At 59.1% G+C, this 67,994-nt stretch overlaps 4 protein-coding genes and 1 non-coding gene across 6 annotated transcripts; 2 read left to right on the forward strand and 3 right to left on the reverse strand.

The window, feature by feature from the left end:
* Positions 1 to 12,572: 12,572 nt before the first annotated feature.
* FOXL3 (forkhead box L3) lies at positions 12,573 to 14,573 on the reverse strand. Its single transcript, XM_043456104.1, has 3 exons — positions 14,195 to 14,573; positions 13,673 to 13,841; positions 12,573 to 13,415 (listed from the first exon to the last, which is right to left on the reverse strand). Exons 1-3 carry the CDS (start codon positions 14,491 to 14,493, stop codon positions 13,005 to 13,007), a joined length of 879 nt encoding a protein of 292 aa, XP_043312039.1. The 5' UTR covers positions 14,494 to 14,573; the 3' UTR covers positions 12,573 to 13,004.
* Positions 14,574 to 15,678: 1,105 nt separating this feature from the next.
* On the forward strand, positions 15,679 to 18,076 carry LOC122432907 (inorganic pyrophosphatase-like). Its single transcript, XM_043455206.1, is given in 3 exon segments — positions 15,679 to 16,080; positions 16,083 to 16,632; positions 17,899 to 18,076. Coding segments are annotated over 3 exon segments (1,095 nt in total). The 5' UTR covers positions 15,679 to 15,713.
* Positions 18,077 to 25,168: 7,092 nt separating this feature from the next.
* On the reverse strand, positions 25,169 to 57,349 carry FAM20C (FAM20C golgi associated secretory pathway kinase). 2 transcript variants are annotated; one of them, XM_043455425.1, is made up of 11 exons: positions 56,731 to 57,349; positions 54,820 to 54,995; positions 50,268 to 50,346; positions 34,280 to 34,372; positions 33,830 to 33,945; positions 32,011 to 32,304; positions 27,922 to 28,102; positions 27,254 to 27,363; positions 27,015 to 27,096; positions 26,429 to 26,488; positions 25,169 to 25,990 (listed from the first exon to the last, which is right to left on the reverse strand). In XM_043455425.1, the coding sequence occupies exons 1-11, from the start codon at positions 57,342 to 57,344 to the stop codon at positions 25,741 to 25,743; spliced, it is 2,055 nt and encodes a 684-aa protein (XP_043311360.1). In that variant the 5' UTR covers positions 57,345 to 57,349; the 3' UTR covers positions 25,169 to 25,740. The 2 variants fall into 2 exon arrangements, with proteins under 2 accessions (XP_043311360.1, XP_043311361.1); XM_043455426.1 differs by lacking the exon at positions 32,011 to 32,304.
* LOC122433023 lies at positions 32,311 to 33,823 on the reverse strand. The gene is made up of 2 exons (XM_043455427.1): positions 33,182 to 33,823; positions 32,311 to 33,077 (listed from the first exon to the last, which is right to left on the reverse strand). Exons 1-2 carry the CDS (start codon positions 33,635 to 33,637, stop codon positions 32,853 to 32,855), a joined length of 681 nt encoding a protein of 226 aa, XP_043311362.1. The 5' UTR covers positions 33,638 to 33,823; the 3' UTR covers positions 32,311 to 32,852.
* On the forward strand, positions 41,759 to 41,866 carry LOC122433691. The gene has a single exon (XR_006267174.1). It is a non-coding gene; the product is annotated as a U6 spliceosomal RNA (small nuclear RNA).
* Positions 57,350 to 67,994: the final 10,645 nt, after the last annotated feature.

A 67,994-nucleotide genomic window follows, 5' to 3' on the forward strand; every position in this document is an offset into this window, starting at 1 on the left:
GGCAGGAATGTGTGACGGACACAAATGAACCATGGCCCCACTTGGAAGAGGAGGGTATGGGTAGCTTGGCTCCAAGGACATGGGCTGTGGGCACTGGGGGTGGGGAGGGTGGATGGATGCTGGGTGGGCAACTTGGAACGCTCAGGAAGGTGCGGGTGGAGCTGTGTCTACACCATCACACCAGTCGAGGGGAGCATGCATGCTGCGCAAGGGCTTTTGGGTTTTATTTCCGAGAAACCTGAGAACCAGAAATGCCTTGGGGACAGGAGGGAGGCCCATGCAGGCCAGTGTCCCTGAGCTCACCTGGGGGGTGGCTCCTGCCAGAGCTGAGGCCCCAGAGGCCCCAGAGGCCGGGCCTGGCGTGTGTGGAGGAGGTGGGGGCACAAGAAGAGGGCTGGGGGGGGGCATTCCTCTACTAACCAGATGCCCAGCTGGCTCCGGCTGGGCCTCCCTGCGCACTGCGTTCTATCCCCGCAGCCGGCTGGCAGGGGCGGGGGGGGGGGGGGGGGGTGTGCGTCTGCCACTCATTCTGTAGACGACGGGACTCAGGCCTGGAAGGGGTGCTTTCTGAGATCATGCCACCAGTACAAGGCACTCAGCACTCAAACCTCGGTCTGCCAGACTCTGCAGCCTGACCGTACAGATAGGCAGCCTCTCCCCGGGAGGAGGGTTGAAGATCAGACTGAGGCTGCTTGTGGAGGTAATGGGGGTGGACAGTGGCTTGGGAGGGAGGCCCTGGGCCACAGCGCGGGCTGGCCTGGCTTCTAGCCTTTGCTCCTGAGGCAGTGGGAGGAGGCCCATTGCCCGGCCCATGTGGGCACCTTCCTGAAAGGCGGGGGGAGGGGCCCCGGCTGGGTTATCTCTACCTCCTGTGTGAGCTTTTCCACAGAAAACTGACAGTCATACAGGCGACTCCTGCCCATAGAAATCAAGTTAACTTTGTCTGGCGGAATGCCACTACTGATGGCCCTGGGGGTGGACTTGCTTCATCACTTCTGAATTCCCTCAATATTCCTTATTTCCTGTATAATGCCGTGTTTTGAATTCTGAGAGCTGGTTCTAACATGTTACTGGTTTCCTCATTAATTAGTACATTCAATAAAACCTCTGATACATTTTCCACTTGTATGATAGTCACAGTTTCAGCTTTTTAAAATGATCCTGTAATGCCCCCTGGTCACCTGAGGTAGAGTTCAGAGCTCAGGAGCGGGGAGGGCTCCGGGACAGACGGATGAGATGCTGCCTGCATCTCCCTCCTGACACGGGGCCCTCCCCTCAGTTGGGGCTTGTGCGTCACTGCTGGGACAGCCGTGCGCCTGTGCCCTGCAGCTGCCGGGGTCCTGCAGACTCCCAGCCAGTTCACTCGCACTCACTCTTACTACAGTGTGAGTGGCTGGAGACTTTCCGTGGACTCTAACATTTATGGGCTCACCTCTAAAAGCAGAGAACACCAGAACTGTGCCGGGATCTGGGGCCACACCTTCCAACAGTTTCACCCAGTTTCAAAATTTCTCCCACATTCCTGTTTTTTAAACAGGATTTCATGGAAATTCTGCGTTCTGTGCCAGGGGGCATCTATGTTTGTTTTTGTACAAAACACAAGTGGGACAGGTAAGAGTCGGGCCAACTTCCAAACTCTATGACTCCCTCCAAGGAGGCTCTGGGTACCACCTTTCAAGGGGGCCCCTCCTCCCCATGGCTGAGAGCCCTGGCCATAGGTCTGAGCAAGAACCGCCCTCAGACAGGAGAGTGGTCGGGCTTCAGGTTCATGCAGAGGCCCTGGAAGAGCATCAGGGGAAGGCCGAGGGGAGGGGCAGGGGGGCCCATGGGCTGGACGCTTGGACCTCAGCCTGCTTCTCAGGGTCGGTCCCCTGGGCGTTGTATGGGCAGCTGCTCGATAGGACCCCCACCCCGTCCGGTCAGATCAGGGGTGCAGGGGTGTCCTGGGAGGAAGGGGAGGGTCTCCCCGGCCTGGATCAGATCACTCCACTCTGTTCCCCAGCCATCCCGGTGAGATGGCTCTTTGTGTCCGGAGAACAAGAGCATCAGGCAGGAAGGCCCGCGGGACCGCAGAGCCCACCCGCCGCCCCCGATCCTGGGCGCCATCATTGCCGCGCTGGTTCCTTTTGGGGAGTCGGTCCTGGAAGTCCGTGGACCCCAAACCCGGGCACCTTTCGGCGGGGAGGGCGGGGCAGGGCGGGGCGGGGCGGGGCCACGGGGCGGGGTCTGGACCTGGGAGTCCCCCACCCCGCGTCCCCGCCCCGCCCCGGCCCCCGGCGCCAAGGGCCGGCCCATCCCTGGCCCTCCGCTGCCCCCTGGTGGCGAGGCGCAGGCATCCCCCGCGGGGCCTGGTCTGGGAGACTTGGGAGCCCTTCGCGTGGGATGCGGATGTCAAGTTTTCAGGCACGTTGAGGCCGATTAGCAGGATGTCGGTGCGGAGAGGGTTCGCCCTCCCCACAAAGTCTAGCTAGGCTCAGCTTCCGAGCCCGGAGGGGTCCCTGACAGGCACACCGCTCCCTGCGCCGCGGGCTCACCTGTGCTGCGCCTGGAGGGCTGAGGGAGGCTGGGCACCCGCCGGCCACCCCTCATTGGACGGCTGGGAAGACGGGCCATGTGTTCCCTGGGCTCCTGTCAAGAGCCGGGGTCGCTGTCCTGGGGTCTGAGGGGCATGGCCGGGGGCTGCTCTGGAGGCTCTGTGTTCTAGCTGGAGGTTCGGATGAAGCCAAGCGGCTGTAAGGTAATGAGTACAGCTCATCACAGCGCTGCTGGGGGTGCAGGGAGAAACAGCACCGGGCAGCTGCGGGCTTGGACGAGGCCAGGAAGGCCCCTGGACAAGACGCTGAGTGGAGACAGGGTGGGACAAGAAGTGGGGCTCGTCCCAGGCCTGGGGACGGGGGTCCGAAAGCCCTGGGCAGGAGTGGCCGAGAGGCCTGTGGCCTGAGCGCAGAAGGCTGGGTGGGGAGAGAGGCTGAGGGCCCGGCCTCGGCTTCGCACTGGGCTCAGGAGAGCCGGGCGGGGCCAGGGGGCTGGGAAAGGGGGGCCTGGCGTGATTTGGGGGGCCCGCTCCAGCTGCGGGCTGGACGGTGGCTGGACTGGGCAGGCAGCTGGGGGGCGCTTGCTGCCTTCACGGGAGCAGGGTGGGTGGAAGGAGGGCGTGGGGGAAGGCCACCTGGAGGAGCCAGGGTCGGCTCAAAGGCTGGCAGCACTGCTGCGGGCTGTGGCAGATCGGCTCAAGGCCGCCTCCCAGGTGTGAGGGCCGAGTCGCTGCAGGTGTGCCGGGCACGGGGCCAGGTGACGCGTCCTGTGCGCCCCGCGGGCCGGGGCTCGTGTCACCTCTCACGCATTATCTCACCCGTTTACACAATGACCCAGGCGCTCCGTGCCTTATCACTCTGGGTTGGCACAGCAACCCTGTGAGTCAGGATTATGACCCCAGTCTCAGGCACAAGGAAGCTAGTGCTCAGCCAGGGACACGCTCGCGGTTCCTGTGGCCCGGGGTGCTGAGCAGGGATGCCACTCAGCTTAGGGTGTGTGTGTACAATTCTAAAATTAAGATATAATCCACATGACAAAAAAAAAAAAAATCAGTGTTTTAAAGGGTACAATTCAGTGGTTTTATAGCACATTCACAATATTGAACAAACATCAGCATGATCTAACTCCAGAACATTTTCATTACCTTGAAAAGAAAGCGTCACCCCCACACTCCCCTCCTTCCTTCCGCAGCAACCACCAGTTTGCTGTCTGTGGCTGTGGATCTGCCTGTTCTGGAATCATCCAAGACACAGTCTGTGGCTTCTTTCTCCTGGTGTGTGTTCACGCATGTTGTGGCATCGCTTTCCAGGGCCGATAACGTTCTGCTGTGTGAACGAAGCACAGTTTGTTCATCCAGCTTGTGCACTGGTGGAGGTGCGGGCGATTTCCGCTTTTGGATCGCGTGGGTCGCGCTGCCGTGACCGTCTGTGGACAAGTATCTGTCTGAGACTTTGTTTTCCATCCTTTGGGTGTGTTCCTAGGAGTCAAGCATGCTTTCATTAGTTTCTTGGCCATTCATAGATCTCCTTTGGAAAAATGTCCAGATCCTTGGTCTGTTTTTTAATTGAATTATTTGTGCTTTTATTGTAGAGTCTTAGGTCGGATTTTAAATCCCACTGCCTCTACTGTCTGGCTGAACTTAGCTGGGCTTTCATCAGATTATGGGGTACTTGGCACACAGTGGTCTCCAGCAGAGACCAGTGGTCTGGTCGGTGAGGCCGCCGGAGGTCCCTGAGAGGCAGCCATGGGGGCAGGGGCTCCCCTTCCCGCAGCTCTCAGTGTGGCCCGGCTGCCCGCCCTGCCACACCTGTGTCCTCTCCCAGGGCTCCCCGACCTTTGTCACCCGGGCCCCTGAGGCATGAGCCTTCTCCCCGAGGGACTCCCCGCTCAGATGTCCTGGAGGCAGGAGGGCGTCAGCCCCTGGCATGTAATGCAGGCAGGAGAGGGTGGTGACCCGGGCTCCGTGACCTTCAAATGCCTCCTGGCCTTGTGTGCCCTCCCCGGGGTGGGGAGCAGGGGCCTGGCGCGGGGCTCCCCGAGAGCAGGCAGGGAGCAGGACTGGGACGGCGTGAGAACCTGGACAGAGGGGCCTGTGGTCACGAAGTCCTCAGACTCTTTGCAAGAGGCCCGCCACACTGCCCGGGGAACGTGGGTGCAGGTCTGAGGCTGGGTGTCTGGCCCTGCTGGGACCTCCCTGAGCTTGGCTGTCATTGACCATGGCTCCCTGGGGTGCGCACAGCAGGACCCAGTTTGTTCAGCAAATGTGAAGTCGCTCAGTCATGTCCGACTCTTTGAGACCCCATGGATTGTAGCCTACCAGGCTCCTCTGTCCATGGGATTCTCCAGGCAAGAGTACTGGAGTGGGTTGCCATTCCCTTCTCTAGGGGTTCTTTCTGACCCAGGGTCTCCCGCATTGCAGGCAGACGCTTTACTATCTGAGTCACCAGGGAAGCCCAGCAAAGGTGTGGTAGCATTAACCCTCTGGGTCTCCAGAGAAAGGAGTGTGTGGTGCGGTGCATGATGTAGCTCAGGGCGGCGGCCTTTGGGGTCTGGGACTGTGGAAAGAGGTAGAGCTGAATCGATTGTCAGAAACTCCCACCGTCTTCTTCCACGGGACCGGCCCTTCCTGGCCATGCCTTGGGGCATGGCCCTGTGACTGGCTGTGGACGCGGGATGTCTGTGGAACTGGTGCCTGCAGAGGACTCACAGTTGGCCTGCCCTCGTGTACCCCTTCGGCCATCACATCACGGAAGGAGCTTCCGGCCGGGGGTCTGAGCCGCAGAAACAGCGCAGTGGGCAGCCCTGGCCCCGGCCTCCCCCTGCCTCCCGGGCTCAGCTCGGCTGGAGCCCAGCCCCGCCCGCCCAGCCCTACTCTGCGCCGGCGAACCCTAACCCTAACCCTAACCCTAACCCTGAGCCCCTGGGTGTCGGGTGGCGGTTTCTCAGCAAGTGTCACCAGAAGCCGACAGACACAAGGGGGGGAGGGGCCACTTTTTACTCTAGCCCCAAACATTTTAAGCAGATTTGATGTAGTTTAGAATAAAAAGCGGCGGCGTGTAGAGACCTGCAGAGTGGTGGGGTCAATGTACATCCAGCTGGGCCCGTGCCTCTGCCCGGGGACCCCTGACTGTTCTGGGAGCTGCTTGGGCTGAGACTGGCCACCCCAGCTGGTCATTGGCCTGGGATGCCAGTTCGGAAGTGATGGGTCTGGACAGGGGAGTCAAGGTTTTTCTCGTTTGGTGGGTCTGTTTTGGCAAATAATCCTTGTCCTTAATCAGTTATATGTGGGGAGTGACTGGGGTTGCTTTGGGTTTCTCCTCAGTGCTGAGAGCCGAAAGATGCCCCACCTCCAAGTGGGGCGCCTGCTGCCTCCAGGTGAGAAGTCATGCCTGGAAACCAGGGCGTTGGCCCTTCTCTGCTGTCTCTAAGTGGACAGATCAGGGAATGGGATGATGTCGGGAGTGACAGAGGTGACACCACTGCAGATCTATGATTATTCAGATGATACTAAGGGGGATATCAGGCTTCCCTGGGGGCTCAGAAGGTGAAGCGTCTGCCTGCAATGCGGGAGACCCAGGTTCAGGCTCTGGGTCGGGAAGATCTGGAGAAGGAAATGGTAACCCACTCTAGTATTCTTGCCTGGAAAATCCCATGGAGGGAGGAGCCTGGGGGCTACAGTCCATGGGGTCGCAAAGAGTCGGACATGACTGAGTAACTTCACTTTCACTTCACTTTAAAGGGGGATATTAAGGGCTTCCCAGGTGGCACCAGAGGTAAAGAACCTGCCTGCCAATGTAGGTTAGATGTAAGAGACGTGGGTTCGATCACGAAGATCCCCTGGAGGAGGACAGGGCAATCCACCCCAGTATTCTTGCCTGGGGAATCTCAAGAACAGAGAAGCCTGGTGGGCTACAGTCCATTGGGTCACACAGAGTCAGACATGACTGAAGCAGCTTAGCACGCACGCACACACTGGGTTCACGCTTCATAGTGGAAGATGGAATTCTTTCCTTTTGGGATCAGAACAAGGCACGGGTGTCCACTCTTGCCATTTCTAGTCAACGTTGCATGGAGGTTCTAGCCAGTGCAAAAAAGCAAGAAAATAAAGGATTGGGAATTAGGAGATAAGACTCAGAATTTATTCACTGAGGACATAGTCATCTATGTTGAAAATCTGATGGAAACTACAAAAAAATGAATAAGTGAATTTAGCAAGGTTTTGGAATACAAGACCCATATACAAAATTAATTGTATTTCTGTAAACTTCCCACAAACAATGATTTAAAATTTAAAAATATAGTTCATAGTAGTATCAGAAACATGAGGTACATGTGAAGATGTCAGTTTTCCCCCAATCGATCAACACACTCCCAAACCATCCCAACAGGTTTCTCGTGGAAATTCACAAGCCGATTCTCACATTTATTTGGCATTTCAAAGGCTCTAGAATAGCTCACCCAACTTTGAAAAAGAAAAGCAAATTTATGCGGCTAACACTCCCCACTTTCCGTGTGCCTTGAGGCTAGTGCTGTAGATACAGTGCAGCTGTTCAGTCACAGAGTCACGTCTGAGTCTTGGAGACTGTGACGCGTAGGCTCCACTGGCCTCCAGTAGCTCCTGGAGTTTGCGCAAATTCATGTCCATTGAGTCAGCAATGCTCTCTAACCATCTCATTCTCTGCTGCCTCCTTCTCCTTTTGCCCTCAACCTTTCCGAGCATCAGGGTCTTTTCCAATGAGTTGGCTGTTGGTGCCAAATAGACGAGTAAATCCATGGGCCACAGCGAGAGTTTAGAAATACACCTACACACGGACAACAGATTCCCTGCAAAGACATCAATACAGTCCCATGGGGAGAGGGAGTTAATGGTGCCGAAACAACTGTACGGGGAAAATAAACTGTAACATGTTCCTGATGCTGTACCCAGAGCTTCATTCAAGATGGAGCCTATAACTCAAAGTAAAGTATAAAACTGCGAGCTTCCAGACCAAAGTGTAACATAAGACGTTTGTAACTTAGGGGTTACAGGAAAGGCAGTCAGAGAAGGCTTTCTGGAGGAGGCAGCCTGAGCACTGAATCTTAGAGTACAAACATGAGTTAGCAAAGCTAAGAGGGGAAGGTGCCCAAGTGGGGCCCTGCTGTTTGGTTCTGTACGGAGAGCAGAAAGCCAGGCAGGCAGGCACGCTCAGCTTGGAGAGCTGGTGGCTCCCAGTCTGGGTGGGGAGCAGGATGTAGTCAGGGTCTGTGGAGGCAGAGACAGGGAAGAGGCCCTTCTTTTCTGCAGTTGTAGATATGCTAAGAAATGAAGAATAACTGGCCAAACAGGGCTGTGATTTCTAAGAGTAGTTTTAAGGCTTACGTTTAACAGTATTTGACACAGATTGTGAGCATTGTCTCGTTTGGAGATGATATAGACGGTGTACCTCCTGTCGTCCTCTGCAGCTGTGAGGGCTGGAGGCCCAGCAGCCGGGCGCTCGGGGCCTGGGCCTGATCTTGGCTCTCAGAGGCTGCCGGGCGGCCTGGGGGAGGGTGTTTGCCCTGTTTGAAGTGCCCTGCTTGAGGCTGCAGCCACAGGCGGGCAGGAGGCACCGAGGCCTGGGTGGGGCAGGGCAGGAAGCAGGTGCCTAGAGGTCTTGGGGAGAACGGTGCCTGCTGAGTGTTCTGTCTGGCTCCTCAGAGATGCTCCCAGGGTGTGCTCTCTCTAGGGGACGTTTGGAAAGTTCCCATGGTCTGACCCTGTGTCTGCACCACATCCTGGGCGTCCTCAGCATCCGTGGATGTGGGGCCTGAGTTCTGGACACACGTTCCCACCTGGGAGGCCACAGAGGCTTAGGTCTGCAGCAAGGCGCCAGCAATCTGGAGGTGATTACGGATATAATTTCTCTGAGCCTCCACGAGCAAGTGCCCAACGCGCGGCCCCACCCCAAGTTACGCCTCAATCGGTGTTAGAAGGCATTTGACATTTGCCTTTGATTTATGTCCTAACTTTCACGTCCAGGGGCTCTCGTCCCGTTCTTCAGCTGCAGTCACTCCTCCTCTGAGAGCGCTTCTCACCGCGTCCTGCTGAGTGGCTCCTGGAGGTGGGTCTCACTAGAGACCCCGTCGGACGCCCACCAGCCACTCCGCAGATGAGCTGTTCAGCAGACCTGGGGGCTCCCAGGTGCCTTTGCTTTCACACAGATTTCTTGGCACAAAAAGGATCGGAAACAATGTGTTGCTGTGATGCACTCTCACACGTGTACACTGGTGTGTGTACACACTCGTGGTGCACACCTGCCCGAGTACACGTACGCACAGGTGTATGCTTGGCTCACCCTCGTGCACACGCAGTGCACACTATTCACACCACGCATGCACACTCAGCGGGCTCACAGATGCACACTTGGCCAACAGGCACCTGTGGCCTGTGCATGCCCAGCATTCAGACACACGCAGAGCACCCCCGGTGGGGAACCCTCTCTGCTCCTGATGCTCAGGGCCCAGGGAGGACAGGACTTCCTGTGGCGCCTGATGGGCACAGCAGTCCCAGCGCTGGTGCCCTCTGTCTGGACCTATGTCAAGGAGGGTGACAGGCCTTGCCCCAGCCCCCCAGGTGCACCAGGTCTTCCTCCTGAGTCGCTCCTCTGGCTGAGATGCATATGGGTGAAGTGGGGGCCCTGTGCCCCAGAACCAGCAGGGTTCCCTCTCGGGGGGAGCGGGCCCTCCTGTCCCGGTCACCCAAGTGCAGCACAGCCGTCCAGGGTGCCTGCATGCAGAGGGGTGAGAGCTGGACCGTCAGCCTTGGGCCGGCCTTTCAGGTGCTGGGGTTCACTGCTCCCACCTTGTCTCCCGCACCGCGAGGTCCCAGGACTCGTGGTCCATGGCTCACCGCCTCCATGTGGATGGACGGAGACCGGTATGAAGCAACGAAAGGCACCAATGGACATGGAGCCCCTCACCAGCTGGAGCGCCCCGTGAGCGTCTGCAGAGACAGTGGTTCTGAACCCTCTTCAGGGATGAGCAGCGTGATTGCAGGGCTTGGCGGGCGGTGGGGACCCACTGGTCGTCCCAGAGGCACCGGGCTCCTGGGCGAACGGTGTGGACCGGAACCACCCCCTGACGGGCGAGTGTGAGGGCCCAGCAGGACTCCGGGAGGGACCCACCCCCCCAATCCCCGCGCCCAAGCCCAGCACGGAGCAGAGCAGGCCCGGTGGGCCCCCAGTGCTCCCGCCCGGTTTCTACTTGTTAAAAATGGCACAGCCGTGAGACCTCCCTCAGCCTATTATAAATCTAATCCCGTGAGTTTCAGCTGAGTGAGCTTACATCTTGTTTGGACTCTGGGCCTGAAGTTGCCTAAAGCTGGGGAAGCGTAATTTCCTGGATGCCAGGACAATTAATTTGTCTTCAGTGGCCGCCCGACAGCTGTGCCTTTGGTTCTGGGGAACTGGTTTCTCCAGAACAGCAAGGTCCATTTACATCAGACGAACTTGGTGTTTTTAACGGGATAAAAACAAGCAATTTTGCCAGTGTTTTTGGATTGTTAATTTGGCTGAATACAAACTCACGTTACCGGTAAAGGACTGTGTCGTTCCTGAGCTCGTCTTGAAGTGATACTGGGGGCTGCACCCCAGGCCGAGCCCCGGGGCAGGGGGCAGTGCAGACCCTCCTGACTTGGAGGGCTGGAGGCCGGGCTGCTGGGGGCGGGGAGGCAGGGGTCAGGTCCTGCCCCAAGGGCTCGCATGCTAGTGAATGCCGAGAGTGGGCGGGGGCCGGGATTGTGATGCCTCCATCCTCCTGGCCAGAGGGCGCCATCCCGCCTCAGACGGGCAGCCTGGGCCCCCGCAGTGGGGAAGGTGGGCTGGGCCCTGCCCCGCTGAGCCTGTTTCCTTATCTGGTCCTGCTTCACGGAGTCGGGTGTCTGCTCGTCTCTGCTCATGGGGCTGCTGGAGCCGCAGGAGGAGGCCATCCATGTGCGCATGTGGGCTTGACCATCGGGGCCCTGGAGATGGGGTGGGGTGGGGTGGCGGCGCTGCCGTCCAGCACCCGCTGTTGTCTCTGGGCACCCACCCTCACCTCGGCTGTCCGGGCCCTATCGGGCCTCGCCTTGTAGCACCAGCGCTGGTGGAGGCCCCTTGCCTGGCAGCTGCTTGGAGCAACGACACACACAGTCTGCGAGCTGGTGCCACACCCCGGGAGCGCGCTTCACACGACGGCAGCTCGATCACGGCTCCCACGCGCAGCCCCGGCTCCGGCTAATGGAAACTCGGTGATCCGTGGCACGTGTGGCAGACATCTGCTCAGGGTAATGTGCTGGTGATGTACGTATTGGTGATCAATCAGTGGATTTGCAAGAGAGGCATAAGGTATTTAATTATAACTGTGTTAGGCGGGTGTGCGTGGTGGAGGCGACGTTTGAATAGGTCAGACCAGCCCTCATCCTGCTGTGTTGTTGGGGATTAAATGCCACTCACTCTGAGGGCTGCGGGCCTTTCTGCAGTCGAAGGGTGTCACTTGCTTGCAAATTGAAAATGTCCCATTGCTTCGAAAAACATGATTGATATCCTTTGCAAAACAAATGCTACAGTACCCAGATCTCAAAACCTGGTGCCGCCCCTTGGCTTCAGCCACTTGATCACTGGAATGAAACTCAGGAAGAGAAGTTGAAAGATGAAACGAAACTTTATTTGCTCAGATGGAAGCAGAAAAATATACCCTCAGATAGTCTGTATGTCGTATACTTGTGTGTGGAAACAGCTGTGTCCTATCACCATCTGAATTATATCTGGTATAATTTAAAATGTCAGCACAACTGACAATAGACTGTAAGTAACAGGAATGAGACAGACACAACACAGGCCCACTAGGCACACGCATGCACACACTTGCATGTGACCACGGCATGGAGGAAGCCTGACCCCAGAGTCACAGCTTGAGTCCCAGGCCTGGGCCACTGTGCTGTAGGTCTGTGATCTATACAGAGCGAGGGCAGCAGGGTCGGGGTGCTGGCCTGCGGGGACGCTCAGCACCGTGCCCGGCCAACCCGAGAGCCCACCGACACTGGCTGCGCCCCTAGGAGAGAGTTCTGCCGGTGGGTGTCTGCGAGGGTGCGGTGACCTCAGTCCTCTCTGGTTGACGTGTTGGCGGCCTGAGCTGGCTGAGAGCGCATTGGTGACGTGAGTGGGCATCACTACCAGTGACCACCTCTGGAGTCAGGGCCAGACACGCCTTCTCAAAACCATAGGACCCCAAGGGGTTTCTATTCACAGGGCGGATGAAATCGGGATACTGTGACTTAATGAAACGCCCAACCTTATGAATCAGGGTGCAACCATGTCTCCCGACCGATTCAGTCTCGCGTGCCTGCCTCCTTCATCTACCCCAGCCCCAGCTTCTCTGAGTCTGATAAAGCAAGACAGTAATTCCGAGTCGAGACAGCAAGGCTCCTTGGGTGTGTTTTTGCTGTTTACAAAATTAGCCAATCGTCGTCACCTAGTGAATCAGATTAGGTGTAATCCATACTAATGTTCAAATTAAGTCACGGAAAGCAATTAACTCTGCGAAAAATGGGCTGGTGAAAAATGATAAGGTTGGTCAAATAGTTTCACTGTGCATAATTGTGTTTTTTAAATGCCCGTCTCTACCCAGTAGTTATATCATTTACATTTCAAATGGATGCACCCACCTCCAATGCTTGTAATTGTGCATTTCCTAACTGTACACCTCACAGTGTAGCAGAAATTTGTCAGCCGTCTGCTCTGGAATGTTTGGTTGGAATGTGCCAGAATAGGGCTTCCTCGCTGCTCAGGAGAATCAAGTGTGCTTTGCCCCTACGCTGTCCCAAAGGCCTCCCCTCTTCACCCCCCTCCGCCTTCCTCCCCCCACTTCCTTCCTTCTTTTCTGTATAAAAAAAGTGCACAGAATTTTTTAAACAACCGTCAAATATTCAGCCCACAACACGAGACGCACTTGTCACTTCCAATCACATCATTCATGACAGGGACACCGTCAAAAACCTTGGGCAGCGTTCACAGGATCAATTAATAGCTGACTTGACCGTCTGCACTTCATTTTTATTGTTTTCAGCTAGAGAAAACGCCCACCAACTCCACCCCAGACACTCTGCTCACCCGCAGCAGTCTAGGAAGCGACCTCTCCATCATTACCTTGACTCTAAGTGATCGTGACCCTGACCGTGAGCTCTTAGCCCTCAAGCAAGATCCCTGGGTGAGTCAAGAGCAAACCCTTAAGTCCTCCAACGCGAAGTGGTGGGTTTTATCTGAAGGGGTAATGGGGCAACAGGGAAATGAGCGCCTTTCAGCCTGTCACCTCTTTCCCTCCAACCCAGGCTGGTTTCAGCACTGAGCCTGAGTTTGTGAACTTTGTGGATTGTGTCAGAACCTCATTTCTTTGCTTCAGGTGGACTGAAATCACCCCAAAGGCCCCAGACTGACCGGGTGCCAGCCCTGGAGGGGGAGCCGCCTCAGTGCCTCTCACATGGTCCAAAGGTGGAGGTTCACCTGGCGCGCCTCCAGCGGGGGGTGTCTGCCCTCTTGCACGTGGGGTGACCTGCATCCAGGAAGGGGGTCAGGGGTGGAGAGGATGTAGTCAATGCTGAACTTGATGTCCCTGTGCGCCTCCCTCCCCAGGACGGCAGGGCTGGCCGGGGTCGGGGGCTCGCGGGGGGGGATTGGGGTCGCCGGTGCGCTGGCCGGGTCAGGGGGGCCCGGGTGCGGCCCCGCATCTGTCCCGCGCGCCCCCCTCCCCTCCGCGCCCACGGGGCCGCGCCGGCGCCGCCGGCGGCGGAAGTTGCCGTTCTCGAAAAGGTCCAGCAGTGACTCGCAGCCGCCGGCGAAGGTCCAGTAGTTGCCCTTGCCCTTCTCGTGGCCGTCGGTCCGTGGCACCTGTGCGGGCGAGGGACTCAGCGCCCGGCGTGCTCCCGGGGGGCCCGCCCACCGCGCTCACTCGGGGAGCCCCTGGCGGCCCCGGAAGGATGCCCCGCCCTGGGGGTGGGCGAGTCGCCGGGGAGCTGGAGAAGGCTACCCGTGAACTTTCCAGCGCACGCCGCTGCAAAATGCACACCCACCGCCCAATCAGGGGTGCCTTGGTCCAGGGGTCCCTGGGCCTGGGACACTCAGGGGCCGCCCAGGGCGGGGCTCACCTTGACAAAGCAGCTGTTGAGGGACAGGTTGTGGCGGATGGAGTTCTGCCAGGCGCGCTGGTTGGCGCGGTAGTATGGGAACCTGCGCATGATGAAGTCGTAGATTCCAGACAGGGTCACCCTGCCCGTCGGGCTCTGCTGAATGGCCATGGCGATCAGCGCGATGTAGCTGCAAACAGGGGCGCTCAGGCTGGGCCGGACAGGGGGAGGGACCCCGGAGCGCGTCTGCGTCTGGAGTCTCCTGCCGGCCATGCTCCACGCGGGGACCATTCCGCGCTGCCTTCCCCGGGGCGCCGGGGAGCTGGGGGCGGGGGTGGTTGTTGGAGTGGGGCCCCCTGGAGCTCCCAGCGCAGCTCTGCGCAGACCCGGGAAGCTCACCCTCACACCTGGGGCTTCCCGGGAAGGCTGGAGAACCTTCTCGGTTACCTCCTAACGTGCGGATGAGAAGTGAGCCCTCCCGTGCGCGAGCCGGTCGGAGGAGGGCCCCCGACCCCTGCGGCCCTGGCCCGGCCCCGCGGTCACCTGTACGCTGGCCGCGTGAGCCGCTTCTCCTCGTCCGAGCTGCCCGCCGGGTAGTCGTCGGCGTCGTAATTGAAACAATTGTAGGGATACTGCGAGCTGTCAAACATCGCGGTGCGCCTGCCGCCTGCGGGCCGCCAATGCTGCCGCCTCCTCCGCGCGGCCCGCCGGAGCGCTCCAGGTCGGCGCGGAGGTTCTTCCAGGCGCGGACCAGTGGCGTCTGAGCTGCCGGCTGCTCTCCGCCAGAGCGGGGAACCTGGGCTCCTGGGGTCCCCCCGCCCGCCCCCACCCTCCTCTCGCATCCAATCCCGGAGCGGGGGAGGCCCCTGTAGCCGGTAAAGCCGAGGGGAGCGGAGAGCGGGCTCGCGGTGGCCCCCGTGGCTAGCGGAGGGAGGAAGGAGCCACGCGCTGGGTGGTCCGACGGACGTCGGGGGCGGGGCGGGGTGGGGTGGTGTGGGGTGGGAGGGCCACCACCTCCCGCCGAGTGCCCCTCGCGCTCCTTGTGCTGCCCCAGACTTCAGGGCGGAGCTCCCTGGGTCCCCCAAGCCTGCGCGCACCCCAAGACTCAGAGGTCCTTCCCTGGCTTCTGGCTCCCCAGAGATCACTCCCGAGCTGCCAGGAACCGGACCACAGAGAGGGCGGGGGCGTCGCCCCTTCCCCACCAGGTTCTGCCCCTCTGCCTTCAGCCCCAGTGCAACGGTGGTCCAGGGTGTGTGCCGCCCGCACCCTGGACCAGAGCCAGACACAGGGTCCAGCCCACCCTGGCGCGCTCTGTCCCTGCTGTGCCGTCTCCCTTGTATCCTCCTTGGGGGGCCTTTTGTGGAGCTCTGAGCCCAGTGGCCCCCTGCTCTGTAAATTCCTCTTCAGCCAAGCCTCTGCTTCACTGGTCCCTTCTGGGGGTCACTGGTGGGCGCCTGGGGAGAAAAGACAGGGGGAGGACGTTTTAGCAAGAAGTGAGGTGGGATCCTAAGGAGGGCCCTTTGATTCAAGGTGGCTGTACCAGCAAAAGGCATGTCCACGAATAGTCTGCAAAATTCTGGCCATGAGCCCTGTCAGTGCATCTGGCCAAGGCCAGGACACCTGAATAGTCTTCTTCCAGAAGATTCTACCTTCGAAGCTGCACCTGCAGCTCTGAAATGACCTGTGCTCCGTCCAGCCTGTTGCCCCAGCAGGGATGGTGGCCGGCCTGCTGATGTGGGCGCCCAGGACCCAGGGCCGCTGTGCCAGCTCCCTCCCGGCTCCGACTCCTGCAGTGGGATCTGAGGTGCACTCGGGCTCAGACACAGTCAGGGGCTCTGCATCATCGTCTCTACCAGGTGTCAAAATGAAAAATGCTGGGATGTGGGAATGTCAGATGGTACAGCCCCTCAGGAAAACATTTTGGTTGTTTCTTTAAAAACTAAGCATGGCCGCGCCAGTCTCCACAGTGCACAGGCCCCGAGCTCACTTCTTGTCATACGGCGCTGCGTGCGGACTTGTGGCTCTGTAGCAGTAGCGGAGGCAGCGGCTGGTCTCTGGCAGGATGAGCGGCTTCAGCAGCAAGGAGCGCGTGCGCCCTTCACCCTCAAGTATCGAGTCTTTCTCAAATGAAAAAGGACAATATATCTCTCCATTTCATGATATTCCAATTTATGCAGATAAGGAAGTGTTTCACATGGTGGTTGAAGTGCCACGCTGGTTGAATGCAAAAATGGAGATTGCTACAAAGGACACTTTAAACCCAATTAAGCAAGACGTGAAGAAAGGAAAACTCCGTTATGTTGCAAATCTGTTCCCTTATAAAGGATATATCTGGAACTACGGTGCCATCCCTCAGACTTGGGAAGACCCGGGACACAATGACAAGCACACTGGCTGTTGTGGTGACAATGACCCAATTGATGGGTGTGAATTGGAAGCAAGGTGTGTGCATGAGGGGAAATTATCAGAGTGAAAGTTCTGGGCATTCTGGCTATGATTGACAAAGGGGAAACTGACTGGAAAGTCATTGCTATTAATGTGGAAGATCCTGATGCAGCCAATTATAATGATATTAATGATATCAAGCGGCTGAAACCTGGCTACCTGGAAGCTACTGTGGATTGGTTTAGGAGGTACAAGGTTCCAGATGGAAAACCTGAGAATGAGTTTGCTTTCAATGAAGAATTTAAAGATAAGAACTTTGCAATTGACATTATTGAAAGCACTCATGACTACTGGAGAGCATTAGTGACTAAGAAAACTGATGGAAAAGGAGTCAGCTGCATGAACACCACGGTGTCTGAGCGCCCCTTCCAGGGTGATCCCGCCGCCGCCAAAGCCACTGTGGGTGCTTCACCACCACCATGTGAATCTTCCTGCACAATACCGACGGACGTGGGTAAGTGGTTCCATCACCAGAAAAACAAGGCGATTTCTCTGGAACACACGCTGATATTGCTGCGTCCCACTCGTCGGAAAGTGTTAGATGTCAAAGTAGTAGCTTTTCCAAGCTTTAAATTTATAGAACTAATCAGTCAGATTCTGTTGTCACCAATCCAATATATTCATACGTTATCCATCTAAGAGCATTTGTCATGTCAACTAAAGTAACTTTTAGTTCCTGCTTAAATATCAAGGCTGTTGTAGTTTGGAAGTCATCTGTGACTGAGTATGCAAGATAAGTACATATTGGATGTATATGTTTGCCATGGGTTAGGAAATAAAAATTATTTTGTTTCAAAAAATTAAAAAAAAAAAAACTAAACGTGCTGCTACCATGTGACCCAGCGGTTGCACTCTTGGGTGTTTATCCCAAGTGAAGACAGAACTTTTCACAAGCACTTGTGACACGTGTTCAGAATGATTTTATTCCTCTTTTCCCCAAATTGGAATCAGCCCAGATGTCCGTCAACAAGGAGGCTGTTGGTCCAGCCCCACGCCAGGCACCACCACGGCACCGAGGTCTGGCAGCTGATCCAAAAGCCCCCCTGACACAGTGAGACGAGCAGAACCCTCCCCATCACAGCAAGAAAACCAGCGATCTGCACACTCACGACTTTTCTTGACTCTGTCAGAGAGCTCAGGTTTCAGGGCAACAACTGAAACCCAGGGGACCAGGCGCATCAGAGGAGAGCAGTCCTGAAAGCCCGTGCCTGCTCCGGCAGGCTGGAGCGGAGAGTTGCCGAAGTCACAGGAGCGCAGAGACCCACAGGACGGGCGGGGGCAGGGCCGGCTCTCCCGTGGGCCTCGCTGCACCTGGGAGAGGAGGAGAGGATGCAGGGGATGGTCTAGAAAGGCCAGACTTGGGGGTGCGGATTTGCACAGCACCCCCGGAACCCATCTGCGTCGGCCCAGGGAGGGCCAGCCAGTGGGGGTCTCGTTCCCAGGGTGTGGCCGGTCCAGAGACAAGGTCTCGGGACGAGCTTCTGCCGCCTAAGAGAGTGGATGGTGGGAGAGGCGCTTCAATCTGTTCACTTGTTTAATTGAATTGAACATGAAGGCTGATCGGTTAGAAAACCTTCCCAACGTGCTTTGGTTTCTTAGGCATCTGAACCTTGCTTGGCTTCCTTCTGAAAATGACTCATTATTTGGGTCATTATTTGGGGCCTGACAATGGGAAGAATGGCTTCTCCGGCCTGTGAGCTGGAAACATCCTCAAGACACCGCTGAGAATGGCGGTCCAGGCATCAGCAGGAGGCCAGCAGCGACTGAGAGCCTCTGCCTTTCTGTGCTGACTCACTTCTCAGGACAGCCGTGAGCCAGGCCGACCGCGCGGTCCCCTCCACGGGCCGGGAGGGTGACCAGCTCACCGGAGTCAGGTCACCCGTGTGGGACCCAGGCCCTTCAGGAGAGGACGCGGCTGCAGTTCCAGGGTCGGGCAGCCTGTGGGCGCTCACAGGCCTGGGCACAGGGGGGCCTGTGTGAAGAAGGGGCACCACCTGGGCAGGAGGGCAGCCCTGAGCCCCCGCAGCCCTCCCCCAGCACGTCCGACAGAGACGGGCACAGACGACCCCAGAGAAGAGGAGGAAGACGGGGACTTCATGTGACCTCTGTCGGGTCTTGTTAGCCCTTACTCACACACTTTTGTATGTTGTAATTAAAAGTTACAGAAGGTTCATAAAGGACAGAAAGGTTGAAAATAGAAAATCTCACAGACAGAAGCTGTCCCCCTCTGCAAAGGTGGAGAGAGGACCGGAAGTGCCCTGTTGCTCCACTGTGGCAGTGACCGTCTGCCCCTCTGGGGTCCTCTCAGCCTCATCAATCTGGACTCCTCTCGGGAGGGGGCTCGCCAGGCCTGAATCCCAGGAAGCGAGACCACCGGGGGCCACGCACAGGGGAGTGGGAACCCTTGAGCCCGGCCGTGGGGTCTGCATGGGCTCGGGTGAGGATTGCAAAGGCGTGGGCTCGGGGCTGGGGGGCAGGCGCCCCTGCAGAAGTTGGGGGCAGCCAGGGCTGCTGAACGGGGGGGCTGAGTGGGTGGAGCTGCTGGGGTGCTGGGCCACGCCCCTAGTCCTCACATGGCCCCGCTGTCCGGTGGGAAGTGGACCCGACCTCCGAAACACGTGATCTGCCATGGGAGGGGGGCATGGGAGAACACACTGAAGTCACTCAGGCTGGAGGCCAGGAGACCTTCCAGGATGAGGCTTTTGAGCATCGCCTGGGGTCAGAACAAAGTAAGGGTGGGGTGGGGCCCACAGAAGGGTGGAAGGCGGGGCTGCGGCCCATGGGTGCCCGTCAACCCTCCAGATAAATTCCGTCCTCTCCTTCTTCGGTGCTGAAATATTTACCAGTGCACAGAACTCCTGTTGAACACTTGCTGAACACTGACCCATTGACCCCATGGGTGTCTTTGGGCCCGGGCGCTGCACTGCGTCCTGTCCAAAAGGGTGGCAAGGCCACCTCCCCCCGGCTCCGGGCCTGCCCTGGGGGCTGGCGGGGCCCGAGCCTTGTCACTGAACAGGCAGCCAGCCCTCTCTGGAACCCATGGCAGGCAGGGCTTGCTGACAGCTCAGCGGGCCGAGGGGCCCATCGGGCCAGCAGCTGCAGGTCGTTGCTTCTGAGGCCTTGGATTCTGATCGTGAACACAGGGATCCGGGCGGCGCTTCCCAGGCCGGACTCAGGTCGCCTCTGCCCGAGGAGGCTGGTCTTGCCTTTCTCAGGGTCCCCTCTAGATGGTGCAAGGGAGCCAGCCACAGCGCGTCCGCTGTGGCCTCCCAGGCTCCCCCAGGACAACACTGACCACAGGGCACGTCCCACCGAGTGTAACTGGGGAGCTGCAACCTGGAGCAGGGCGGAACAGCGCTCAGGCCTCGGGGGGAGTGCTGGCCGATCAGAGCCCCCACAGCCCAGCGGGGCTGCTCTGGACTTGGGCGGCCTGCTGTGGGCCCACAGGCCCCCTGCCGCCGCCGGCCCCCTCTTATCCCGTTCAAGCTGCATTCCGGGAGCCGCCCCCTCCTGGGGGTGAACACAGTTCCCAGCCCCCGGCCAGCCTGCAAACCCCTGCTGCTGAACGCCAGCTCCAAGCAGACTAAGAAAGACCCAGGTGTACAAAATAATGTGGACCCTGGGCTGGAGAGGGAGGGGGAAGGGAGGGGTGGGAAGAATCAGGAGACTGGGCTGACGCACAGGCACGGCCGCGTCTGAAACAGACAGGGAGTGGGAAGCTGCGGTAGAGCGCAGGGGTGCCCCGCGGGGCTCCATGCAATGCGGGGCTCCGTGCAATGCAGGGTGGGGGGAGGTCCAGGAGGGGATTGTTGCCTGGAAAATTTCACGGACAGAAGAGCAGGCTATAGTCCACGGAGTCACAGAGTCGGGCATTTGTGAGCACACTCACATAGCTGATTCTGTTGTACGGAAGAAACTAACACGTTACAAAGCAACTGTACCCCAATTTTAAAAGGGTAAGAAAGGCCCCTCTGTGCATCTGGGGACCCCCAGCGTGGGCTCTCCTGACCAAGGTGGGGTTCGTCCAAGCCCTTCCTGCTCCCAGGCTTCTGGGCGCCTCTGCTTCTGTTCCGTTCTGTCTGGGTGAGGGCTGGGGCAGTGGGTTGAGGGAGAGTTTCTAGGGGGGACTGTGCAGGACCCTGAGAGGGGAGCCTGGGGGCCCCTGAATCCAGCAGCCTGCACCTCTGGGCGTGGCCTTTGGGGGCTGGCCCCAAGAATTGCACACTTGGCCTGCTCCCAGGTGGGGAGGCTCTGGGCAGGGCTGGGGTCCACCAGGGGCCTCCTTGTCCTCTGTCTCGGGCTTGTGGGTGGGGGCTGGGAGAGATGCTGAGCCCCCCACCTGCATCTCTGCAGCCGCACGGACACCCTGCATCCCTCAGACCCAGGGGGCAGGGGCTGCGCACGCCTCCCACCCAGGCACTGGCTGACTTGTCCACTCACCTGCTTAATTCAGGAAGTGCTCTCTGCCCTCAGACGGCTGCCAGCTCCTGCCCCCTGATTCTACATAACCAGCTCTTAGGCTGACCACGGAGGGCTTTTGTTTGGATTTCCCCCCATTTGTTTTTTCAGTCGTGCTTGACTTCTTGCCACTTTCTCCGTGGCCCTGTGGCAGGTGCTGTCCCGTAACACTTGTGACCAAGCACACCGCCCAAATCTCGTGGGGAAGCCGGCTTCCCAGAGAGGGATTTAACTGAAAGCCTCTCCTGGCCTGTTTGTGTCCTCCGCCACCCTGGCCCCCCGCAGCAGTCTGAGTCCCAGGCACCAGGCACTCCCGCGATAATTAGGAAAAGTCCCCTCGCCCGGCTGGGCACTGGTTCAGATGGTGAACTGGGCACATTGGAATTCAGGTTCCTGCACAGCCACGCCGAGACGCACACAGGACCAGGCAGGGGGCCCTCGCCCGGCTCATGGCTCAGCCCTGCCCTCACCTCTCCTCCCATCCAGCAGCTTTATCTGCTGTTTGAATCTGTATCAAAGTAATAGACAGACTGTGGCTCAGATCATGAACCCCTTATTGCCAAATTCAGACTTAAATTGAAGAAAGTAGGGAAAATCACTAGACCATTCAGGGATGACCTAAATCTTATCCCTTACGATTATACAGTGGAAGTGACAAATAGATTTGAGGGATTAGATCTGATAGACAGAGTGCCTGATGAACTATGGACGGAGGTTCATGACACTGTACCAGGAGGTGGTGAGCAAGACCATCCCCAAGGAAAAGAAATGCAAACAGGCAAAATGGCTGTCTGAGGAGGCCTTGCAAGTAGCTGAGAAAAGAAGAGAAGTGAAAGGCAAAGGAGAAAAGGAAAGATATATCCATTTGAATGCAGAGTTCCAAAGAATAGCAGGGAGAGATAAGAAAGCCTTCCTCAGCGATCAATGCAAAGAAATAGAGGAAAACAAAGATGGGCCCAATAAAGGACAGAAATGGGATGGACCTAACAGAAGCAGAATATACTAAGAAGAGGGGGCAAGAATACACAGAAGAACTTTACAAAAAATATCTTAATGACCTGGATAACCATGATGGTATGATCACTCACCTAGAGCCAGACATCCTGGAATGCAGTCAAGTGGGCCTTAGGCATCACTACAAACAAAGCTAGTGGAGGTGATGGAATTCCATTGAGCTGTTTCAAATCCTGAAAGATGATGGTGTTAAAGTGCTGCACTCAGTATGCCAATAAACTTGGAAAATTCACAAGACTGGAAAAGGTCAGTTTTCATTCCAATCCCAAAGAAAGGCAATGCCAAGGAATGTTCAAACTACTGCACAATTGCACTCATCTCACACACTAGCAAAGTAATGCTCAAAATTCTCCAAGCCAGGCTTCAATACGTGAACTGTGAACTTCCAGATGTTCAAGCTGGTTTTAGAAAAAGCAGAGGAACCAGAGATCAAATTGCCAACATCCCCTGAATCACAGAAAAAGCAAGAGAATTCCAGAAAAATATCTACTTCTGCTTCATTGACTATGCTAAAACCTTTGTCTGTGTGGATCACATTCTGTGGAAAATTCTTAAAGAGATGGGAATACCAGGCCACCTTACCTGCCTCTTGAGAAATCTGTATGCAGGTCAAGAAGCAATAGTTAGAACCAGACATGGAACAATGGACTGGTTCCAAATTGGGAAAGGAGTATATTGGTCAAAGCTGTATATTGTCACTCTGCTTATTTAACTTATATGCACAGTACATCATGTGAAATGCCAGGCTGGATGAAGCACAAGCTGGAATCAAGATTGCTGGGAGGAATATCAATAACCTCAGATATGCAGATGACACCACGCTTATGGCAGAAAGCAAAGAGGAACTAAAGAGCCTCTTGATGAAAGTGAAAGAGGAGAGTGAAAAAGCTGGCTTAAAACTCAACATTCAAAAACTAAGATCATGGCATCCAGTCCCATCACTTCATGGCAAATAGATGGGGAAACAATGGAAACAGTGAGAGACTTTATTTTTTGAGCTCCAAAATCACTGCAGATAGTGACTGCAGCCATGAAATTAAAAGACACTTGCTCCTTGGAAGGAAAGCTATGACCAACCTAGACAGTATATTAAAAAGCAGAGACATTAATTTGCCAACAAACGTCTGTCTAGTCAAAGCTATGGTTTTTCCAGTAGTCATGTGTGGATGTGAGAGTTGGACCATAAAGAAAGCTGAGCGCTGAAGAACTGATGCTTTTGAACTGTGGTGTTGGAGAAGACTCTTGAGAGTCCCTTGGACTGCAAGGAGATCAAACCAGTCCATCCTAAAGGAGATCACTGGAATATTCATTGGAAGGACTGATGCGGAAGCTGAAACTCCAACACTTTGGCCACCTGATGCGAAGAACTGACTCATTAGAAAAACCCTGATGCTGGGAAAGATTGAAGGTGGGAGGAGAAGGGGATGACAGAGGGATGAAATGGTTGGATGGCATCACCGACTCAATGGATATGAGTTTGAGTAAACCCCAGGACTTTATGATGGACAGGGAGGCCTGGCATGCTGCAGTCCATGGGGTCACAAAGAGTCGGACACGACTGAAAGACTGAACTAACTGACTGAATAGACGGATCCAGTTTCAAAAGTCAAATAACATCCGATCATATCATGGAAAAGAGTGGACCCCTGCCCACGTCACCCCTGTTGCTGAAGCAAAGACCCAGAGAGATCACTTTGTGTTCGTCTCCCCGGGTGTGCTGGGCTGTCATGTCTTGTTTGCACGTTGTCTCCACGTTTCTAAATGGCAAACATTTTATTTTGCAAGTTTTACAACTTCCCTTTTTTTTGTTGTTTTTTTAACCTCCCATCTTCCTGCCTGAGAGAGGCCTTGGGTCTCCCCAGTGCCTTTCAGTTCAGCTGCATCACATTCTCCTTTTGAGGGAGAGAGCGCCGAGCGCTGACGTGGCCGTGACTGGGAAGCTCATCACGGCCGAGTGGACTGTCCTGTTGTCTTTCCTTCCTGGCGTGACCGTCACCCAGACGTCACCTGTCCCTAGGCCTGTCTTCACTTTGACCAGGGCTCCTCCGTCCTGCTCTTCCTGGGTCTGAGCCCGCTCTGTGCCTTTCACTGTCATACCGGGGGGGCCAGGCCCCCCTGCCGTTCCCCTTTTCCTGACTTCCTCCCCGCCCCCAGCCCACCAAGCAGCATCTGCGGGCCCTCAGGGTGTGTGTGCACAGTCAGTTCGCTGCATGTCCATCTGTCCTGCCTCACCTCCCGGCTTCCGGGGGGCGGCCTCATGGGCCTGCCCGAGCTCTGAGCCTCTGACCGTGCCCCCTGTGGTGAGGGGACGAGACACTGTCCTACCAGATGGGTGTCCGTCAGACTCCTTGGGAACCCCTTGCAGTGAGGCTTCTCTAGGGTCTGACAGTGCATCACCCAGTCTTCACAAGAATCCTGTTAACTCAGGTGGACCGGAGACCCCCAGCCCACCTTCACCGGGAGCTCCCGACCGAGTGATTTTCCACCCGCCCCCAACTTGCCCCTTGGCCGGCCGGCCCCACCTCCGGCTGTGCTGGGCTCCCAGCCAGTCCCGGACTGAGGCCCTTTGTCCCGGCTGCACTGAGGCTGAGCGAAGCTGTCTCCAGGGCTTACCTGCTGCCCAGCTCTGAGCCCCCTGGGGCAGCTCCGCGGAGCTCAGGGCCTCCTTTCTGAGGCTGCGTCCCCTCTGGGGGGGAGGACATGCCCCCCAAGTGTGCCCCTTTGACGTGGCCATCACTTTGAGGAACAACGGAGTGGACATTGCCCTTTGGGAAGGGACGTTCCATGGCTGAGAGAATCTTTCTCTGCGAGTGTTCTTCTCCGCCCAAAGCGGGGGTGACTCTGGATTTGGAGAGACTCTTACTGGGGAGAGCACGAATTTAAACACACGTAACCACCACAGCCTTGTCCCTGCTCCCCCTGGCCACCCCCAGAGCAGGCATCCCCCGCTCCCTCCTCCTTCTGTCTTCAGCTCAGGGAGTTCTGGCGGACGGGGAAGCTCTGGGTCGGGACCCGGGTTCAAAGGCCGCTGCACCGGAACACCGCGGACGGGGCGTCTAGACGCAGGCTCTTCTCTGTGTTCTGGGAGCTGGAGACCAGGCCAGGTTTCTGGTGGGTCCTCTCTCCCGGCTTGCGGATGGCCGTCTCCTCCCTCAGTCCCCACGTGGCCCCCATCTGTGTGCCCGGACAGTTAGGGGACAGGTGAGGGAACTCTGGTGAAGGCACAGGGGCTGTGATTTCTCTGCTCGAAGAACACGAGGTTCGGGTGAGCTGTTGGCCGGCAGGCTCCTCCAGGGCCCGGTCTGCCTGCAGGAGATGCTCTGACCCCCTGCATCTGTCAGCGGGGCCCTGGGGGGCTGGGTCTCTCCGGCCACCCCTGGCTCAGCCCCAGTGCGTGCCAGCTCCTGCGGGTGAACACAGCGCCCACGTAATGCCAGCCCTGGAGAGACTCGGGGAGCTGCACTCAGTTCCCTGGAAGCAACCACACCAGGCGTGGGACAGGCAGCCCCTTCTTCCAGGACGGACACTGGCCGTGCTCAAGGGTGGACAGGCTGCCGGGCAGCAGGAATTGAGGGACGCAGATGCCAGTGAGGCCCTAGCTCATATTTGCTGAATCTTTATTGCACTTTTACCACATTGCAAACTATTCCACGAAAATGCCTTGAAGGTAGCCAGCCGCATGACCGGTCGCATGTGCACCAGCTCCAGACAGTGCCATGAGGTCAGCGCGGCGGCTGGGGGACGGCTGGTCCTTCACTTCGAAACCCACGCGGTGTTCATCCCTTGACGCGAGTCTGTGAGGGCCCCGGGAGCCTCCTGTGGCCCCGAGAAGGGAGAAGAGTTTCTACTGCGAGCTCAGTCCAGAGTGGGAGCCCTTCTCAGGACCATCTAGACCAGCTGGGTGGCCCCCATATGTGACCTGTGGGGTGGTCAGGGTCTGTACAGATGACATCTCTATGTATGTACATTTACACCAGGTATAAATACAAAATCGTAAGTAAAGGCTTCCTTTCCGTACAAAAGGGTGCTGGCCCACCACCAGGCCGCCTCTGTCCGTGGGCACAGCGTGCGCCCCTGGCTGCCCGGGTCTGAAGTGAGGCACGTGCCCCGGCAGCCGTCTGCCCATGCGGGCTCATGTCCCGGGCGGCTGGCCTGGCTGCGGCCCGCGTTCACTACCTCCCGGCCGCGGCTCTGTGCTCGGGGCCCAGGTCGTCCTCCACGACGCTGTGCAGCCCGTCCTTCTCCACGCAGTCCCTGACCGCCCGCAGCACGATGCGCAGCCGCCGGTCCAGCGCCTCCAGGTGCGGCTGGAACAGCACGGGGGCCACGCGGTCCGCGTGCAGGGACTCGGCCATCAGCAGACTCAGCCGGTGCTCCTCCTTGGCCAGGAGCTGCAGCCGCAGATACGTGGACCTCCGGATCCTGCCGGAGACGGAGATCAGGCTGGCGCCCGAGGAGCAGCCTGCCTGTGCCCTCACCCCTGCCCCGGATGGGCCTCGGGGGCCCTGGGGAGGGTCCTGCCTGCAGTGGGGTCCGGCAGGCCCCATCCTCTCCAGCAGGAGCGGGGCAGGAGGCAGCCACGGCTCGGCTCAGCCTCTGGGCCAGGGGGACGCGAAGCAGGAGGCTGGGCCCTACGGCCTGTCTCCCTGGTTGTTAAAGGGAGGGGCTGGTTTCGGGAGTCACATAGTGGGAGAGTAGGGGCCGGGGGCCTCGGTGTTGTCCTCTGCATGGAGGGCGGGCCGTTGTGGGGACAGGGAGCTGGGTCCTGGGAGGGGCACCACCTGGTGGGGTGGGAAGGCTCAGTCTGGCCCGTGGCTGCGGGAGGGCTGGGCTGGGGCATCTGCAGGGGCAGGGCCGTACCTGCAGCACTGCTGTAGAGGCACCAGGATGGACAGCTCGTCGTGAGAGTGCTTCCCAAACCTGATGGAAGAAGGGCAGAGCTGGGGGGTGGGCGGGGGACACGTGGGCAGAGCTGCCAGGCCGCGAGGACCCCTGGGCTGGTTGGGGGGCCCGGATCCTGCTGTCCCCAGCCCCAGACGCAGGGCCTGGGATGAGGCAGGTGCTCAGAAGCCATCTGGCCGCTGGACCGAGCAGACACTCGATGGTGACAGGCCGCGGCCTGGCTGGGTGGACAAGGCCCGAGGGCAGGGCAGCCTCAGCTCCGGCCATAGGGGTGGGGTGAGGGCCCCCCACACAGTGCCCAGGTGCCCAGAGCTGATTCCCCCAGGCGTCTGGGCACTTGCAGCTCTGACCGCCAGAGGGACCTGAGCCCTGCACACACACCCGCTCTGGAGGCCGTCCCACAGCTCACAGGAGCCCTGGCCAGGGCCCTGGGTCACCCCGAGGGGCCTTTAGAGGCCAGGGCATCCCTCCCACGGAGCGCCTGCCCCCTGGGTGTGTCTGGGCTGGGGGACAGCGGCCCCTCGCGGTGCCTGGAAGGACTCACCCTCTCCCGTTGTCCAAGTGGATGATAAATGTCTCGTTCCCGAACTTCTCGAAGGTCTCGTAGTGATGGCGGTCCATGTTTCCTGTGGGGATAGGCCTGCTGGGAGCCTGCGCGAGGCTCGGAGGCGAGCCCTCCCTCCCCGTCTGGCCTCCACATGGGGAGCACCGAGTACGAGCAAGACCACGGCGGCTGGACCTGAGCTGGGCATTCACCGGGCAGGCCGGGGGCCCTGGACGTACCCATGAGGAAGTCGAAGATGGTCATGTCCATGACATCCAAGATGCGGTGGCTGCTGTCGTAGGGGGGTGTCTGTTTCACCTCCTCGCAGTAGTCAGGGTCCACTTCCCACCTGTAGGGGAACTGGCATCAGAAGGGCAGGCTTCTCTGTAGGACAAGGAGGCCCAAGCCACCCCCTGGGGCTGCCCGGCTCAGCACAGCGGATCCACGGGGCAGCCAGGGGGCCCAAGTGAGAAAAGGTGTCACCGCAGAGTGAAGTCTCTGCAAGTGACAGCTGCCCGCGGTGGGCTGAGGCTGCATCAACAGGAGCATGGGGCCGGAAGGTGACTGAACCACAACACTGGAAGGCCATGTGTGTGGATGGGCTGGGACAGCACACTCACAAGGATGTCTCCATAGCTGGAGGAACAGCGTCTCTCTCAAGAAGGGAAGGGATCTGAAGCCTCGTCCAATCGTGGAGAGACCCCAGGGGGCAGTTGGCCCCCAGTTCCTGTGTGAGAGGCCCTTTCTGATTACTGGCAGCCTCACACTAGCTGTTGCCGCTCACACTGTCTGGCGTGGACGAGACCCCTGGCTCGTTCTCTGCTGCAGGTCAGGCAGAAACCAGCCCTCCCGAGACCCTGGGGAGGCGGGACTCCAGAGGCCCCGGCCCAGCGCGCCCCCAACGCACTCTGCCTTCTTGCGCTTGTGGTATGAGCGTCGCCAGGGGTTCCGCCAGGTCTTCCTCTTGGCCAGGGACAGGTCGGGCAGGAAGGCGGCCAGCGAGCCCTCGATCTGGTCCGGCTTCCCGCACAGGGCGTGTTCCGTAGAGCAGTAGTACGAGCACTCCCCATAGAAGCAGATGTTGTTGGCTGTGGGTGGAGGGGGCAGTCAGCTGGGGCCCTTGGGCGGGGTCTGCGAGTTGGCACTGTGTCAGACTCATCCCTCCTCGGGCGGGGCCCTCCCACAGTCTCACCCTGGACTTCAGCCACCTGCCCGAGCCCTGTGTTGCAGACCACAGGGCCACATGGCTCGGGACACAGAGCTCAGATCGGAATCTGGGTTCTTCCTCATCACCCTCCAAAGTAAGCCTGGGGTCTGTGGAGGTTCTGTTCAGTCGTTTGCAAAAGGCCCTCATTCCAAACTGAGGCAGCGTGGGGGAGATGATTGCAATCGTGACCAAATAAGCACCCAGTACTTGCACAAGAACCCTTCCGTCTCAGTAATAAAAAGATCACCCAATCTGTAAATGGGCAAAGGAGTTCAAGGATCCTTCTCAAAAGAAAATATAGAAATGGCCAACAAGGACAGGGAAAGATGCTGGGCACCGTGAGTCACCAGGGAAATGCAAATCAAATCCACAATTTCTCACCCACTAGGACAGTTTTGATGAAAAGAACAGATAATAACCAGTGTTGTTGAGGGTGTGGAGAAATTGGCTGCACCCTGATACAGCCGTGGTGGGAATGTCAAATGGTGCAGCTGTTATGAAAAACAGTCAGAAAGTTGGATACAGAACCGGTGACCCGGGCATCCAGCTCCCGGGCACATGCCCACACAGACACTAGACACAGATGTTCCCAGCAGACCGTCCCGAGTCAGCGTGGCTTGTCTGAAACATGGGACAGCATTTACCACAAAAGGAATGAAGTGGCACACCGCATGGATGAACCATGAACATTACAGACAGAGCCAGACACCGTGCACTTGAAACCCTGGGAACAGACAAACCTACACAGAAGCTGCAGGCTCTCAGAGCAGAGGGGAGGGGAGGGTGGGGTGACTTTGAACAGTGATGGTTTCTTTCAGGGTGAGCAAATATCCTGGAATCAGTGGGGACTGTTGCACAACATGGAGAATGCACTAAAAACCACTGAACTGCACACTTCAAACACTGGACTTGAGACGTGTGGGTCACATCCCCACAAGAGGAGAGATTGAGAAGCGCCCCTGTGCGGGGCGGCGGGTGAGTCTGTGCGTCGTTCTCCTACGGAGCCGTGTTCTCGCGCTCCATCACTGCCTTTGTTTGAGGGGGAAACAAGCCCCGAGCCCATAGCCCCTCCACACCGGCCCCCGCCCCGCCAACAGCAAAACCTGCCCCCACCCTGCACCTCAGGGTCCTGCAGCCACTGCTGCAGACCCGGCAGATCAAAGACCGCTCAGCCTGAGGTCTCTTGTGTCGACACGATTCAATCTCAGCCCCGCTTTCAGGAGGAAAATCCTCTCCGAGCCCTGGAATTCGTATCTGTAACCCCTAAGCCTAAGCTGGCTTTAGACGGAGTCATGTGAAGAGACAGGCATTTCCTGGGCCCACAGCCTTTTCCTAGTCAGAAACCCAAACCCTGCCTGTACCGGGCCGTCAGGGTGGGGCTCTGCAGCCCTGTGCGGGGCCAGGGCCTTCACCCCGCTGAGCCTCGGTTTCGGAACACGGGGCTATGCAGCTCTTGACCGGGGGAGCAGAGAGGGGCGGCCCACAGCCCGCCTCGCGCGTGGAGAGGCTGGGCTTGGGGAGGCAGTGCCCGTTCCCCTTGACTGTGACGCCCAGGGCAGCTCAGGGCAGCAGGCCAGACGGTGGGGAGGACCCGAGGATTCAGACAGGAAGGGCTCCCTGGGGAGGGCCCTTGTCTCTGAGGATCAGGGGTCCCAGCCTGCCAGCCTGAGGGTCCCGGAGAATCCAGGCCGGTTCCTCTCTGAATGTTTTGGGGCTTTGCTGGAGGGAGGGGTGAGTCCTTGCCCATCTCCGACGCCCCGTGGGTGTGTGGGGGGTGTCACAAGGGGTGGGGTTGCTGGGGAGGGGTCTGTCAGCTCTGGGAACCCGTCTGGCCCCCGGCGGGAGTCTGGACACTATCCGCAGAGTGACAGAGGCCCAGGGACCACCCCACCAGTCCCGGGCCAGCGTGGGAAGAGTTGGTTTAAAGGTGGCTGAGTGGCGGGGAGGGGCAGGAGAGGCTGGGGGGTGCACGACGCCCTCTCCCCATCCGCCGCGCCCCCTCGCCGTCCCCCCCGCCCCAGTGCACCTCACCGCCCATGGCCTAGAGATGCGCAGGAGGATGCGGGCTGATCTCGGGATAAGAGACGTGGTGACGGAGTCACCAGGAAAGCAGGATAAAGGTGTCGCACAGCAGACACAGGCTTGGCTGCGGGCCCCCACTCAGTCCTGCGGTGACGGGCACTCGGCTGCCCCCACCTGACACTGCCCCCCCCGATGCTGCCCCCGGCTGGCCGGCCACCCCCACCTCTCAGCCCATCGGACACCCCAGTTTCCGCGGGCTGCACACGTCTCCCTGATCTTGACGGACCCTGGAGCAGGGCTACTCAGGGCCCTGAGGCTGGAGGCAGTGGCGTGGACTGGCCTCCCGCAAACTCTGCCTCTGCAGCCCTCCTGGTGTGCTTCTACACCCCCCGACGGGCGCAGAAATGCCAGCAAAGCAGAAACGCTCCAAACAGAATCTGAACAGGCCTCATTTTCTACAGTGAGATCAAAGCTGGTTCCTGTTAGCCTGCTGCTGCTTAAGAGAAAACCAAATGCTTCCCAAGGCTCTCGGGGAGAAATCTGGCTGACGGAGCAGAGACGGTGGGAACAGAAACAGTCTGGGCAGAGAGGGCGGGTGTCGGAGGCAGCAGGCGGAGCTGAGCCGGAAGCCAGCAGCTCCGAGGACAGGGTGCAGGAGCGCATCCAGGTGGGGCCCGGATGCCAAGCGGGGACCCACAGGCCTGGGAGAGCGGGCGGGAGCTGGGGCCCCCGCAGTCCTGCCTCTGGGACTGACCGGGCTGAGCGATGGTGCTGCTCGGGGCGAGGGGGGTGTCAGTGCCCGCAGACGCCGGCATCCGCCGGTGCTCAGGAGACCAGGGAGACCCGGGCCTGGGTGCGGACGGGTGTGAGGGTGGGGCGGGTCGCCAGCATCTCAGATCACCCGCCTAGACTAACAAATGACTGTCTGCTGACCACGGAAAGGAGCCCTTGCTCCTTTACAAACCTCCGTAAGACAACACAGCTCTAGGAACATGGCAGGGGCGCAGCTATGAGGCCCCTGGGCCCCAGAGGAAGGGAAATCCAGCAGAGAAACTCCTTGATTCGTGTCCATTTCTTGAGATTTCAGACTTCAGTCCCTCCCCTTCCTTGCGACAAGTTATTCTGTCCCTTCTGCTCGGTATCATCAACTGGTTCAGAAACCAAAGAGAAAACACTGGACAGGCTGCGGAACTGGTGACTCAGGGTCATGCCACGGCGGGAGAGACAGAGCCCAGTGCTCCCGCCCCCCGGCGAGAGGCCGGTGGAAGCAGTCCCTTCCGGCCGGAAGGCGGGCTATGGCTGTATGGGAGTCGCAGGGCTGGGAGGGGACCCGAGGGATGGACCGGTCACCTTTGCTGTGAGGACGCTCCAGGTGTAGCGAAACCGCTCAGATTCCAAGTGGCAACTAAACCATTTAAAGCTGGGGTGTGGGGATGGGGGGCCACTGGGGGCTGTGTGAGGCTGTGTCCCCTGGACGTGACCGAGGTGGGCACACACCCCCACAGGCCGGCGGGGCCCAGGCAGGGTGGCCGGGAGGACCTCAGACACCCTCCCAACAACGCTCTCGTCCGGGCCCTTGATTTCGTCACGTGGGCCAGACACTTGTTCACAGGGGATGGAGTCCTTTTGCCACGGGGATCCCATCCTGCTCTCCTCTCTATGGGCTCGGAGAGGAGGAACCCTGAGCAGCGGGTGACAAAGACGTCCCCTGACGGAACTAGGGCTGAGTTCTGACCAGCTCATCATGAGGCCGAGAAGTGTGCTGACCTACAAGGAAGGGGCTTCTGGGCCAGCGGATCTTTAGACTCGGCGAGTGCAGGGCTTCGTGTGGATTCTGTCTGTGTGAACTGGCTGGGCAGGTGCCTGGCACGGCTGAGGCGTCTCTGTGGGGTCGGGGAACAGGGCCACACCCTGTGGGGTCTTGGTGGCCCAGCTGGGTCACTCCACTCCACTGTGCCGGCATCACTGGGACAATGCAAAATGTTCCAAGACGAAATACAAGCGACAAAAGCCCCAGGATGTAGGAGGGGTTCCTCGTGGTCCAGCCTTGGGAGGGGGCACCTGGCCAAAAGGGGGTGGTCAGAAAGGGAGCCCCAAGGGTCAGATCTGACACAAGCGGGCAGACAACTCCTCCGTGTATGTGCTGAAGGGTGACACCATGGAGTCGGGGCCTCGTGCACCTGGAGTGGGCAGGCCCAAGGGCGGGGCAGTGCCAACCCTCCAAGGAGCAGTGAGGCTGCCCTGCCCACAGAGCCCTGAGCCACGGCAGGGTCTTTACGGGGTGTTTTTAATCTGGGGGCATCCAGAGGACAGAGGTCCACTCTAGCTGCACCACCTGGAGAAGACTTCCCAGGAGGCTGGGAGTTCACCTCAGTCTTTGGTAGCAACATCTTCCCCAGACCAGGGGTGGTGTTGGGAACAGTGAGACCACCTGGCAGCTCTGAGACTTAGGGCTCATGGTGCAGGGTGACGCACACACAGCCGCCGGGCAAGGGTGACGTGCAACAGCTGAACCAGGGTGACGCGCACACAGCAGCCCAGCCAGGGTGATGCACACACAGCTGCCGAACCAGGGTGATGCGCACACAGCCGCCAGGCCAGGGTGACACTCACACAGCCGCCGGGCCAGGGTGACGCTCACACAGCCGCCGGGCCAGGGTGATGCGCACACAGCCGCCGGGCCAGGGTGATGCGCACACCAGCCGCTGGGCCAGGGTGACGCGCACACAGCCGCCGGGCAAGGGTGACGCGCAACAGCTGAACCAGGGTGACGCGCACACAGCCGCCGGGCCAGAGTGACGCTCACACAGCCGCCGGGCCAGGGTGATGCACAACAGCCAAGCCAGGGTGACGCACACACAGCCGCTGAACCAGGGTGAAGCACACACAGCTGCTGGGCCAGGGTGACGTGCACACAGCCGAGCCAGGGTGATGCGCAACAGCTGAACCAGGGTGATTTGCACAGAGCAGCTGAACCAGGGTGACGCACACACAGCCGCCGGGCCAGGGTGAAGCACACACAGCCACCGGGCCAGGGTGATGCACAACAGCCAAACCAGGGTGATGTGCACACAGCAGCCGAGCCAGGGTGACGCACACACAGCCGCCGGGCCAGGGTGATGCACACACAGCCGCCGGGCCAGGGTGATGCACAACACAGCCGAGCCAGGGTGATGCGCAACAGCACCGGGCCAGGGTGACGCACACACAGCCGCCGGGCCAGGGTGACGCACACACAGCCGCCGGGCCAGGGTGATGCGCACACAGCCGAACCAGGGTGACCCACACACAGCCGAGCCAGGGTGATGTGCACACAGCAGCTGAGCCAGGGTGACGCACACACAGCTGCTGGGCCAGGGTGACGTGCACACAGCCGCCGAGCCAGGCCACTCATGGGGTAGGGGCGGTCCTGGCCCCCCGGGGAAGGGGGTCACCCGGGGAGGGGGGTCACTCGGAGGGGGTCACCCAGGGAAAGAGGTCACCCAGGGAGGGAGCTCATTGGGGAGGGAGGTCACCTGGGGAAGGAGGTCACCCGGGGAGGGAGCTGAGGTCACCTGGGGAGGGAGCTCATTGGGGAGGGGGTCACCTGGGGAGATGAAGAAGGTTCTCCACAGCTTCTTGTCCCTCGTGACGTCTCGGATCTCCTTAGTCATGTTGACCAGCCTGCCGGCCACGGGAGGGACCCGGCGGAAATCCAGGATCCTGGCGGAAGGACCGGGAGAGGCGTCCTCACCTCGTGCTCTCTGTCTGCTCCACCGGATCTGAATGGACTTGCTCTCCTCTGTCAGGCCCCAACCTCCCCCCCTCCCCAGCAGCCAGGGGCCCCGCCGAGCCCAAAAGAAGTCTGCCCTCTTCCGCAGAGCTACCCCAGACCCGGGGCCACCAAAGGAAGGGCCGTTCTGTGGGACTTGTGACCTTGGGTCTCTCCAGAGAAGTGGACACCCCGGGTCTTCTGGCCCTTACTCCTGACAGCCAGCCCACAGCAGCCTGTGCCTGCACGGTGACGATGACACAGCGTGCCTGAGGGAGGACTCACCTGTCCAGGTGGAAGGCGGCGATCTCCGCATTGTGCCTCTCGTAGTCAGAGAAGTAGAAGAAGTCGGGAGGCGTCTCCTGCTCCCTTGTTTGCCTGGAGAGAACAGGACAAGACAGGAGGAGTTTTCATGGCTGAATCCTCCCAGTGGAAAGGGGCGTAGCTCGTGCAGCTCCGAGAAGCTGACTATCAGACTCCCAGGGATCCTGGGAGCAAGTGTTAAATGTAGTCACGGGGAGGGCCCTGCTCCGAGGCCTCTGCTCTGCTGGAGGCAGAGGTCTCACGCCTTCTTGGAGTCTCCCCAAGCTCAGTCAGCCTCCCCTCCCCACCAGCCTGCAGCTCCCAGCATAAAAGGGGTCTTCAGTCCAAGGAATTCAGTCCTCAGTCAGAGGAATTCGGAGTTTGGGTAAAGGTCCTACGGGGCGCATGTGAGCACCCTGAAAGCTCTGCCAAGGCCTGCAGCCTGGCCCATGGGGTTCACTGCAGGCACCGTGTTCTGTACGCGTGAGACCTGCCGGCTAAGCTCTCACCGCGATCTGTTGCCTCTTCCTCAGAGGTGGCTCCTTCCCAAGCCTCCCCTGGCCCACAGTGAGCACGGCCACCCCGTCCCTCGCATCCCAAGCCTCTAGGAAGCCCCGCTGGGCCGGCCGCCCCATCTCCGTGTGCGCGTGTGGTGAGGGGAGCACAGCCCGGCCCTGCCGGGGCCCCACATCCCCCCGAGACGGGAGGACTGAGGAGGTCCAGGAGCCCACGGCTCTGATATCCTGGGCACCCCCGTGAGCAGCAGGCAGCCCCCCCACCCAGCCATGCGCAGGACAGTGCTGAAGGGCGGACGTCACCCTGCGAAAGTCAGTCACCCTGCAAACACAGTGACAGCCGGTGTTTAACCTCACACATGGGGACACCTGCCCCCGTCCGAGGCTGAGCGGGAGCGAACAAACTCCCTGGATGAGATCCAGGTCTGCTTCGGGCCTGCCTCCACCGCCGGGACCCTCTCTTCAGAAGGCACCACCGGGAGGAAGCGCAGCCCTCAAGCTACAAGAATCTGCAAAGGTCACAACCTTTCCCCGAGCTGGGAACACGGATCCAGCCTCCTGTGGCCTGGCCCACACCTCCCCTCAGGGCGGAGGCCAAGGCCAGGCTGGAACGCACCAGCCCAGGAGATGCAGCCCATTTTCCAGGTGACGCTCCCCAGCCTGCTCCCCAGTCTGAGGCCTTCCTCCCCGGTACGCAGCAAGGCTCGGCCAGAGCCCCGGATCCGCCCACCAGCACCGCCAGCCACACGTGCGCAGGTGCTGGGACCACACAGCCACCCTCGGGATGTGAGGCTCAGGCCGGCAGGTTGCACGTCCACTGGTGGGCCCCTCACTCCCTGTGCTCTTAGAGCACCTGACAGGACACACCCTCCTCCACGCTTCCCTGAATGTCACCTGAATCAGCTTTTCCAGGAACCAGCTTGTGACTGGCAAGAGACCACTGCTCACAGTTCCAGCAGGGGTAACACTGGCCAGGGCAGGACTCTGGCTGGGGCAGCCTGGCCTTGCCCCGGGCCCTCTGTGAGACTCACAGGGTTACACGCACGGCTGCTCGTGGCCCAGGTGCAGGCCACCTTGTCCCCAGGTGTGGGTTTCTCCTTCACAGACCCTGGAGGGGGCTGGCACACAGGGGGCTGCAGGGCACCCAGCAGAAGGGAAGGCCACACTAGCAAAGGTTCTGAGACTTCGTGGAGACCGAGTCCGGGTTTCTTGGTGGAATATCCTGATTTTAAATGCTGGCAAGTCAGTTTTTTAAGAAGACGCTGTGGTTCAAACCAAATAAGTGCAGCTCCCTCGCTGGAAGCAGCCCACGGCCCTGTGTCTGCAGCTGCTGGCGGGCTGGGCATTTCTGAGGTTGAAAGCGGCTGCTGACCCAAGTCCCTGGTTGAGCTGAGCACTGTCTACACAGCGCTGGTTCTCCAGAGTTTAACTGGAAAAGGGGTGGTGCAGATTTCAGCAGGTTTCTTTTCTGCAGACCCTCTGTGCGCCTGGAGCATGCAGACCTCAGGACGGCCCCCTCCGAGAGGCGTCTTCCAGTCGCCTGCAAACCCCGCCCCACACGTCCCTGGCCTTTTATTTTCTCAGTCTGTTGTGGAATTAAGAATTATTTTTGTTGGAAAGTATGTCAGAACTCACTGCCAGCCTGTGGCGCAGAGCCCTCCAAACAGAGCCCTTTAAAAAGTGCGGTGCAGCGGGCCCTCAGACCCCGCCCAGGGCTCCCCACCCCGTCCCAGGGTTCCGGTCACCAAGTCTGCTGGGTGTGGCCTGCACTGCCCTCCCCAGCCCCACGCGGTTCAGCAGGACCTCCGTCCTCAGTCACCACCACCACTATCGCTTTGGCCTTTGTCCCTTGCCTTGACCTTGGCTCACCCCAGTGAGGTCATCTGGAATGCAGGTGGCTCTGAGCCCATGGCTCTGGGAGAAGACCAGACACTTCCTGGAGGCTCTGTGACCAGGTTCCAGAACAGTTCCTTGCTCCTTCCCGTCTCCCACCTGGGGGTTTCCCAGTGACCTTCGTCCCTGGGCCATTCACGGGAAGGCAGCTCTGCTTACCCACTGCCGGATGCCCTTCCAGCAGCCCAGGCCTGAGAGGAGACCACGGGGTTCAGGGCTGTGAGTGTGTGGGGAGGGGGGTGGGTGGTGGATGCTGGCGTGTCCAGGGCCCAGCTGCTGAGCCTGGCACAACCTGGGAGTGTCCGTGGGAAGCCGGGGGCCAGGGCACTGACTCCTCTGGGGAGACTAGGGCTTCTTTCCTCATCTGTCTGCCCACTTTTCTGCCACTTTCTGGGTTGCGCTGGGGAGCAGCAGGTACTTTGGAAAAGTACTGAACCCAGCGCACCAGGCAGGAGAGTGGACTCGGCTGAACCAGGTCACCTGGAAGCCTCTTCTTCCTTCAGGTGCCCTGGCAGAAGCTGTGCTCAGGTGCGGGAGGGGAGGCGTGGGGTGAGGCCCGTCACAGGCCTTTTCCTGGGAAGGGGGGCGTGTGGATGTGAACAGGAGGTGCTGTTGGAGTTGGGGCTGGCTGGGCACCCGCGGCTCACCCTGAGCGGGTGGAGGGGGTGTCCGGGGGAGTGGAGATCAGCGTTCCCTAGAGCTCAGGTGTGCGGTCCTCCTCTGCTCACTGGGAGGGACTGGGGCTGATGGCAGTGCCCCCCACCTGCAACCGGGACCTCCTGGGAGGAGGAGCCTTCTGGGGCCCACCCCCACGGAGAGCAGGCAACACCTGGAGTCCCCACACTGCCTCGGAGGTCAGCCCGGCACCCCGGCCTGGGGCCTGCGCGGCAGAGAAATGAAAAGCCTTAAGGCTGACTTCCTGGTAAAACAGCAACTGAGGAATAAGGCAAACCATGGGTTAGGTGGCCGCTGGAGTGAAAGAGGGCCTTGGCAGTGGTGACAGGGTGAGAAGGGGCAGACAGACAGAAGTTGGTGGAAATGAGGAGGCCTCAGAACGTCACACGCCTCCTGGCTCAGAGAGGCCACCAGAGAGCAGGCTCTGCAGGGCACCCTAATACCTTCAAACCCCAGGCCCGTGAAACCCTGCCAGTGCTCTGGGCCTCGTGCGTGTCCTCCTCTCCTGCCTCTCCAGAGGACCACGGCCAAGCCCTTTCCTTTAGAAGGACTTCCTTGAGCTCAGAAGAAAGCACCATAATACCCGATTGTGCTTGTTCAGACTAAAGTGAGACTGACTACTATGCTGACCTCTCCCAGGAAATCTGTGATCTAAATCCCCAGAACCTATGAACATGCTACCTTAAATGGAAAGAGGAACTCTGCAGATGTGATCTAGTTAAGGATCTTGAGATGCAGAGATTATCCTGGATTATCTCCATGGGCCCAACATCATCAAAAGTGTCCTTAAAAGAGGGAGGCGCAGGGAGACTTGAAGGCAGGAAGGCAACATTGATGGCTTTGAAGACAGAGGCTCCGGGAGGGGGTCTGCTTCCTTCTCCAGCGTCCCTCAGCAGAAAGCCAACTCCCTACAGAGTCTCTGGAAGCCCACAGCCCACAGATCCATTTTAGATTCAGACCTCCAGAACCGTAAGAGACTAGGGCTGTGTGGCGTTAAGCCACTACACTTGTGATCATGTTTCAGAGCAGCATCAGGAGACGAATATGGAATCTTTGGCAACAGCACAGCAACACAAAGGACACAGGATTTAGCAACCTTGGAAAGGTTGTGAAATTCGGTCTGTTTCCTCCAGAGCTGGTCATGCTGAAACCACCACACTTTTAAGAAATGACGCAGAAGGTTTTGAGAGAAGGCGCCTCTGTTTCCACAGAAGCCTCGTGGGCCCTCCTTGGGCTGCACGATTCATCCTTGGGCAGCCTCTCAAGGCTCTGACCGTTGTCCCTGTTTTTGGTTATTTTTAATTTTTTGCTGAGAGGCAGGTGGGATCTCAGTTCCCCAAGCAGGGATTGAAGCCCCTTCGCTGGGAGCATGGCATCCTAACCACTGGACTGCCAGGGAAGTCCCCTGTTCTTGTTTTAATGACACAAGTGGTCTGCAGAAACACACAGCTGGAAAGGGCAGGCCCTGGTCAGGAACTGGGTGTCCGAGGCTCTTTCTTCTGGGCTCCCAAAGTCAGACATGGCTCCAGTTGTGGGGCCTGAAAATCTGCATTTCCTCAGGGATCAGAACTACCTCCAGGCAGAGTGAGGGTCGAAGGTGCTGGCCCCCAGCCACCTGGTCAGGCGTCTGTGCTCACAGGGGAGAAGAGGCCACAGCCCCAGAGGTTCAGCAGCAAAAACCATCCCTGTGTCCCCAAGAAAGGTCCTGGCTCCTGGGGAGGACGTGCCCCCTGGGGGGTGCATCTAGTCCCTGCGAAGTGCTGCCCCAGCTCCCACAGGGCTTCACCGTGGTGCCCCCCGGGGCCGCTGCTGGACCACTGTCCCCTCCGCAGAGGAGCAGCGCCCCGGCTGTTCCCACTGTTACCATCAGCATCTCAGCCTTCCTCAACTTGTGGGAAAACAGAGAACTTTTGCTTTGGTTAAAAATAGAGTAAATTGGCAGCTTATGACCAGAATCTGTGAAGGAACAAAAGCCAACACTTAACCGGCTCTTCCTCCGAGCAGAGTGCCCTGCTGAGGGCTTTCTGTGAGCACACTCCCTGGGCTGTGACGCAGAGTGTCTCCCGCCCTGTAGGCAATGACACAGCCAGTGAGGGGGTCCAGCTCGCAGACAGAGGGGCCCCAGCGCAGGGCCCAGCCCATGGGGATCCCGGGCTGAGACACGAGGCTGGGGGTGTCCCGGGCGGGCGGGGGCCCCTCTGCCCTGGACGTCTGGGAGGAACACTGGTGGGGAAGCTCTGCCCACCCAGGCCCGCCCTGGCTGCCACCCTCGCCAGGGTGACGGAGCGGGTGCGCCCCTGACGCCCTCTGTGAAGTGTGGCAGGTACGGTGGCTCGGGAGGGGGGACACCTGCAGGGGGGAGCAGAGCCCCGCGCACCCCGCCCCACCCCGCCAGCCTGTGCAGAGGGGGACGGGGCCACGCACTCCCACGCGGTGAGCAAGAGAGAGGGCAGCTAATCTCAGGTCAAACTCTGGAAAGAAAGCACCTGTGCTCAGGGCACACACATCTGTCACACGTCTTTCCCGTGTCCCCGCCTGTGCCGAGGGCCCCCAGGTGCCTGAGCTCAGGACGGAAGCTGAGGCCCAGACAGCGGGGCCTGCCGCGCGTCAGGCGGGAACGGGAGCATCCCAGGGCTGGTGAGGTGGCGGCGGCGGGTGGGGAGCTACCCCTGCAGGTCCCCACAGATAGCGCAGGGCTCCCGAGGGCCTCCCCCGGGTCCCCGAGTAAACTGCAGATGACAGCACAGCCTCCGCAGAACTCTCCAGAGCCCAGCGCTGCCGCCAGAGCCGCACCCACACAGGCTCGCACGGTCAGGGTTCGGGGGCAGGCAGTCTGACTGGACCCCCTCCCAGGTGAGGTGGCAGGGTGGGGGGAGTCTGCAGACCGCAGAACCCAGCAGCTCCTGTCTCCCCACCGCCTCTGGGGAGGCCCTCTCCTCCTTCCAAGCACTGGGACTACAGTGGGGGGGGGTGTCCTGCAGTTCTGGGGACCAGGACCCAAAATCAGGGCCTGGGTAGGTCACCCCCACCCCAGGGACTGGGGTGCGGATCACTCCAGCCCTGTCCCACTCTCTCGGGGGTGTGGACCACTCCGGCCCCGCCCGGCTTTCTTGGGTCCTAGGTCTGCCTCCATCACCACATCTCTCCTCTGGTTTCTCAAATCCAAACCGAGGACGCACATGATTGCGCGTCAGGTCTGCTCAGGAGTCCAGGTGACCGCCCTGTCCTCGGGCCCTGACCCCCCACTTCTGTGAAGACCCTGATGCTGACCAGGTGGTACCCTGGGGTGGAGGCCACCTTGGGGACGAGGCTCTGGCTCCCGATGGGGGCCGAGCCCACAGGGAGACCTTGCTTCTTGCCAGACGCACCAGGTGGGCGAGGGAGCAGAAGCCAGCCTTTCTGTCCCGAGTCTCCTGCCACTCACACGGCAGACGGCAGCCACCTTGTCATTAAGGAGATATATTAAGCTGTTTAATATCAGGGTTTCAGTGGCAGATGTTCAGGGCGGGCCAGCCGATCCGTCAGTAGCTCTGCTAATTCTGGCCCCTGTGGGGGTGGGGATCTGTTTGGGAGAAGGCACTTGTCTTACTCAGAACCTCGGGCACCTGCAGTCCACTCCTACCATCCTATCTTCCTGTCGAGGAGGACTTTCCTGAAGGCCACGGGCCTCAGGATGACCAACCCGAGGACGGGACTCAGGCACAGAGTGGGCCGCCCCCCGCAGGCCATGGGCCAGAGCATCAGGGCCCAGCGCATCAGCGCCCAGCTCTGACTGGCCGCCATCAGGGGGTCCCAAGGGGCTTCCACCCCACCCAATCCCCCCCCCCCAGGGTCTCCAACAGACAGGTCTTCAAAGTGGGACATGGGACAAGTCGCTCACTTATGGTTGGGTAAAATAACTCAGAAGACACTCAAGTGCCTTAAGGTGGATTTCATGCAAACCAATCTGAAAACAATTCAAAGATCTAACTATAAAGCAAGTCTGACATCGCTTCCATTAAAAGGAACTGTAGTGACACTCGCTTTCCAAGGCAAAGAGGCGGGGATCGGGGGGTAGATCTGCTTGAAAGTGGAAGATCTACTCTGTTCTAAATACTGTTCTGCCAGCTCGTCTGGGGTTTGAGGACGTGACTAAGGAATAGAATTAGAGTGGAAATGAGTGCATGGCGACCGTGTACACAGGCCCCCAGTTCATTTCTTTCTGTATTTAAGCCCCTGTTCCTCACCTTTTTATTCAAGGAAAGAAAAGCTGCCCCTAGCCTACGGCACTGTGGAGTAAATATTTAGCACCAAGGTGACTGCTGTGATGCTGTTTTTCTTCCCCAGCATAGGGGATAGATTCAGGCTCATTCTTAAGGCTTTTTAAGAGCTCAGGTACGTGCTCGCTTCGGCAGCACATATACTAAAATTGGAACGATACAGAGAAGATTAGCATGGCCCCCTGCGCAAGGATGACACGCAAATTCGTGAAGCGTTCCATATTTTTAAAAAAAAAAAAAAAAAAAAAGAGCTCAGGTACGCAATATTTCCTGTTGGGGCATAAAAAACAACCAGCTGATCAAACTACTCTTGAGACCCCCAACGTGGCCTCTTTCCCAGCACGAGGGAACTATGGCCAGAGTTTCCTCCCTCCTTTTCATCTTCTGCCCCTTTCATGACAGCACAGCGACAACCCCCAGGGAGCAGAGCCCAGAGACCCGAACAGCAGACAGAAGCACAAAGAGACCCTCCGCGCTGTTGTGCAGGGCGTTTTTGGAAAGAACGACTTGCTCGCTTTGATTTGAACAGAGGGGATAATCTTTCCCAGAAGCTCCCAAGGAAACATGCCATGGCCTGCCAGGGTGGGTGTCCTGAGGAAGCTGGAGGGCCTGGGAGACAGCACGGGCCCCACCTGCTTGACGGGGGCGACGCAGGGCTGGGCCAGAACTACGCTCGCAGCAGGTTGTACGAAGCTTTTACTGTGTACCTACTTCCCTGCCAACCTTCCTGCAACAGTTACAGAATTATTAATCACTCCAAATTCCCAGTGGGAACAGGAGAAGACAGTGGACTCCTGTGGTCACCTGAATTATGCAGTTTGGGCCCACGGCAAGCCAGCAGGGCGTTTGTGGAGCTGGAGTGACGGTGCCCCGGGCCCTCGAGCCCGTGGACGGCAGCGGCCCAGCATAAGGGCTGGGCCAGCCACAAGGACCCGTGGGGCGGCCCGGGACGGGCCCTCCTCTTGGCCTCTGATTCCCGGGGACACTGGATGGGTCACATAGCAGCCCCACAGCGCCGCACCCAGGGCTCAGTGGGGGTCAACCGAGGCTACGGACAAACCGCAGGGCTCTGGGAAGCCCAGCATACAGGGCTGGGGTAAGTGCAGGGAGGGGAGCTGGGTGCCAGCGGCCCGCTGAGGTGGGTAGGCCAGGCCAGCAGCGCACAGCGCAGCCACGGGGGGCGGGGAGGCTGAGCTCCAGCAAGAGGTGGCCTCCCGCCTTCAGCGCTTCTGCTGCTGCCTATGTGCCCCTTGGCCCCGAGGAATTCCGGGGCCTCGGGACAGCTGCTCAGGGCCGGATTCTCCGGGAGAGGCTCGTGCGCGCACGCTCCTGTGCGCGCGCGCACGCACACACACACACACACCCTCTCCTCCACAACAGGAGCCTGTGTACTTAGAGTCTCTTCTTGCGCGGTGCCTCTGAGAGGAGCAGGCGGTGTGGGCACCCCCCCATCCCCAGCAGAGACCCCGGGTCCGGGGCTCCCCAGTCAGCTGTGCCCAACAGGCCGGGACCTGACGTCTGAGACCCTTGGGCCCCAGCAAGCCCTGGCTGGCCACCCACTCCTAAATCACATTTAGACCTTGGAGCCTCAATTTCCTCCTCCTTGAAGCAGAGCTGGTGATAAAAATAAAACAACCTGACACATCAGTGACAGGGTCCTGCCTCTGCCAGTCGGAGCGGAAGCTGTAGAATCCTGACGAGCTCGAGACGAGAAGGGCGTGGCCCCCTGGAGCGGGAAACCCTGGCCCAGCGCAGCAGCCTCGGGGAGACCAGGCTGCAGCACGAACAAGGAACACGCGGTGGGCAGCGGCGGGCCTGAGTCCCTGCAGGGCCGGCAGCAACGCACCTCCACAGGGCTTCCTCCAGACCAAGGCGCCCAGGGCAGGACAGAGGGGAGCTGCTGCTTGCAAATGCAGGGAGTGAGCCCCACGGGCCAGACACAGGGGTTAGGCTTGGCCTGTTCCAGGGGGCAGCGCGTTCGCAGCTTGTGAGCAGTCCAGGCTCTGCATGTACTGCCATCACGGGCACTGGCACCCAGCCTGGGCACTGGGGGAGGCATCTCACAGACAAACCGGCAGCAAGGGATGGGGGCAAGGAAGTGAGGATTCCCGCGTCAGGAACTGGAGGGCAGGGGGTCACCCTGGGAGGTGGAAACTGCAGGGGTCACCAGAGCCTGGGGGCTGCCTGCTGTTCCTGATTTGGGCGCCTGGTTACTTGCCTGTGCTGCAAAGATCTGCTTACCATCCGTGTGCATTTCTGTATGAATGCTCCAGTCAATGCAAATGTATATTTTAAGAAGGTGGGAAAGTGGGGAACTCGAAGTGTTGGTAAAGCTAAAGCTGTGCTGAGTTTTACCAGCACTGATAACATTTGCCCCTGATCTAATCAACCCCCCCTTGTCCAACATACAGAGGAAACCAAGGCAGGTGGCCGGTGAACCCATCCACAGCAAAGATGGAAACACTTTCCTGCGTTCGCCACCAGGTCTTGGGAAGCGGTGTGGGGACACGCAGAGCTCAGTCTCACCCGGATGTGGGGACGTGGGAGAGGGCTGCGTCGTCTTCCCAAGTCCTAACCCAGCCTGTGACTGTGGCCTTGTTTGGAAATAGGGACGTGGCAGACGGGATCCCGGTGGATCAGGCTGGTCCTGAGTTCAGTGCCCGACGTCCTCATAAGAAGAGGGTGATTTGGACTGAGACACACGGGAGAGGCCGCGTGACAACGGAAGTGGCAATGGGAGTGATGTGGCCACAGGCACAGAGCGAAGACTCGACGCCACGCTCGGGAGGGAAAAGGCAGGAGGGACCCTCTGGAGCCTTTGGGGAGGTGGTCCTGTGACACCATGGTCTCTGACTCTGGACTCTGGAGAGAGACGAGCTTCCTGAGGCCCTAAGCGGCCTGGGTGCTAATGCTTCCCCACGCAGCCCCGACGCCCACACGGTGTGGATACGCGGGCTTACAATCAAACTGCGCTACAACTTAAGGAGCCAGGAAGGAACCTACGTGTTACTGATGTCGAAGATCACAGCGGCCACTGCTCTGAGATCTGAATACAGACCATGCAGTGGCCACTCCGTCACACAGTGGTTTCCCTGGTGGCTCAGTTGGTAAAGAATCTGCCCGCAATGCGGGAGACCTGGCTTCCATCCCTGGGTTGGGAAGATCCCCTGGAGAAGGGAACAGCTGCCCACTCCAGTATTCTGGCCTGGAGAATCCCATGGAATCCATGGGGTCGTAAAGAGTCGGACATGACTGAGTGACGCTCACTTCCACTTTCAGTGGTCTCTCCAGCTCCACCTCCTGCTGGCCGGTGCCCTCGGGCACGTCCCCTGCCACTCTGAGCTTCAGCCTCCCTGTCTACAACCAGGTCTACAGGCTAACAGTGGCCTCTCTGTCTGGCCCACGAGGCCTGGCGTGGTGCCCTTTCCTGCACCTACGACCTCAGCCCCACCTGCCTCCAGGCCAAGTTGGGGCCTTCCTTGGGGATACCTCCCACGGTCCCCCCAGCTCCTGAGCCTTGGACAACAGGTGCTCGTTAAGCCAGACTCGAAATGACCCATTTCAGATTCGCTGAGCCTGGCCCACGGGGCTTTTCTCTTTCTCTTCTGGTTTGCAAGCAAGGCTGGGCCTGCGGAGTTCCGGCGGCAGGCCCGTCTGTCCCGGGAGTGTCGTCTTGCTGTTGGAGTTATTTTCTCTTCACGGTGACCCGGGGGCAGGGGTGCTTTCCTTCCCTCCCCGCGCCTGAACATGCTTTGGATCCCAAACCACACGTGGCACAGAGGGCATTGTAGCTCTGGGTTCCAAACTCTCAGGTGGTGACCCGGCTGTTTTGGTGGAGATGGGGACTTCAAAGCAGCCTCAGCAGGCTGTGGGGAGTGATGAGTCTCTGCTGGCCAGTGACCTGAGCAGAAGCACAGTTGCGGCTAGGTCTGCAGCCTTCATTCAGCTGTGCACCCTAAACAGCGCACTCAGTATTTGTCATCCCTCTAACGCCTACAAGTCAAAACTGCAAACCCCAGGACACCCAGACAATTAGCAAGGATGGACCTGGGGAGGGTGCTGCAGTGGCTCCCAGACCCCCACCAGTATGAACCCAAGGCCTTACTGGTCGAAGACAGAGAGGTCCCAGAAGGGCCGGGACCCAAAGCTTCCTGTTGTCCAGCCTCAAGCAGCAGAAGGCAACTGTGGCCCAGAGATGGCACGGGGGCTGCAAGGCCTCACAACAAGGATGCCCTCCACAATGCGGCCCCGCCTTGTGCTCCTGGCCTGCCTGGACACCCCCCGCAAGGCCCCCTGGCCACTGTCCCCCAGGCCGGAAGCCTTCATTCTCTCGCCCCAGCAAGTCCGTCCCCATGCCCAGGGTGTCTGCCTCCCTCCACTTGTCTCTGGGACCCAGGCTTGTCCCCGTCCTCACCCCACACCTCACCTCTGGTTCCCGGTGAGCCCTCCCACCCTCCCAGCTCTGTCCCTGCACAGCGGGGGAAGAGATCACATCCAGGTTCAGATGCCTGCCAGGGCCTGGCCCCTGCCTGTCTCCAGCTGCCTGGCCTCATCTCCCCCCAAGTTCTGTCCCAGGGAACTTTCTGTGACTTTGGGCATGTCCAACATGGCACCACCAGCCATGCAACCCCTGATGCCCAGGTGTGGAGAAAGACTAGGCTGCAACTTCATCTCGTTTAAATTAATCTCAGTTTAGAAAGCCTCTGATGTAGTCCTCTACACAGTGGTCCTGGGCCTCCAGCCTTCAGAGGCCACCCAGTCCTAGAATGTGTCTCCTCCTCCAGGCTGGACTCCTGGCCTGGGGTGATGCCCACTTGACGTTCACACTCGTGCTCAGCCCTCCTTCCTCTGTCTGTCCTGCAGACCAGGCCTGAGCACCAGGCCCTGCGCCCCAGGGTCAAGGCCCTCAGAGGCAGGAGGCCAGGCTGGGCTCACTGTGAGTGCGGTGGCTGAATGCACATTTCTACCAGGAGGTGGTCACAGCCAGCGTCATGAGCAGGCTGGAAGCTTCCCTTTTAAGGAGCACGGTGGAATCTGATGCACACTCTGGCTTATCTGTGCTGTCTCGCTCCGCCTCGCCAAACCGCCAACCCCTCCCGGCTTCCTTCCATAAACGTGGTGCCCTGTCTCCTAAAGCCAGTCCAGTAGAGTTTAGACCTCGGTCCTCTGCTTACAACGCCCTCGTTGACAGATGGGTAAACTGAGTCCCGGGGAGGGAAGGAACTTACTGGAGGTCACACACGAATGGCCTTGTCAGGCCTCCTGTCTCTGTGGACACACCAGGGCTTCCATCCAGGCACACACATCACCGGTACCACTGTGAGCTAGCATGGACTTTTTCTGATGTTAAAATTTAAATACTGCACTAAAGCACGAGCAACGGCATGACAGTTGAACCCAACACCCTCCAGATGAGAGCCTTGTGCCTCAAAAGACACCATGTGTGTGATAAGGATCTTGAACCCAAATACATGAAGAATTCTCACAACTTACTAATAGAGAGACGACCAACTGAACAGCAAGTGGCAAAAGATCTGAACAGACGTTTCTCCAAAGAAGATCCAAATGGCCAACAGGACGTGCAAAGATGCTCGCAGTCATTAGTCAGGAGAGAACTGTGAGTCAGAACCGCAGAGAGACGCGGTCCACCCCCACCAGGATGGTGAAGATCAACAGGGATGATAAAGACAAGGGCTGCAGAGCCTGCAGAGATCGCTGGGGCGGGCAGCTGCCGGGAGAAGCGGCTGCAGCTTTTCAGACAGTAACACTGAGTTATTCTGGACCCAGCAATTCCACTCCTAGGTTTACACCCAAGAGAGATGAAAATACATATCTACCCAAAAACCTGAACACAAATGTTCATACAACATTATCCATACACTCAAAAAGTGGAAATAAGGCAAATACCCGTTGACAGATGAAAGTAAAGTAAAGCAAGTAAGTCAAGTAAAACGTGGCCCATTCACAGCAGGGAGCATTGTTCAGTGTTTGGCCACAGAAAGGAAGGAGGCTCAGACACTCGCCACGACGTGGACGAACCCTGAACACCCAATGCTCAGCGAAAGAAGCAGACACAGAGGCCGACAGCGACTGATACTGTTCACGTGAAATCCCAGGATGGGCAAGTCCACAGTGACGAGAAGCAGATTAGGTGTGTCCAGGCCTGGAGGAAGGACAACTCTTCACAAAGTTTCTTTCCGGAGTAACGGAGCAGTTCAACACTGTGGGGATGGCTGTGCAGTTCTGTGAATATGCTGAGAGCTACTGGGTGACAGACTCCAAGTGGCTGAATTTCGATCTATGTGAATTGTATCTGGATAAAGGTGCTAAAACATCTTGCTCTAACACTAAAAGCAAGACAATCCAGCAACTGACAGGCTAATGTGCTAGTTATACACTTTTCAACGTCTATTAAAATATACCCATTAGACTATGAGTGGCCCCCTCACACCACGGGGATCGCACCCTGCAGCCCTGCCCGGCTCCGCTCCTGCCCCAGGACTGTTTCTGCCTGGGTCCTCTCAGCACAATCCTTCAGGATCTCAGAGAAAACTACCACCTGATTAATTCAAAACATTCAGCTTACTAAGATATTATGAGCTCACCGAAGAAAGCTTTTTTTTTTTTAAAAGGGAATTATTAATCATATATTTATTTTCTTAATGCTATGGCCAGAAACCACAGCTGCTTTCCTGCTCAGACCATGGCTGTGGGGGCAGGAATGGTGTGGCGCGGGGTCATCAGGAGGGTGGCGGCTGCCAGCGACCAGACCTCAGCAGATGCCGGACTTGGGGCGGGTCAGAGCCCGGAGCCAGGGCGGGCGTGTGCCGGGCCAGCAGGAGCGGCGGGAGGGCTGGCCAGGGTGTGAGGTCAGCAGCGTGAGCCTAGCAGAGTCTGCCTTGCGGCCAGGGCCCCCTTCCCGGAGCGCAGCGTGCAGGGAGGCTGGCCGTGCATACGCCCCGTCCTCCCGGCCTCAGCTTCCCCGGCCACCAGGGGATTCCCTACACTGTTTCCACGGCTTCAGCCCAGCCTCAGCCTCAGCCCATGGGACATGAGCTGCGCCCTAGGCTGACCCTCCGTGTGTGGCCTTCGGACAGGAACCCTGACGTCCTTTCTGGCACACACAGGCTGAGGGCAGAGAGTTCAGGGCAGAAGGGGGCAGACGTGAACTCTGCGGCCTTTCTAAGTGGCCTCCGAAGCCTGGCTGCCCGGGTTTGCCAGACCAGCAGCCGCCACTCGCGCCTGCTGTGACCATGGAGGTGACGGTCACCCGGCAGTAGGGGGAGGCCGGGGAGGCCGAGGGGGGCTAGAGGCTGGGCGCCCTGGCCTTGGGAGGCTCCAGAGTCTGGTCAGCCTCGGGCGGTCTTGCCGCCTCACCAAGCCCTGATTCCCGCATCTTTACCTGGCAGAATAATAACAACAATGACACTTCCACCCCACAGAGGTGCTTGTGCACTAAACCACATGCTGTGCAAGCCCTCGACGTGGGCGTAGCCCCAGGGCACCTGCACACACAGCACGGCTGGATGCCCAAGGAGAGGACTGACCCGGGAGAGTCCCCCGAGAGCCCCCCCACCCCAAGCCAAGGCGCAGAGCCCAGAGCCGCCGCCCCCGCCGGCCCGTCTGAGTCCCAGCAGCACAAAGCCCCGAGCTCTGGGGCCCCAGCAGAGGCTGCCCTGCCCGCGCCACTCGGCTCCCACCCCCAGGGCCAGGCATGGGCCCACCTGCGGGTCTGCACACATCCGGGGTCAGTCTGCTGGACTGTGTTCGACGCACCCCGGAGACGGGAGGCCTGTGCCCCAAAGTGCGGCTGAGGGAGTGACAAGGACGTGGTGGGTTTTGGTGCTTGTCCTGGATTCCTGTGACCGCCAGGGAGGGCCAGCAGTGAGAGTGGGAGCCCGACCCCGCCTGGAGCACCCTCCTCCCCAGCACATCGCCGGGATATCAGGGGCCTGAAGGGGCGCTCCAGCCTGAGAGGGCGCGCAGGGGCCCGCGGTGCCAGGGGATCCAGTCTCCTCCAGGGCCCACGGAGCCCACGTGCAGCCCGCGTCACCCCCCCGAACGCTGGGGGCGTGTGCACCTGGGTGGTCGGTACAGTCACAAAGCAGGGGTTGGCCAGTTGTCTTCCCTAGTCCACAAGGAGATGTGAACTTCCTCCACACACTGACACTGAGTGGCCTCACGGACCCTTGGGGGTGCGGCCCGTGCTTTAAACATGATGAACCCTCTCGTCAGGGCAGAGACGGCCCCGTGTGAAACTAACTGAACGGCCCACGGGAGACACCCAAGCCCCAGGACTGCCAGAGTGGACATCACATGCCACAGACGTGCGTGGTGAGTCTCTGGGGCTGTCTGCTTTCCAAACGTCCCTTCTCCACAGTCCCCACGATTTTCAGATGCCACTGAGTGCTTCCTTTTGATTTGGGGAGCACGGTTTCTATTTTATCTGGAATAGGGATCAGGGGTCAAATCAGCTGACCTACTAGCTTCAGAAATAAAGCTTCATGGGCACAGGTGTGCCCATGCACATAAAGCCTGGCTGTCTTCTGGTGAGAAGACCAGGGCTGAGCAGCTGAGATGCGACCTCACGGCCCTCGCCCCCTCCCCGCCCGCTGGCCGGGCACTTACTTCATGGGTTTGAACAGTGCCTGCCCGTAGTTCTGGAAAGTCATGATGAGCTTGAGCTGTGTGCCGCCCGACTTCATGGCTGCAGTGGGAGGGAAAGAGCATGGTCAGCTGCTGCCCGCAGAGGCCTGTGAGCGCGGACGCATGGGGGAGAGGGGGGCCCGAGACCCGGGCACAGGCCGTGGTGTGGACGCAACGTGAGGGCGCGGCGGTGAGCGAGAGTCTGGGACTGAGGCCTGAGACAGGCGGAGCGCTCAGGGTCAGGAAGGGCCGCCCGGGCTGGAGGAGCCGTAGCAGGAGGGCAGCCGGGCCTGGGAACCGGGACGACGGTGGAGGGATCGGAGGGCCGCACAGGGGGGGCGGGGTGCAGCTCCCCACCGGCTGGCGCCCTAGGCCGCTCCTCCGCTCCCCCGACTGCAGCCGCCTCTCTCGAAGTGGGGCTCCACACCCTCGCCCAGCGCCCCCATGGGGCTGGGGCAGGGCTGAGACCCACTCACAGGAAAGGGAAACCACAGCACCCCCTGTGGAAAGCAGCTCCCGCCTGGGGCTCGGACTGAACCCACTCAGAAAGCCGTCCGCTGGAGTCCAGGGACACGGCCGCGTTGGCTCAGGGTGGACGGAGCGGGCGCTGGGTCAGCACCACGGGCGCTCTGTCCTTCTGCTTCCGCCTGACAGCAGAGAGAACGGAGACAGGACGCAGCTGTTCGCCGCCTCCCCCTGGAGCCCCGAGGTGCCTGGGTCCTTCCTCCGGGATGACAGAGGCCTTCTGGCCCCGGGCTAGGCATCCGGCTTACGGGGCACTTTCGGTTCCCCGCCGATGAATCGGAAGAGCTCCAGGCACTAGGGCCCAAAGCGGTGGTGTCCCTGGGTGGGCTGGGACTGTGGCCTTCCTAGGGCCGGAGCTGCCCTCCTGAGGGGCCTGCTCATTAGGCAGGGTGGCCTCACGGCCTCCAGGCCCCGGGGGCGGCTGCTCGAGCAGGCCAGTGAGTGTCTGGGGCATCTGTCCAGTGGAGCCATCACCTCTGCTCAGCTCCACCCACGGCTCCATCCTGACCTGGACGAACAACTGCAGGGCCTATGCTTCAGGTCAGAGGCTGCCGGAATCCTTTCCTGCTACGTGACTTCTTTTTAAATGACTCAGAGCACAGAGTAGTCAATTGGGTCATTTACTCTGTACGTGTAATTGTCCACGCTATTGATTTAATCGTCACCATCGTCACCAGCAAGGCCCAGGCCTCCATAGGCCTGGCTTCAAGCTGAATGGAGGCAGATAACATCTGAACTCTCTAAAGGCAGCCAGGGTCATTACCACGCAGCCAGGAGCCCAGCGATAAAGAAATCTCTCTGGGGGTCTGGAAGGAGCCACTCTCTTTGCCACACCTTCTCTCACGTTCCAAGACTGAAGAGACCGCTCAGGGCAGGACCAAGTCGGGAGCTAGGGGCAGGAATGAGCTGACCACGGGCAAGCCCGCCCTCTTGGAAGCCTGTTCCCTTATTTGCAGGACAGGACTTGGGAGACGGGCTGGATTTCTAGCTCTTCTTCTATTTTAAGCTCAAAAGGACAGTGCTGCTGAACCCTGACTTCCAAGGTTGGTTCCAGGCTCCCATGAAGTGCTGCACCCCAGACTCCCACGGGGCCTCTGAGGGCTGCACCCACCCCCAGGTCACAGTAGTGCCAGGGGCAGGGCCCCCAGCAGCAGACAGCTCTTATCCAGGGACCCCTGTCTCTAAATCCACCCTGTGGCTCTGTGAGGCCAAGGGACCAGTCAGAAACCACTGTCTCAGCAGTGGGGTTTTTAATCAAAATGTCCAGCTGGATGGGAGGGATGGGAGGGCCACCACCCCACCCCCACCCCCACCCCCGCTCAGGGAAAGCGTCCATTCTCCAGGGGAGGCCTGCACCTGGCCAGACCAGCCCCACTCCCAGTGTGATGCTCTGCTTCTCCAGGAAGAGGGTCTCCTCCCAATTGTGAGTCCGTGGGAGCACCTCCGGGCCCAAGGCCGCGCGGAGTGGGGCTGAGCATCCAGCCAAGGCCTTCACTGGACTCCGGCTTGCCCAGCGCCGCCGCCCCGCACAGAGGTGCCACAGCCTCTGCTCCCACCTCTCAGCAGCCCCTGAGGCAGGCTTCAGACACACACCCTCCTTCAAGATCTCTGGGAGCAGAAGCGTTCAGGTGACAAGAGGCGCAGGGGCATCCATTCCAGAGGACCTGCAGCCGGGGCGGGCTGGGGGCAGAGCCCGGGACTTAAACACACTGCTGTGTCCACAGAGGAATGTGAGAACGTTCACTCCAAGCGAGAAAAACGAAGATTCAGAAACAGCCTCTCATTTTAGCTTTTGCCTCCATGTCCGTTCATGTTGGGTCGGGTTTTGCTGTTAAATGGGTTATGATTTTGGATTTGCAAGCTGGAGATTACAGGCTCGAGGTTATGACCACCTCTGTGATCCACAGAGACTCCAGGAGGCCCACAGAGCTGGATTTGTCTGCCCAGAGCCACTCGGGCCCATGACGGGGGAACCGGGACACCCCCGGCCCGCTGTTCACCACGGGGAATGCCGCCCAGGGCCGTCACCAGTCTTCCCATGCTCATCAGGCACTGTGAGTGACACCCTGGGTTCTGACCAGCCCATGGCCCCAAGGAACGTGCTGGATTAGGGCCAGCTGGCCAGGGTCATCCAGCAATGAGAGCAGCTCCAACAGCCCGCAGGACACAGCTGGGCAGGCCCTCAGTCCAGGTCCCACCGCTGGGCACAGAGCAAGCCAGAACTCTGGGGTGGGGTCCTGGCCCCTGGGATGTCAGGCAGCCTGGGCACCAAGCCCGGGACAGTTGGACCCGATGAGGGTGGCCCAAGGTCAGTCCCCAGGGTACGGAAGAGGCCCGTTCTCTTCCTCCAGTGGCTCCCAGGACCCTGGGTACAGAGCAACGTCCGGTGAGAGTGGGGCAGGCGGCCGGCTGTGCCCTGAGGGCTACGGGGAGCCTGGCCAGTCCATGGGGTCCTCCCAGCCCTGCCTCTACCCAAGGCCCTGCTCAGGGTCCAAGTCAATACAGCACACGCCTGGTGCACAGGCCAGCTTCCCGGAATAAGACGCAACGTGCCTGAGCCTACTGGACAGATGGGAGACCACACTGGATAGTGGCCTACAAGCTTGAACGCTGCACTTCCCTAAACCCTAATTTTCCAATGCTGGTGTAGTTTCCCCCCAAAGTCCTGTGTTCCCTGCCAGCTTCCACCATGAAAGCTTTTGCCCCATCCAGGACCCGGTCCTGCCGGGAGGTCCCCTCCTCGCTTATCGCCCTGGACTTTCTCTGCCCATCACGTGTGCATTTCTGGGCCCCCGGAAACAAGCAAGTCAGTATGTAGCAGAAGTCTGCCGGGGTTGGGCTTACCCCAACTGCTTGCCCAGATGGGGCCCTGAGATGTGGAAGTGCTCAGGAGAGCCTGTGGAACAGACGATGAGTGGTCACCACACTGGGTGTTTCTCTAACAGCCTTGTCTGTTCAGGAGGGCAGGGGACACGCCAGCTGCGGCCTCTCCCCAGCAGTCCCCGCCGGCCGCACAGACCGACTTCCAGCCCAGGGGGAGGCTGGAGGCGCTCAGATTCCTCCTGGGCGGCGTCGAGCAGGGGAGACCACCACCTTGCCCTGGCCAGGAGGGTGTTCATCGTGTTCTCAGGGTGAACAGCCACATGCTTGGAGGAGGGCGGGTGCCAGAAATAGCTCAGCGCCGGGCTGAGACACCCAACACAGCCTCTAAGAAGCTCTGGAAACCCCCAGCTGCCAGCCTCGCAAGCAACACCCAGTTCCCTGGCGCTGGCGACAGACAGAACCTGGTTAGCAGAGCCCTTTAAGCCACAGGACAGTCCAGACGTCAGGAAGACGTTGCCTGGAGTCCCCTGCTCCCAGCATCGTGCTCCTGAGTCCTCCTCCACCCTCTGGGCCTCCCAGGACTGCTCTTCCCACCCAGGGCCTCTGCCCGCCCCCTCTGCTCTGGGAGCCACTGGTGACTAACCCGGGACCTTCACAAACAATCGCCTATAGGCCTGAGAACAATGGCACCAAACCTCCACGCCTAGAGACCACTGCTGACACATTTTCTTGAAATCAGTAACTGGGTGCCCTGAATCCTCTGCTTTAGCAGATCCCAAAGTCCTCGGAGATGTCACCTCCAAACTACTCGGTGCATGGGGCTCTGCCCCGGGCAGAGTGGAGCCATGGTCACTCCCCGTCCGCCCCGAATCCAGGAGCAGATGTGAGCTTCAGGAGACTCTGGCCTCTCTGCGGTGTCTCCCTGCGGCTGCCAGGGCTGACCCTTCCTCACCTGCAGAGTTGGCCCCAACCCCCCTGCCCAGCAGAATAATAGGATGGGCTGGGTGGCATTTTGTCCTACCTTGCTTGTTTTGCAGCAGAAGGCAGCCCTTCCCTCTCCACCATCCCCCCTCAACTACAGACAGCACTGAAAGCCTGTGGGCGCCTCCTCCAGGAAGGCTGCTGGTATAACTCGCCCACGAGGTGATGCTTTAGCACGGAGCCAGCCGGGCACAAGGGAACCTACCCACACTGGTGATCTTCTGGGTGCCCAGGTCACGGAGCAGGGCCTCCACTGCTGGGTTGTGTCGAGAGTACAACTCATATCGGTTGATGCCGATGTGGAATTTGAGCCAGTTGGGATAGGAGTCCACGGCCGCCTCCCCGGTGGGCAGGAATCCATCCTCAGGACCTTCATGTGGCCTGCACAAATGAAGGTGACCTAGGTCAGCAGGGAAAGGACAAACAGCAAGGCCTCGGGACGGACGGGGGAGTTGGCACCGACGCCAAGGTTTTCACTGTGGATCCAAACAAACGTGGGTTTATTTAGAGGAGCCTCTGCTCAAACAGGACCCTGCGACGTCCGCACTTTTTCTGTGGCTGTTGTTCAACCGACTAATAACATATCTGAAGGCCCGTAATTCTCACTTACCCTCGAGAGACGCCAGAGACAGCTATAACTAAAGGAGACCAAACCCAGCTGTCAGCGCTAGGCCCCGCCGGGTCTGTCCTGGGGTCTCCGAAACAGCCTGGCCAGCATGTTGCCAGCCTGGGGTATGAGGGGCTGCTGCCTTCCTGAGGGCAGACGAGCCCAGTCTGGCTGAAGCCTTCGCTGGGTGCTCTGCTTCAGGGCAGCAGTGATGCAAGAGGCTAACTTTGATTTTCAGGAAGCGGCCTTGGGTGGGGAGAGAGGAGAGTAGCGCTCACTCCAGTCCAAGTGCAAACCGAGGACCTGCTGCCCACGTGGCCCGTCCTTGTCTCTGGAGTCAAAGGGCCAGTCGCAGGGAGGACAGACCCTGTTTGCTGCCAGAGGGAACAGCGGAACCTAAGTGCTAATTCACCTGCAAGTGAGGCCTTTTCAGCCAAATGCTGCCCCACGATGGACACGACAAGTCACAAGAAGCTGTCCGGGGGTCCCGTCACTGACTGCTGCTCCGGACTCTCTCTCTGTCCTACAAAGAGGCTCAGGCCTGGCTCATGGCTCTGCCTCTCAAATTGCTGAGCATTTCGGTGAACCTGGCCAGCAGACAAAGCTCAGAGGCTACCGAACACCTTGGTGTGTTTAGACCGAAAACCCTGGGCCTGGTCCAGATGCAAAGGAGAAAGGCTTTTATGAGATGTTTTGGAAAGCTGGCCTTTCCCCTCAGCTGCTTGGGTAACCTTTCGCAGGTAGTTATTTATGTTGGCCTTGCTGGTTAATATTTCATCACCCTGGGCTGCAGCATCTGCTTACTTTGGTCTGTGTGGCTGAGGGCCTTGGGGGCAGGGGTTTAAAGCGGTTAAAGGGATGCCCCTGGGGACACCACTTGCCTTTTAGGGAGCTGCTGCTGTCTGCAGCTGGCATGGTTGGCACCTGGCTGGGAGAGCCTCTCAGTAATGCCTCAGGGGGGTCAGCACGCCCCTCACTAATTTTGTTCTCAGGGAGTGGTTTACAAAGCTCCTTAGGCCGCTCCAGACTTTCCTGACGTGTCCACCAGAGCAGCATTGCCAAGTCCCTGGAAGCCGGCAGCCAGTCGCTTCCCAAGGAAGCGCTTTCGCTCCAGAGACCAGGCCCTGCAGGCCAGCCCTGCTTTCCCGTAAGTGCAGAGCCGACTCTTCCCGGCTCCCGCCTGCCCCGCCTGCCTGCCAGGCCAGTGGCCACAGGGAAGAGCTCCCAGCCGCCCAGCAGTCCTCCTCAGGGAGGCGGTCATTCTGGAGACAAAGGCAGTGCCTGGAGTCTGCCTGCTGTGTGCCCCCAAACTCCCCTTTCTGCGGCTCCTACTGCAAGGTCCACGCCCCGGGGAGTCCCTGACCCTGACACTCTTTACACAGCGCCTCGGATGTGCAAGGGCACCTCCCGGGAAGCGGCCCTGGGTGGGTCTTTATTCTCAGATGGCTCCTGGCTGCCTCTGGAGTCCAGCCTTCCAGCACCCACCTCAACGACCACCGCCCCACTCACCAGTCTGGGTTCTCCCCCGTCGCTGCCTTGGGGTTGAACCTGATGTCACTGTTCACGTTGAAGAGGACATCGCCCTCCGTTAGAGGTGGAATGGGGGCCTGGTACAGCGGGTGCTGGAACAGCCTGGCTAGGAGGGAGCCGTCCTGGCTCAGGCCAGGGGGCGGCACAGGTCCACGCGGGCCGGAGTCCGGGAGGAGCCGCCGGTGAGCCGGGTCTGGGGGACGCGGGACGCCGGGATCCTGTCCCGGCGGGGCGCCCTCGGCCGGTTCGGCTGCGGGGGGCAGTTTCTCAAGCGAGTGGGACGTGAGGTTGGAGGAAGGGTCGGAGCTGAAGTCCTGTAGGATGCGCAGCGTGTGCTTGTTGGGCCAGCCCGCGTCGCCGGCGGCGGAGGCTGCGGCCGCCAGCTCCCCTCCGGGGTGTCCGCGCGCCTGGGCCCATCCGGGGGCTGCCGCCTCCGCCGCGGGCTGCGCGCAGGAGCAGCCGGGCTCCCCCGAGGGCCGCGCGGCGCTCCGCTCCAGCTTGGGCAGCAGATCCAGCACGAGGTGCAGCGCGCAAGCCGCCAGGAAGGCCATCAGGATGAGCACGCGGAACCTGCGCACCAGAATCATTTTCATGGTCCCAGACGAGCGCGGCCTGGACCTCCGGGCGCCCCCGGAGCGTCGCCCGCCAGTGCCCCTCTAGCCTTGATTGGGCACGAACGCGGTGCCGCGGCGCGGGTCAAGGTCCATCTGGCGTCGACCAGCTACCAGCCCTGGAGCTGTCCCACGCGGAGGGCGCGCGACGCCAAAGCGCCCGCTCGCCCGGCCATGTCGGGGCAGTTTCCTCTCGCCTCTCCGGAGCGGCGGCGCCCTCGGCCGGCCCGGCCCAGCGGCCCTGGTCCGCGGAGCTAGGGGCGCAGCCTGGTGAGGCCCCGCGAACGTAGCGGCCCGCTTGGGTCTCCGGAGCCGCGGCCGCGCTCATCAGGCGCGCAGGGACCGGACACTTAGGCCCATCCCGGCCCAGGCGCGGCGGCCCGGAGGTGGCGGTGGCAACCGCGCGGCGCAGTCCGATCCGAGGCTCGGCGCAGTCTCCACGGCTTCGTGGGCCGCGCTGGGTGCCCGGCGGGCCAGGCGAAGGGGCGGCTCCCCGGGCAGGGCTCGGCGCTCTCTCGCGCGCGCGCACTTCGGCCCGCAGGTGAGGACCTGGTGGGGAACCAGGGCGCGGGGTCGCTGGGACCGAGGAGAGGGCGGGAGCGGGGCCGGCGGGGGCAGGGCGCGCGGAGCGGCCGGCGAGGTCCGGGGCAGGTGCAGCGGCCGTTCCCCGTGCGCGGCGCCCTCGCGGCCCAACCTCTCGCCGCCCGGCGCCCCGGCGGGCGGGCAGATATCCGAGCGCCGCGGAGCCGCCCCCCGCGTCAGCGCCCGCAGATTGGCGGAGCTGGCGTCCCGGGAGCCCGGGCCTACTCCGCTGTCTCCTTTCTCCTCCCCTCGGCCGCGCCCCGCGATGCTCTGCAGCCCCGGGCCCGCTACGGAGAGGGCGCCTCCTCCCCGCGGTGTGCCGAGGGAGCGCGGAGAGCCAGGCGGAGGGCGCAGGGGCCGCGCTGAGCAGGCTCTGCCGAGAGGGGCCCCGCGCGCCGACCTCGGCCCGCTTCAGCCTCCCGGCTCTCCCGGAAGAGCCGAGGGCCGAAACCCGGGCCAAGTCCCTCCCTGAGACCGCTGGGCGTCTGCGCCGCCGAACGAGCTCCCCCCAGGCGGCGACCTTGTGCCTCACGCCCCCGCCTCGGGCGGGTCCCGCGCCCCCGGCAGCCGGCGGGGACGGGCCGTGGGGCTATGGCCGCCGCCCCCGGAGAAGATGAGGGGGGCGGGGTGTTCGGCCCAAACCCGGAGGGAAGCCTGCGCAGCTTCGGGGCTGCTGCGTGCGGGGCCACTCCATCGCCAGGGGACCAGCCTGCTCCTTAACTCTGGCCCAGCAGGCGCCCCGGTTAGAATCCGCCTGGCAGGGAGAGGGGGGCCTGGGTGTTCGGAACCTCCCTGGCTTTGGGCCGGACAGTGTGTGTGTGTATGTGTGTGTGTGTGTGTGTGTACAGAGTGTGTGTGTGGGCTGTGTATGTGTGGACAGTGTGTGTGTGATCAGTGTGTGTGTGTGGACAGTGTGTGTGTGTGTACTGTGTGTGTGGACAGTGTGTGTGTGTGTGGACTCTGTGTGTGTGTGTGTGGACAGAGTGTGTGTGTGGACAGTGTGTGTGTGTGGACTGAGTGTGTGTGTGATTAGTGTGTGTGTGTGTGTACTGTGTGTGTGGACAGAGTGTGTGTGTGTGTGGACAGAGTGTCTGTGTGTGTGCATTGACTTCACCACATTAGCAGAATTGGCCACCTACAGCTAGAGGGCGGTAACCCTGGGCCCGGGCAGCTTCTGGACCCCCACTAGGAAATATTAATGTGCATTTTGGCCTGAAATCATAGTTGGGACGGTAGGTGAACCTCGCCAAGGGAGACATCTCAAACACACCCACCACCAGTCTCCCTGCCCCCTGCCCTTTGGCCCTGCAAGTTTCCAGAGCAGGTAGATGACGCCTCTCTGGCAAGACTGAGGGGAGGCCGGTCTCTGGTGGGGGCCCTGGGTGGGACCCCTACTCTCCCACTGACTCACTGTATTGCTCTCTCAGGACCAATGTTTCCTCCAGTGTGAATTCAGGGTCCACTTTCCATGAGACTCAGCACTGAATCTCAGTGCCTGGCGAAGTGCCTGACAGTCAGAAGGTGCCCATTAGATACTTGAGTGAAGGAAGGGAGTCCCAGCCCAGCAAGTCAACAAAAGAGATGTTTCTGAGGCCATCTGAAGCCTGTGAAGGCTGGCCTCTCCTGGAGCTGTCGGTGATGTGTTGGGGCCAGGGCTGAGGGTGGGCGGGGAACAAAGGGTGAGGTGGGCTTGACTGGCGATGGAGGTTTGGGGGCATTCATCCCCCAGATATGGAATCCCTCCCTCCCTCCCTCTCACACTGATAGTGCCATTTGTGCGCAGATAAGGTAACTCTGCACAGGGTTACTCAGAGACCAAGGAGGTGATGCAAACTGCGATGGAGGTTGAGAAGCAGCCCCCCATCTGGGGAGGGGAACCAGGCAGGAAGGTGCTTAGGTTTGAGATCATCAGAGCATCTTCCTTGGCCCTGGGGTTCTGTAGGCTCCAGCCCCACAACCCAGGGCTCCCACCCTCAGTGTCCTTAAGTGGCCATGGGGTGGGCAGACCCCAGGAAGCGTGGACATCAGGGCTGGGGGCCTCGCTGGGGCTCTCTGTGACTTTGGTGACCTCTCCCCACAGCCGCCATGCTCTTGGGAGATATGACGGCTCCCACACACAACTCTCCCTCTATTTCAACTATCATCTGGTTAAAGCCTTGTCTCACTAGCCCCACCCACCTTCTTCTCGACCTGCCACTTAAATTATTTTCCTACTGACACCATCATGATACCAAACCATCTTCTGTTTTCTTTTATAGTTTCTGCCCCTCAAAACACACATGCTCCACTGAGATCAGTGCCTTCTTCACACCCTTGCCCCAGGCACGTGCAGGGCATGATGTGTCAAGGAAGGAACCATGAGCCACTATCCAACTTGGGGGTCCGGTGTCAACAGGAGAAGATGAGAGAAGCCTTTGAAAACAGAGCGTTCACTGCAGGAGGTCAGGGAACTTCTCTTGTTGCTCAGTCAGTAAAGAGTCCGCCTGCGGTGCGGGAGGCCCGGTTTCTATCCCTGGTGACCCACTTGAGTGTTCTTGCCTGGAGAATCCCACGGACAGAGGAGCCTGGTGGGCTACAGTCTGTGGGGTCGCAAGAGTCGGACATGACTTTGCGACTAAACTACCACCACCACTGCAGGGGGTCAGAGAATGGAAACTCCTGGCTGAACCTTTCTGCCTGGTTCCTTCATATTTTGCTCTGAGAAGTAATTTGGTTTGGTTTAATGGACTCATCCTAGGAAATCACAAAAAGGAAACATATACATACATACACAGACATGCACACACACACACACACAGAGGCACAGCCACAGACAGACATGTGCACACACTCAGACATGGGTATGCCCTTTGTTTTTGTTCAGTCACTTAGTCATGTCTGACTCTTTGCAACCCCATGGACTTTGGCACACCAGGACTCCCTGTCCCTCACTGTCTCCCTGAATTTGTTCAAACTCATGTCCATTGAGTTAGTGATGTCCTCGAACCATCTCACCCTCTGCCGTCTCCTTCTCCTCCTGCCCTCAACTTTGCTGAGCACCAGGGCCTTTCAGTGAGTCGACTCTTCGCATCAGGTGGCCAAAGTATTGGAGCTTCAGCTTCAGCATCAGTCCTTCCAATGAATATTCAGGGTTGATTTCCTTTAGGATGGACTGGTATGATCTCCTTGCTGTCCAGGGGACTCTCAAGAGTCTTCTCCAACACCACAATTCGAAAACATCAGTTCTTCAGTGCTCAGCCTTCTTTATGGTCCAACTCCCACATCTGCACATAACTACTGGAAAACTATAACTTTGACTATATGGACTTTTATTGGTAAAATGATGTCTCTGATTTTTAATATGCTGCCTAGGTTGTTCATAGCTTTCCTTCCAAGGAGCAAGTATCTTTTAATTTCATGGCTGCAGTCACCACCCACAGTGATTTTGGAGCCCAAGAAAATAAAGTCTGTCACTGTTTCCATTGTTTCCCCATATATTTGCCATGAAGTGATGGGACCAGATGCCAATGGTCTTAGTTTTTTGAATGTTGAGTTTTAAGCCAGCTTTTTCACTCTCCTTTTTCACCTTCCTCAAGAGGCTCTTTAGTTCCTCTTTGCTTTCTACAGTTAAGGTGGTGTCATGTGCGTACCTGAGATCATTGATATTTCTCCCAGCAATCTTGATTCCAGCTTGTGCTTCATCCAGCCTGGCATTTCCCATGATGTACTCTGCATAGAAGTTAAATAAGCAGGGGACAGTATACAGCCTTGACGTACTCCTTTCCCAATTTGGAACCAGTCTGTCGTTCCATGTCCAGTTCTAACTGTTGCTTCCTGACCTGCATACAGATTTCTCAGGAGGCAGGTCAGGTGGTCTGGTATTCTCATCTCTTTAAGAATTTTCCACAGCTTGTTGTGATTCACACGGTCAAAGGCTCTAGCGTAGTCAGTGAAGCTCACATGCACACAAACACGCAGGGTCGAAACTCCCTTAGGCCTCTGCTGTCCTGTCCCTGGGCAGAGACTGGGCCAGGCGAGCTGCTTCACGAAGGGCACAGGAGGGTTAAATGTCTTAATCTGAGACCAGGGGGCAGTTCTGGGGACTTCTTTCTCCCAAAGACTGGTGCTGCAATACATCAGTGTTAACCAAGTCAAGCAGTGCCAGGAATTACATGGAAAGATCAGGCTGGAACCACAGAGGGAATTACGCACACTCCGGGTGAGGAGATTGCTGCTTAGCAGGGACAGCCCCTGAGAAAACGACACTTGCGTAGAAACCTGCCCTGGAGGGAGCAGCAGCTTGGAGGTCTGGGGGGCTGGCATGCTGGGCAGGCCCAGCCCAGCCCTGTGTCTGTTGAGGATCCTGGTCCGGAGCCCCTTTCTCCGTTGGACCACTTCCCCCTGGGCTTCTTGAAGGCAATCTGCCCCGGGCCCCTCGGCTGCCCTGCAAGGACTGGAGGAGGTGCTGGCTGCAGGGCTGGATGCACCCCGGGAAGCAGGTGCTGGGCAGAGGACAAGGGCGGTCCCAGCGAGGGGGAGTGCTTCAGGTGGAGAGAGGAGAGGTCCCGGGGATCGATCCAGGGGTGAGGCCCCCTGCATCTTCCCCGTTTAGGGCCCCTGGCTCCCCGCCTGCCAGATGCTCCTTGAGTCCTGCCTCGGTGAGACCGTCATCCTCAGGGACGTGAACCTTGCAGTGTGCTAACCTCCGGGGGATGCAGGGAGCCACCCGCGGTCCTGCCAGGGGGCACCGTTAGTCTTTTCAAGCAGGAAAGCTGGTGCCTGGACAGGGAAGGGCAGGGAAGTCGTGGCGTTTGTGCTGAAGAGGAGTTGTGAGCACCTCGTGGGTATCGTGTGAGGCAGTGGGACCAGCCCTGGAGCCTAATCCAGTGTCGCCTGAGAAGGGGTGCCCAGGAGACTGGGCCAGGCTGGGAGGAGCCCTGTGCCCCGAAGTGGGCGTGTGCGTGCAGAGTGGGTGGGGCCGCCCTGCGCAGGGTGACGGGGTCCTGCCTCAGTGCCTGGGGAACATTCCGGGGGGCCAGGACCCTCCTTCCCGAGGGACAAAGGAGAGCAGCGCAGCCTGCCCATTGGCTCACCCCTTCCTGTGGGTCACCCGGCCCGCCCCCCACAGCCCCCGCCCCCCGCCCAGCCTGTGTCTAGCCTGCTGAGCAGGAAGGAGGCCCGCAGGGGCCCGCCCGCCACCTCGGGCCGGCACCCACAGCCCTGTGTTTTCAAAGGATGACTCATCTGAGACCCACCAGGGAGGCTCCTGGGCTGTTTACCACAGGCCTGCCCTGGCCACAGGCTATTCTGAGAGCTGGAGGTGGGGGCGGCTGGCCTGGCCAGAACGCTGGCCTCCGGGTGGGGGGCGGGGTCCTGGTCTGCACAGGGCATCCATATGAGCCTGCCCAGGCATTCCAGGGTTTCGGGCGCGAGAGAGCATGGGGAAACCCCTGCCCTCCCCGCCTGCCTGGACCTGGGGCTGGGGTGGTGATGGGCCTCCGCAAGGGGTTTACTCTGACTACTAGCAGGAGGGGGACAAGAAGACCAGTGCCATCTGCCCCGGGGGAAGCATCCTGTGGATGAACCCAGCCCCCCGACCCTGCCAGCGGCCCCTCAGGCACCTCCTGTGGGGACTCTGGCCCATTCACCCTCCCACCTGCAGCCACAGCCTGAGGGGCCCCTGGCAAACAGAGCCCCTTTGTGCTAACTAAAAAAACGACAGATCAAAAGCCAAAAAAAAAAAAAAAATAGCAAATCAAACAATAAAAAAGCTTGACTTTATTTTGTACATTTTACATCACTCAAATACATAATTTATATTATTTTCTATCACATATGGTATAGCCACCAAAAACTGACCATCTATCAGGAAAATTGTCAAGAAATTTCAAAGGAAGAAAATTTATAGTCTGTTCACTGAGTGTGTGTGTGTATGTGTGTGTGTGCGCACATGTACACGTAATAAGCATATATAATCTACGGTTGGTTCATGGAGTCTGTTTGTATATATACCCACATACATGTATACAGATACACTTGCCTGTATCATTTACAGTCTGTTCACTGAACACAATGCAGTTTCATTTTTAAAAAAGTTAAGCTTTAAAAATATTTCTACCTGGAAATTAATACCACGAATAAAAACACTGCTATAAATAATTTGGGGTTTGTGAAGGAAACCAAAAGGCAAATTAGACTATTTGAAAATGGACACAAATGAGAATAGTACCTATGAAAACCTATGGAGTGCCACCAGAGAGGCTCTCAGAGGAAACCTGGAGTGATAGCTGCGTTTGTTAGGGAACGGTGGTGACTAAATGAACTAAACTTTCAGCTAGAGAAACTAGGAAAAGAACAGTAAAACAAGCCCAAATAAAGAAGGAATGATTCCTACAGAACAAGCCAAAACCAAATGCCATAGAAAACAAACAACACAGTGGAGATGGCGAATATTGTAAGACAAGAAGTTATTTCTCTGAAAAGACCAGTGGAAGAGGGAAAACGCTGTGAAATCTGGTGGAAAAGAGGAGAAAGCCAGGCCTCTGGGATAAGCGGGTATGGTTATGGGCAAGTCTCTGGTCCACAGGGGAGGGCAGGGTGTCAGAATTGTGTGAGATCTCCATGGCCCGGGGTGCGGGGCGGGGTCCCCTGGGGCCAAGGGTGGAGATCTGCAGGTGGAGGACCAGGGCACAGGTCTGGCGGAGCGTCCGGGCGCCCCGGGGCAGAGACGGCTCGTGAGGCTTCCGAAGCCCCGCTCTCCCAGGAGCTCCAGTGCTGGTCTGTGGGTCTGGGGCTGGACACTGCCTCCTGGGTCGGCCAGCTGTGGCACCAGCAGCACCAAAATGCTCCGTCCTGTGAACAACCAGGCACCACAATGGAGGCGCCTCCAGATCCAAACAGAAAGGCATGCTCGAGTATCAGGGCGCTGCTTTGGGGCCGCTTGGGTCATCCAGGCCGTGGCCCCCAGATTGGGAGGTCCTGGCAGGAGGAGGACCCGGTAATTAAAGACATTCTTCATGCAGTCATCTCTTTCCCTGTGATGACCGAGGGACATTGCTGGTTGTCCACTGCTAACCTGAATGTCAAAAACCAAAATTGAGAAGACTGACTGAATAATTTTGTCTCCAAGTTACCAGTGACACTGTTCTGTGTTTTCCTGGGTGTAGGGGAATAATTTTAGAAGCAGGCATTTTGTAAAAAGGCGTTCACCAAACATCATTATTTTATGCATGAGTGTAATTTACACACTTACTGGTTAGAATGAAAATGCAAATATCAAACAAATAAGATTTGATATTTAAAGGCAAATGCAAGATTCAAGTGAGAGAATAAATTACAGCAAAAATTCTTAATCAGAGCTGTCAAATATCTGGATCTAGAGCAAACACCTCATGCTGACATGCCACATGGTGGGATGTCAGGTCCTCCTGGAGGAGCAGCCTGCTGTAGGGCCTCCTGACGCCTCTCCAGCTTCAGGTCCGCCCCGACGGCACCATCCAGCATCCCCCCGGCTGCCACAGCCATGCTTCCAGTGACGAGCCATGTTTGAGACGCCCATCCAGCTCGCGAAGATTCCATGAATCCTCTAGAGTCAGGGGGACCTGGCCAGAGGGGACCCCCACAGCCCTCTCCAGGGGCAACCCCCTGAATTAGGGCCTCATGTTCAGATCAGACAAAACCTGTGTTCTCTTTGCTCCCATGGAAACAGATACAGGACAGAGCCTGGCGCCTCCTTCCTGGCACACTGGAGACGGTGGAGGCCACGGGCGCTTCTGGCCCAGCCTGCCGGGACATCTGGGGTCAAACGGCTCAGGAGCACAGCCCTGCCACACGTCACCCAGAGGGACGGGGCCTGCGTCCCGAGACAGCTCACAGGGCAGCGTTTGGTAGGGTCAGATGGCGAACATGGTAAAAGCCAGGGTGTAAAGTGGCTGCACCTAAGAATCTGGAAACAGCTGCCCAGAATGGTCTTTACATCGGAAAGTATGCCATGAGGTCATTATTTGGGATTTTACAGGCCGTTTCTTGGCTGAGCCCTGGGCTTGGCTTTGCAGAAAAGCGATGTCGTGCTTTACGACGGCAGATGGCTTTCATCACACCTCTGTGCCATCGGTGTGGTGACAGGCAGTGCGCTGCCTGGGACAGGGCACCGAGGGGCTGCAGGTGGGCACAGCCTGGGGACCGAGCCTTGAGCGGGGCCCCCAGGTGACACCTGACCAGGTGTGCTGCCCCCTCCAGCTTCCCTGCCGGTCGAGCGTTTACAACAAGGACAACGTCTATGCCCCGCCCGTGGGCACGGCCTGGCCCAGACCAGTCTCGCAGGGACGGCACTCACTCCGGGCCCCAGGGAGGCCTCTGGCCTCCCTCCTCCCTCTTTGTTCTGCAGACACCTGCAGGAACCTCCTTGGCCAAACCCCATCCTCTTTATGAGAAGACAACGAAAGCAGCTCCTCCTCTTTGTCTGAGCCTCTCCACCCCAGGCCCTCACCGAGGGGTGAAGGCCAAAGGTCCCCTCCTCTGCGTACTCTGCCAGACGCAAGGTCAACAGACCCCCGCCTGCCCGGGGCTCCTGTGACTGAGGCCCAACCTGCCCCAGCCTCGCTGGCGCTGCAGCAGAATTAGGTCAGGGTCGAGTGCGCTCCAGGGAAATCACTACGTTCGGCCCAAAGAACGCGTGGCTTCAATATCCTCCCAAAGCTTTGGTTCCTCATCTGCACTCTCTCCAAAAATGAATGGAAAACGTGGGCCCACCAGAGCTGGGCCAGCTCCTGGGAACCAGCTGAGCCACAGGAGGAGTGGTCGGAGAAAGGCTGGGTGCGGCACCCAGGGCAGGAACGGCAGGGCGGGCCCCTGGTGGGGACCAATCCCAGGTCGGGGCAGAGGGACTGAGGCTGGCCAAGACAGGAGGGGTCCAGACCCTTCTCTAGGGGGTCCCAACAGGCCAAACCCACGTCACCAGCTCCAGACAGGAGGAGAGCTGGGCGCCAAGTGGACTCACTTCTCTCTAGCTCTTCTGTGACCTGAGTCAACACAGCAGGGGCCCCGAGCCTCCCGGACCACAGTCCCCACCAGTCCCTCTGAACAGAGCCTGCCCCGGGGTGTGCCCCGCAGACAGGGTCTGACCGTGGTCCACACTGGGGCTGCTCAGAGCCGTCTTGATTTTCTCTGAGGAGCCAGGGGAGGCCTCTGAGAGGCTGCCGGGGCAGCAAGTTCTCTTTAGAAAGCGCCCTGCCCCAGGCCGCAGGAGACCTGCTGGGGAGAGGACCCTTCCTGGGACACAGTCTTGGCGAAGGTCTGTTCTCCCCCGTCACATCAGACGTTCAGCCTGCCCTCTCACTTCAGAAGGCAGGTGTGAAGATCTGAATGATGTTTTCAGAGGCCTCCGCACTTTGGAGTAAAAATAGGGTTAATGAGAAGTGGAGAAGCAGGAGTGGAAGGCTGGACAAGCACTGGTGCCCACAATGATGCAAAGGAATGGGAACTTTCCAGAAATTCCGCCCTGCAGTCACGGGGCTTCCTGCCCCAGGGCTGGGGTCCCCTGTTGGACCCATACCCTTTGTGCTGCAGGATGGGCGAGGGGAGACCCCAGGATTTGGTTTCCCTCAGAGGCTCCCAAGGCCCTGCATTGCCCACAGGGGTGTGGCCTCCATAGATCACAGGGACCTGGAATCGCTCCCTTGGATTCTGGGCATACAGCCAGCAGTGACGGGCAGCAGGGGCCCAGGTGTGACTGGGGGGCATTACTCCATCCTGAATACCTGGGAAAGACCCCTTGGACAAAGTCACCAGGCTCCCAAAAGGCTGAGGAGACCCCCAGGGTCTGGAGCCTCAGCTGTGACCCCAATTCAGTGTCTTTGGACCAAGAACAAAGTGAAGTATTTGGGGTGTGGCTGATGTTGTTTTAAATACCTATGAGGCAAGCTGATCTAAAAAGAAAACCATTTCCTGAAACCACTGAGCTTGAAAAAAGCAGAATATTTGGTCCCCTCCCCTCCGGGTTCCAGTCCTGCCTCCGTCACGTGTCTGCAGCGGCAGGGTGCAGGGAGCCTGTGTCCACGTCCCTTCGGCTCC

Source organism: Cervus canadensis, chromosome 32 (genome assembly GCF_019320065.1).
Source record: "Cervus canadensis isolate Bull #8, Minnesota chromosome 32, ASM1932006v1, whole genome shotgun sequence".
Lineage (NCBI taxonomy): Eukaryota > Metazoa > Chordata > Mammalia > Artiodactyla > Cervidae > Cervus > Cervus canadensis.

Bases quoted from the DNA above. Each gene is read 5' to 3' on its own strand.
- FOXL3 (XM_043456104.1), bottom strand. From the start codon at position 14,493: ATGCGAGAGGAGGGTGGGGGCGGGCGGGGGGACCCCAGGAGCCCAGGT. The intron at 13,842-14,194 runs GTGACCGCGGGG...CCCTGTTTGCAG, and splicing joins CTCACGCGGCCAGCGTACAG to CTACATCGCGCTGATCGCCA. The intron at 13,416-13,672 runs GTGAGCCCCGCC...TCGCCCGCACAG, and splicing joins TCAACAGCTGCTTTGTCAAG to GTGCCACGGACCGACGGCCA.
- LOC122433023 (XM_043455427.1), bottom strand. From the start codon at position 33,637: ATGAGTGGCCTGGCTCGGCGGCTGTGTGCACGTCACCCTGGCCCAGCA. The intron at 33,078-33,181 runs TGCGCATCACCC...CTGGCTTGGCTG, and splicing joins AATCACCCTGGTTCAGCTGT to TTGTGCATCACCCTGGCCCG.
- FAM20C (XM_043455425.1), bottom strand. From the start codon at position 57,344: ATGAAAATGATTCTGGTGCGCAGGTTCCGCGTGCTCATCCTGATGGCC. The intron at 27,364-27,921 runs GTGCGTTGGGGG...GTTCCCCTACAG, and splicing joins CACAAGCGCAAGAAGGCAGA to GTGGGAAGTGGACCCTGACT. The intron at 26,489-27,014 runs GTGAGTCCTTCC...TTCTTCCATCAG, and splicing joins CACTTGGACAACGGGAGAGG to GTTTGGGAAGCACTCTCACG.